This window comes from Lissotriton helveticus, chromosome 8 (genome assembly GCF_964261635.1).
Source record: "Lissotriton helveticus chromosome 8, aLisHel1.1, whole genome shotgun sequence".
In the NCBI taxonomy this organism is placed as follows: domain Eukaryota; kingdom Metazoa; phylum Chordata; class Amphibia; order Caudata; family Salamandridae; genus Lissotriton; species Lissotriton helveticus.
Genome location: NC_136069.1, coordinates 1,713,922,969 through 1,713,995,057, shown reverse-complemented (window position 1 = coordinate 1,713,995,057; position 72,089 = coordinate 1,713,922,969).

The following is a 72,089-nucleotide window of genomic DNA, read 5'->3' as shown; positions in this document are numbered from 1 at the left end:
TGGTTCGGTTTCTGGTTCTGCGGCGAAAGCTACTATTGTAGTAATTCCTAAGGAGGGTAAAGATCATTTGGACCCTAAAAATTTCCGCCGTATATCTCTCCTAAATATGGAAGCGAAACTTTTTGCTAAGATCTTTGCCAAGCGTCTGGAGCCATACATCCCTCTCCTTATTCACCCCTCGCAAACTGGTTTTGTTAAAGGTAAGTTGGCTAGGGATAATATTCGAACATTTTGTCATATCCTGGGGCAAGCAAAATTATCCATATTACCCGCGGTGTGCTTGCCCTTGCTGCCGAAAAGTCTTTCGATAAGGTTTCATGGCCTTTTTTACAAGCAGTTCTTCGGGCCCATAATCTTGGAGATTCCTTTGTTAACATGGTGATGTCTTTGTATGCACATCCTCGGGCAAATATTAGGGTTAATGGTGCTACCTCTTCTTTTTTTAATCTGTGTCAGGGTACTAGACAAGGGTGTCCGTTATCACCTCTTTTGTTTTTATTGTCTATTGATCCTCTTCTTCGTTTACTGAACCTTAATCAAGATATTAAAGGTTTTCAATTTGGTTCTACTTGTCTCAAAACAGCTGCTTATGCAGATGACGTGCTTATTTTTTCTGATGATATAGTTACTGCAATTCCTGCTATTTCTGAGACTATTAATTTATTTTCGAATGTTTCTGGTTATACTCTTAACAAAGATAAAACGGAAATGTTTCCTCTTAATACGTACTGTTTTCCTGCACATATGGGAGAAGCTGGCTTTAAATGGCCATCCAAACATACTAAATATTTGGGGATTTGGTTTTGTAGTACTATCACAGATACGGTTTCGTACAATGAAGCTCAAACCCTACTTAAAGTTCGTCAACTTCTGGACACCTGGTCACCTAAATATATTTCTTGGTGGGGACGTCTTCAAACTCAAAAAATTATAACACCCATTATTAACCTTGTGTCCTCAATGATCCCTGTTAAGTTGTCTTCGTCTTTCTTTCACTAAATTGATTCCCTCACTTCCACCTTCCTCTGGAGTGCCAAAAGAGCAAGAATAGCATATAAACACTTGAGGAAACTTATGACATGGGAGGTTGTAACTTTCCAGATTGGGATCGCTATTAAGGGGATTTCTTGGCCTCTCAAGGGGCTCTTTGGTTTTATACAGACACTTTACACTCTCCTCAGTGGGTATTTATTGAACGAGAATTATCTTCGCCTCTACCTACTTCCTCTTTTTTAACTACGTCCACATTGTCTATTCCTTTCTCTCGTACTATTATTTTAGATACTATTGCTACAGTGAAAGCGATTGATAGGAAAGTTTCTAATCCAATTCATAAGTCTAGATGGTCTTCTTTGTGGCACAATCCCAGAATTAAGATTGATGCTGATTTAACTTTGGTGACCTATTGGGCTAACAAGGGTATCACCCGTGTTCAACATCTTTATGATTCTAATCATGATCCATTACCCTTTTCTTCTTTAGCTCGGCAGTTTTCTCTCACTAATCTTGATTTTTATACATTTTTTAAGGTCAAAGTTGCCGTGGCTAAGGTTCATTTTGTTCCGATTTCCCATACAATTTGTCTCTTATCTATGTGGTATAAATCAGGTCATGTGGCTTCTAAGATTTATACATTTCTAACTTCCACGCTGCCTTCGTTGACTACTGTTACACCACAAAAATGGCTACATCATTTTGACCATGATTCTTTCACACATATTTCTCCAGAAACTTGGCAACTTATAGGGAGATTTTCTCTTCGTAATAAGATTGCCCCCTCTCTAATTAAATCTAAATTATTTTCTCTTAATTTGTTACATTGGACACCGGTTCGCCTGCACTCTCATAATCTTAAAGATAATGACCTCTGTTGGAGTTGCAAATTAGTCGCTGGCACACATCAACACATGTTTTTTGAATGTGCTTTACTCCAACCTTTTTGGGAATTGATTCATAAACATCTTATGCTAATTTTTAACCCTCAATTTCAGCTTTCGCTACCTTTAATTTTATTGGGCCCATGGGCTACATTATTACCATTACCGCTGGATTCTTCAGATATGTATTTATTAGACTTATTGTTGACAATTGCGGTAAAAATTATTCTTACGGAGTGGAAATCATTTGGATCCATATCCTGTCATACATGGTGGACTTGGGTCTCTTTTCTCCGTGGGACTCACACCTCTGTGGAAGAGAATCATCTCTCTGACTCTATTTCTAGTGGGGTTTGGAGGTCATGGGATAGATATGTGGACTTAGCTTCGAAAGGTTTGGTAGAGCAATATCCCTTTGTGTCGTCTCCTTAATTTCCTTTTATCGTCCTTTTGTTGCAGGAGACTCTTTACTTACTTTATATTTACTTACTCTCTATTCTTTATTCTCTACTCTCTCTTCTTTTTCATCTTTCTCGCTTTACTCTCCCTTCATCTCTTTTCTTTCCTTTTCCTTTCTTTTGATCACTTTTTATCAAGCAATTACATCTGACTTTTTATTATGGTTCCTTGATGATTTTGTCTATGAACTATATGATTTACATTGTTTTGTTGGAACTATATCTGACAGTATTAACTCTGTATTTGATATTGCTCTTTTGTCAGTGTATTGCTTTTTATTATACTTAACTATTTATATGTCCTTTCCAACCTAATAAAATATTAGAACAAAAAATAAAAATCTTTTTTGTCCTTTGCGGCCTTCTTCGTTCCAGCTGTGTAAATTTCAAATCTTAATTTCAAACTGAAAACATGCGGCGTTACAAAACCCGAAATATTGGTACTAGGCAACATGCTCAAAGTGCACACTCGCCAGTTAAGTAAGTATGCAGACAAAAAGTTTTAGTAAAACTGGTGAATGTACACCTTGGTCAAATTTAGTTTGGAACACATGGCCTTTTAACTAAATATTCATTTGAAACTAAAAAATTAGGTGTTAAAAACCCCGAAATATTGGTACTTGGCAACATGCTCAAAGTGCACACTCGCCAGTTAATTAAGTACGTAAATGAAAAGTTTTAAAATAATCAGGGGGTAGACCACTGTACAGCGTGTATATTACACACAAATTACAACAGTGAACACTGAACTCGCTAAGATATCCTACCAGCTGTAAGATTGCATTAACTTATTAGGAATAACTGTATGCAGAGCATTAATTAAGATTAGATGTGCTTTCTGTCTTTGGCTGAAACAACCTTACAAAACTTTAATACAGCCTTCTTTTTATCATAGCATCCGAAACTCAAAACTTTAACACAAATCCTTACATTGCGCATTACTGCTACCACATCCCTCCTCAAGCAGCATACATTATGTAAGCAACAGGTCGCCGTATGCTGAAGAGCGATTCCTTCAAGGAAAACGCCTACAGATGAATTCACACTCAAACATCTTCATTTCGCTATCATCCACCTAGCCATCTGTAGGTTACTGGTGCCACATATATTAATATACGAAACTGGATCAAAGAATGCAACAATTAACAGGATCAACCGACTGCCATTTAAACAAACAAGCATTGGCGTAGCCAATAGGTCTCGTCTTTGGGACCTTGTAAGTGTTTAGTCTCGCAACAGTTGATGTTGTTGCACCAATGATATTGTGCTGCAAAACTAAATACTTATAAGGTTCCAAAAGCGAAACCTGTTGGCTATGGCAATGCTTGTTTATTTTGAGAGGGAGAGTACCTGTACTTCTCAAGAGATACGTAATGCTTTTAATTGGAAAGTGCCGGCACTTCTCAGAAAGAAGCAGGTGTAGTACAAAGAGTTTTCAGATATTTAAGTTGTGCTGCACTTAACTGGAGCATCCACCATGTGGAGAGCGACAGTGCAACAGAACTGTAACCGCTTACAGAAGGTGGAACAACAAGAGGATACTGAAGGAATACATGAGATGCCTGAGTGAATACATGAAGCATGCTAACAGAGCAAAGGATGGGTAAAATACATTCTATTACCAACAACAGCTGGTACTCTAAATCTGATAATGAGTACCTGCACTTTCATTCTTCCATTTCAAGCACTGACTACACTCCTGCCCCGAGGCCCCCACGCGAGGTCACTGGGGTCACTGGAGCCTAACTGGACCATTCGTAAGTATCGTAAGTATCACTATAGCATACATGCCAATAGACCCGATTCAGGCGGGACACTACCAATTTTTAAAGCCACAAATGGCTTTATTTTAGCTGTCTCCCATCTGAAATTGCACTCTGTACAATAGAAGTCAGTGGGGAATTTTCATTCTCCCGATTGTTTATTTTAAATCTCCCACGTCCCTGTTATAAAATGTTGGCATGTATGCTCTAGTAACCGGTTAGGATTGAACCAAGCCAAAGTAGGTTTCACAATTTCATTTATTTACGTAGTATAGTGCAAGAGACCGGCAGGTGCGACAGTGCCACAGCCTGCAGCTCAACCTCTCTCTAAGCTCTCTCAACTGTCTCTAACTGTCAACATGAGTGTCAGCTGGCATTCTAGATCGCCAGCTGATGTCACAGAGGTAAGCGTGAGGGCAGGGGATGCACATAGAGGGGACGGGAGTCTACAAGGGACACAATATGGGGAAGCGATAACACAACACATCTCCTTCCCAAAGGAAATTAACAATGGAACAGAGGGTAAATATTGAATGGTGTGGGTAGGGAACATCACCCACAAAGTTAGTTGCAAACAAAGTCCTTGACTTTGCTTGGCATGGCCACAGTACGTCTGCATCTACTGGTGGTTTCTGCAGTGGTGGTACCACACTCAGACTCCAGTTCTTCTTCAGACAGTCCATTACTTTCTGCTCCGGATGCGTCGGTGGGTTCGCTGCTGCTGAGATCTCTGTTTTCCCCAATAGACTCTATTTGCTCCAGATTTAGAGTAGCCATGTCAGCCTTGTGTTCCCTACTCTCTTTCCCCTCTTCTTCCAACTCATCTCCATACAGCCAATCAAAGTTCATTTGTCTGTCGTAGTCCCTACAAACTTCCTCCTCCGCTGGTTTGTCCGTTTCCAACCTCTCTTCTTTTCCATTTTCTATATTGTCCTTCCTCTCACATGCAGATAGTGCAGATGCATGCCACACTTTCCCATCGCTGAGGAGGGCAGAATTATAAAATAATGTTTCCACAACTAATGGTTGGGTGAATCTGTTCTGTCCTTTTTCAATGTGCCCACTTCTTTTTACCCTCACTCTATCTCCTACTTGGATGGTTAGGGGTTTGTGTAGGATGGGGAATCTTACTGCATGGTTACCCCCACTTTCTGCCTGGTGTTTTGATGGTTTTTTATTTATTTTGGCTGGGATCCTGCTAATCAGGCCCCCAGCCTATCTGCTTCCCTCTCTAAATTCATACCATGTACTTTAGGTACATATCAAATTGGTTACTGGGTTACCCTTGTGAGTCCCTGTATATAGTACCTTCGGTACTAAGGGCATAGGTACCCCAGGGGCCTACCAGGGGCTGAAGCAAGTATTATGCCACCCCTGGGAAGCCTTCCAAAATGGCACCACATGTCTGCACTTGCAGCCTGGGAGGGTGGTGTAAGCACCCCTAACTTAGAATTAGTATACCTATATCTACCTTTACATATAGACACGTAGTAACCTATAAGTCCCTCCTATGGCATGCCTTGACAATCCTGAAAGCAGAGTGCTTGGTTTTATGAGAAAGGATGCCCTAGCATGAGCTGAGCACCTCTGCAGCTTTCGGAAATACCTCCTTATAGCTTCTCTATGATATAGCCATACCATATACTCTTTTTTTTTTTAATTTGTTTTTATTGCAGATTTACTGTAAATCGGTGACTAACACTCAGATATTTCTGACGTGAGACACACGTGGTGCCTCACCCTATCGTCATGTGGACACACGGCCATTCAGCCCACATCCCGGAGGTTGGGCGGCAAAGTTTGATAAGGTGTCATTGACATGCCCCACATACATTTCTGAGCAATCAAAGAGCATTCCAAGCCTCTGCTTTTTTTGTGAACTAAACTCCCCCCTCCCTCCCCTTAAACAGCAAGAAAACACGTTTTAACCTTCCTTCAGATTATGAACCCAGAACCGTGCCGCAGCTGCCCCTTCCCACCCGCTCCCCCTCTCACTCACGCCACCAGCACTCTACATTGTTCCACGTGACAAGTCTCCCTTGCCCCCTGCCGGCCCATTAACACAATAATGAATTGCAGCTTGTCAATGTTGATGTCCTGTGTACCCCAGTGGCCCATCCCGCTCCCGGCAAAGAAGGCCCACCCTCACAACCCCCCATCCAACCCGTGATATTGTCTCCATTTGGACCAAACTCTGCGGAATTTTTTGGGACAGCCCCAGGCTTTATAAGTCACCCTTTCAGCTGTCATGTAGAGGTCAAGCCCTCTCCTCCATTCCTCAAGGGTCGGTGAGTCCGGCGCCCCCCAGTGTTTTGCGATGTCCCTTTTCGCCACCACCAGTGCTAGGACCAGGAAAATTAGGAGGGGGCGCGTCAGATCTAACTCATTGGTCATGCCCAATAGCGCTAACTTGGGGTCTTGTAAGATCGAGGCCTCTAGAACCTCCTCCAGTTCTTTGAATATCTGGGTCCAATATGTTTGTATGACCCTACAGGACCATATCGTGTGAAAGAAGTCGCCCACCTCGCCATGACACCTAAGACACCCTGGATCCTCTATTTTCCCCATTCTACAAAGCCGCTGTCTGTCGTAATAGGTTCTATGGAGTACATTGAACTGTATCAGACGTAACCGGGACTTGACCGCCACCTCCCGGGGGTGCATCAGAACCGTGTCCCAGTCCAGATCCTCCATCATTCCCACATCTGCCTCCCAAGTAGCCCTCAACGTTGCTAAGTCACCCAACATATGGTTGGTTAGTGTTATATGTCAGGGAGACCGCCTTTTCCGACATCTGTTCCTGAAGGAGCCGCCCTTGCAGAGGGGCATACTCGGGAATGTCTGTGAGCGTAATGTGTTGGGCATTCCATGCGTGGCGTAGCCTTATATATTTAAAGTGTTGCGTGTTGTGGAGCCCAAATTCCGACTGAAGTACCTGGAACGATTTGAGCTCTTCCTTGGCAATTACGTCCCCTATCGTGGAAATGCCTATGTCGTCCCACCTCTGAAAGCCCCGTAATTTGTTGAGTTCCACTAGCCACTGGCAGTGCCACAGTGGAGTCTGTCGTGTAGGCCTTTTATCCCATCCCATACGACGGTTGGCCTTCGTCCAGGCAGCTATAGTTAAGGCTGTCGCCGGGAGGAGTGAGGTGCTACGAGAGGGTCCATATAGATATGAAAGTAAGTGTTTGGATGACATTTTCGCTCTTTCCAGAGCGTAGGTGGGGTGATCAGCTGGGGCATGGAGCCAATCATTTATCGGTATGAGATGTTCAGCCCAATAGTATGCCTCTAGATTGGGAAGTGAGATCCCCCCACTGTATTGATGCCTCTGAAGCGTCGACAGGGCCACTCTAGCATGCTTGCCCAGCCAGAGGAAGGAGCGCAGGTCCGCATGGATCCTACGGAAGACCGCTGCCGGTAGCGGGTAATATTCATTTTGCAGAGCATATAGGTATTTCGGCAGTGTGACCATTTTAAACATAGCCGCCCTGCCTAGGAGTGTCAACGGGAGCTGCCTCCACCGATTCATATCCGCCACCGCTGCAAGTATGATCCGTTCTAAGTTCCTACTGAAGGAAAGAGGCTCATCCGTGGTTATATAGATCCCGAGATAGTGGAAACCCTCCGAGGTTGTCTGGAGAGCGGCAGGTATAGGGCCCCAGTGGTTCAGGCCCCTCGGGTCGTAGAGTACCGATTTATGCCAGTTTATTTTGTGTCCCGCCATAGTACCATATCGTTCTATTTCTCGGAAGAGCTCCGGGATCGAGATGTCCGGCTCGGTGACATAAAGCAGAACATCGTCTGCATATAGTGAGATTTTTTCAGACTGCGGGTCCGTGGCACTGCTCATAAAGCCGTGAATTGCCAAGTTATGCCGCACCCTGGCGGCAAGCACCTCTATCGTAAGGGTAAACAAGAGTCGAGTGCCTCTCTGAATCTGGAACTCGCGTGATAGCGTCCCGTTCACCCGTACCCTGGCTTTCGGGGCAGTGTAGAGGAGTCGCACCCATTGGATGAAATTCGGCCCAAAACCAAACCTACATAGAACTGCAAAGAGGAAGGGCCAATGTACTGCGTCGAACGCCTTTTCAGCGTCCAGGGAAAGGAACCAGTGAGGGTCACTACGGCCTCTGACTTCCTGGAGCCAATTATGGGTTCGTCTGAGATTCAATTTAGTGGCTCTGTCAGGTAGGAAACCCGACTGGTCCATATGCACCAAACCCGTAATAACTGTCCTCAGGCGGGCTGCCAAGATGGTGGCTAGGACCTTCACCTCCGTGTTCAGGAGGGAAATGGGTCGGTATGAGGCGCATTCATCTCGAGGTCTGCCATCCTTATATATCGGGACAATGGTGGCCCTAGTTAAGTCTGGGGGGAGTTCTCTTTCTCCAAGGGCACCAACAAAGAGGCCCTTAAGGTGCCGCGTTAGTAGGTCCGCCGTACGCTTAAAGAATTCCGCCGGGAAACCGTTGGGGCCCGGGGTTTTCCCTGGCCTCACTCTAGCGAGAGCCTCAGTAATGTCATCCACCGAAATGTCCGCCTCCAGGGCGTCCATGGATTCGGGTGGCAGAGTCGGTAGGAGCGTTCCATCGAGATACCGGAGCGCCTCTTCTGGAGTTGCAAGGTCGTGGGCTGCATAGAATGCCTCGAAATGCGTAGCGAAAGTTTCGGCTATGTCCATGTCAGTGTTGACCTTGTCCCCCCAATGGTTTTAACACTATCTATCCATCTCTACGCACTTTCTTTCCTGCTAAGCCAAGCCAGTAGCTTCCCTGACTTGTCCCCCACATCATATAACCTGTGGAGCGTGGCGAGGGATTGGGTCTTAGCTTCGTCAGTCACTAGTTCCCTGTATTGTTTCTGTACGTCTAGAAGCCTCCTAAGGGTCTCGGTGTTTGCCCGCGCCAAGTGGTCTCTTTCCCTCTCTAGAATGTCCTGTTCCAATGCGGCCACGTCAACCTGGAGTTTCCGTCTTTCCTCACCTAACCTGGCGTTTATCCTATCCCTAAGTACCGGCTTCATGGCTTCCCATAGGGTAACGCTGGAATCCACCGTGCCCATGTTTTCGGCCAGGTATACCTTAATGTCGGCCCGTATGCCTCTGAGTATGTTCGTGTTCTGTAAGTCCCATGCCGCCAGGCGCCACGATCCAGGATGCCTACCCTGGGTCTGTCCCACCCCAACGTACAGTGGAGAGTGGTCCGATATACCCCTGGCTCTGTATTCTGCAATGTCGCCCGCTTTCAGGTATTGACGGGACATAAAGACGTAGTCAAGTCTCGAAAACACCCCATGTGCCCCAGAATAGTAGGAGTACGCCTGTTGTGTTGGGTGTAGCCACCGCCAGACGTCCGTGAGACCTATGGCTGACATCTTGCCGCAGAGTGTAGTTTGGTGTCCGCTCCTAGCCACATCACCAGTTCTGTCGCTGCCAGTGTGCATGACAACGTTGAAGTCCCCTCCCACTATTTGTACCGTATCAGAGGTCTCTAGGAGTATATGCGTAAGCGCCGTGAGTGTACGGGGTTGTAGTTTGGGCGGTGCATAGACCGAGATAAGCGTAAAGGTACGTCTGTTCCAGGTACCCTGCACTCCCGCGTAGGTTCCCTGGGGGTCTAGCCATGTGCGTGTGACGCAGAATGGGGATGATTTTTTAACTATGACTGCCACCCCTCTAGAGTCCGAAGTGTATCCCGCATGCGCTAACACCTTGTGCCTCTCCCGTGCGATAAAAGCACACTGAGTGCCTTTGAGGTGCGTTTCTTGCAAAAAAGTGAAGTCTGGGTCCACCCTTGTAATGTAGGCATTCACTAGGCCTCTTTTGATTTTGGAGCCCAGCCCATTGACATTCCATGTCAGGATGCTCAGTCTCCTATCTCCCCCTTGTGGAGTGACTACGGTACTCGCCATTGGAACGCATGGGATCTACCATCGCCTGGACCCCGGCATGTATAGGTGAAGCGTGTGTTCAGTGCGTGCTGCTGGCTGCGTTCAATGAAAACGTGTTTCCCCCAACTTTCCCCCCCTGGACCCTCGTCCCAACAAACAAGAGAACTCCCTTTCTTCCCCCCCTCCCCACCTCCCTCCCCTTCCAGTATTGTCCCTATACAGGACATGACTTTCCGCAGGAGTAGGCCTGTCGCCCACCCACAAACACCCTCCCTGTCAAGTACCCAGGGAACAAAGAGTCAAATAACTAGTAAACTTGTGTAACAAAGAAGCGTGTCAACTTGCGTGCTCTCCACTCCTCTGGCCAGATGCCAATCCCACGACCCGTATGCAGCATTGTTCAAAGGACGTGGCAGATAGGGGACGTCTGCGCCTCACTTTTGGCAATTAAAGTTCCGTGTCCCTGTGGTTCACGATTTAGAGTCCTGTATCTCCGATTCCGGTGCGTTCAATTGTCCAGAGACGTCTTGCTCCATCACACGAATCTCCTCCACAAGCGGATGCGCGGATTGGCTTCCTCCCCCTAGGTCCTCTTCTGCAGACGTGTGTCCTGTCAGGTCTTCCTCCTCGCCATCCTCCGATCGGGCGTGTGGTCACAGCCTCGCAGATAGGGAGTCTGTCCTGGCCATCCCCGTCGGCGAGGCCGAGCGTCCTTTTCGCTGGAGTCCCACATCCCGGTCATGGTAGGGTGTCGCCTGGAATTGTCTCCTCAACTTCCTTGCAAAACAGAAGCTAAAGAACAACAATAAGACTTGTGAAAAAAGGAAGCGTGTCAACTGGCGTGCTCTCCTCTCCTCTGCCAGGCTGCCATTCCCACAGCCCACGCACACCATCGTCCAAAGAGCGCATCATCATGGGGACCTCTTCGCTCCCCTAAGTACTTTCAGCGGACCGCTGCCCCACAATTCATGATTTGGAGCCTTGTGTCTCTGATTCAGGTGCACTCAGTTGTCCCGAGAAGTCCTGTTCCAGCACTCGGATCTCTTCCACCAGCGGGTGTGCGGATCGACCCCCTTCCTCCACTTCCTCTTCTCCAGATGTGCGATCATCCAGGTCCTCTACCTCCCCGTCCTCCGATCGGGCCTTCGAATGTGGTCCAGTAAATCTTGACCCCGTCCCGGCAGATCCAGTCGGCGAGGCCGAACGCCCTTTCCGTGTGGGTCTCAGATCTTGGCCGTGGTAGGGTGTCATCTGAATTTGCCTCCTCGTCCTCCTCGAGAGTCTCAACCTTTGTGATTTTGGACGTTCCCAGTAGGTTGCATCTTGCCGGGCTTTGTCCGATGACTCTCTGCTGGCTCTTTCCCTGCTGTTTAGGATCGGGCGTTCCTCCAGCCATTGCCAAGCGTCTTCCGGGTGGGTGAAAAAGAGTGACTGGTCCTTATATACCACCTTGAGTTTTGCCGGGAAGAGAAGCATATACGTGATTTTTAGGTCTCTGAGTTTCGCCTTCACGGAGTCGAAAGCCCGGCGTTGTTTTTGTACCTCCTGACTGTAGTCCGGGAAGACCATGATATGAGCATTTTCCAGACGCATCTCGCCCAGTTTCCTTGCCTCTCTCAGGATGAGGTCCCTGTCGGCGAAATTAAGAAAGCGTGCTATGACTGGTCGCGGTCTCCCTCCCTCTGGGGGCCTCGCCAGGAGGGCCCTATGCGCCCTTTCGATGATGAAGCAAGGGGAGAATTGCGCCGTAGGGAAGGTCTCCATGAGCCAAGTGCGCAAGAAGGACACCATATCAGACTTCTCAATTCCCTCTCTAAAGCCAATAAAGCGGAGGTTGTTCCTTCTCGCTCTATTTTCAGCGTCGTCGACCTTCCATAGGAGTTGGCGGTGCGAAGCCTGCAGTTCCGCCATGTCCTTGCGCAGGGTAGTGATTGCGTCTTCCGCCTCACCCATCCGAGTCTCTGCAGTGGTAACCCTTTCGGACAGATTCCGGAAGTCCTGTCTCAGTAGTGTCACCTCCGAACACACTTCTCCTATTTTTACTTCCAGGGCAGCCCTGGACTCCTGGATATCCGTCCGTGACGCCTGAATGGCCTCCATCAGCAGCGCGGTGTCCGAGCGTGTACCTGACATATCGCTGGGGCCTACCGCGGCCGTGCGTGGGGCAGTGAAACAGTCCATGGTTCCCTGCTTGGACACTTTTGGCGGTAGATCTCTTTACCCCATAGTTCACCAGGTCAGTCTAAATACCTCAGACGGTCCGCAGCGGACTCCACAGTCCGGGTGCCACGTACAATCCCGAGGGGGCCTCACCAGTCCCGCGTCTTCTCCAGAGTGGTAGGTGAAGGAGTCTCAGTCCGCTATGCCCCGGGAGCGCAGGATCACCCCCTCGGCTGTCCAGCCCGCCGACTCTACAGCTGACAGTGGCAGGAAAGACTGACCGTCTCCGACGTTGTCCGTTGTTCACCTCCAGTGGCCCCTCGGGTCACGATGATATGTCTTCGCCTCCGGGCCAAGTGGGAGCAGGGGCAGAGGGTCGCACGGTGGAGAACCACAACGTCGCCAATGGGAGGGCTTTCACTCTCAGGTTGCTATGGCGCGCCCAACAGGTCAGGATGGGTCCGCAGGGTGTCACTGGTCATTCCCCCTCTGAGGCTCTCGGAGCGACCCCCACTGGCCTCCTCGACCCCTTCTGCGGGACTGCACAACATTCGAGGTCTCTCTCCCAAATCAGCGCCAGCCTCAGGTGGTGTTATTTGCCCCTCTACTGAGGAGTGGGTAGTAGCCGGTCAGTAGAGCTCGGAGCACCACTCTCTAGCCCGTAATCGCGGCCGCCATGTTGGTTAGGGCTGCGGTAGGCAAAGGCAGTCAGGGGGCCCACCTCCACCTTTTTGGTGGTCCCTGCGGTCCTCCCAGTCGCTTCCCGACTTTGCCACGGGTTCCCTCGCGGGGTCCGCACTCACAGGGCGCTCCCGGAGGGCCTCAGCTCCTCGTCACCGGAGCGGCCGCCATGTTGGTAAAGGGTCGCCGGGCCCGGCGGGGTCCCCTGGTATCCCCACCACGTCTCCCAGGAGGGTCAGCTCACCGTGCTGGGACCTGCAGACGAGCCCGGGCGAGGCGCCGCGTGTCTGTGTGTGTCCCTCAGGTCGGGGGTCTCGGGTTGCTCCGGTCGCGGACCTGTGGTCATTCCGCCATCTTGAGGCTCGCAGGGTTCCGAGGGGGGGGGGATCACCCTCTGGTCGGCGCCGCGTCGTCGTCCGTGGACAATTGCCCGAAATAGCGTGCTCCCCAGGGTCGGACCCGCCAGGGGCACCTCCAGTATGAATTTGGTGCAGTTTGGGGTAAGTTGAGCGTCGGATTATGAGGCAGCTAGCCGGAGCACTAGAGAGTCACGTCTTAGCCAGTCATGGTGCTGGCCACGCCCCCATACCATATACTCTTAAGTGTAATATAATCCTAGCGGTTAATGCTAACTTTGGTTTGACTTTATCAAAACATGTGTGTAAGGTGTCAAACACTTTGGAATACGCTCCCCCACCAGTCCTGGCGGTGGGGGTAACATTCCACCCTTCTAGAGAGAGAAGACATGTACATACTGGTATACCCGTTTCAAATCTATATCAGAGCACACCCACTCACTATATCTATAATCCAACTATTGTAACACACATTGATAGGTCTACAGATACATGAATTCTTTCAATGCTGTAGTTCAGGATTCCAAATTGTCAATCTAAAGAAGGCATTCAGTCACACTCTTCAATCAGATCCATGAGTTTTTTTTATTTTCCAATCATAGCATTGTTGATAAAGCAGCAGCCGACGCGCGTTTCGCCCACAGGGCTTTTTCAAGGCTGCAATGAAATGAGGTGTACACTAGTTTTAGATATTATATTCCCATTGTTCAAAGTAATGTACACATATTGATTGGGCATTTTAAGTAACAGATCTGATTTTTAAAAAGCAAGTGATAATCTCCTGTGAAGAGATCAGTTACATTAACAATTTTGACCACACTGTGATTATACTAAATATTAAAACCATTTATGGAGAGAGAATATTCAAAAGGTATACATTAAAGATTCTCCTCATCCAAAGAGTCCCATCTATGCTGGTGGTAACGGTCAGTAAAACACTTAAGAAATGCAATAATAGAAACACCTCATCAAATTAAGGTGGAGTGCATGATCATTATGTGGCGGTACATTTCAATAAAATGCATAAGCCGAATGACCTTCAGAAGCTTACATTCCAGACATTGATAGTTTAGATATGGGTTTAAGAGGTGGTGATAAAGCATCTTGTTTACGGAAACTGGAAAGTACCTGGATCATTAAACTACGGGCTGTAGAATATGGGATCAACATTGTAAAGGACCTACATGAGTTCCTATAAAAAGATATATGTGCCTTATTAGGAAGATAACTGGACAGTTATTCTCCAATAATGCCTCATACTCACGAATTGGGTTTTAAAACAATCTAGGCCAATACCCAGATTTTCATTTGCAAATGCATTACTAGTATACACTGTGTCCTTTATAATGTACTAAGAGCTTGTCGTTTAATGTCGGTATGAATATGAATAATTGACATACGATTGGCATAGTGTAAACAGTGTGGTCTGGTATTGACAATTAGAACTAAGACAAAGTGCTGAAATAGAATTCTCTAATTTGTACATCACAAAGGATGTATTTGTATTGTTTCTTCGAGGGGACCAATGCACACTGAGTTTATCTCTCTCTCTTTGGGAATACTCAAACTCCTCCTTTTGTAACCAAACAGTTCTTCATGTATGCTGGTGGATTACAGAATATTTTACCGCAATTGACCATTGACCTTGGTCCTTTATCACAAGTGCCTTTCTTTTATTCAGATTAAATTGCACTTTTTGATGTGATCTTATATACATCAATAATATGTGCAAAGCACATATTTTATTCCAATAATTGGATTTTCAATCTTTGGAAATTATTAACACGGATATTCAGTCAGAAGATGCTGAACGTTTATTTACAAAATGTATTCATTTAAAAACAGGCCTTCCGATGACACTTATCAAGTAGTATCACTGTTTTAGTCATTATTTATCGCCCACTAGGAAATGGCGGCCATTCTAAACACACTAAGTAAGCAAAGATTGGTCGCTAGTCCATCCTTGATGTTCACAGCACATCGTGAATGCCGTGTGAGCTTAAAACAATGGCGGTACCACGGACGCGGGGCTCACTTATGCCAGTACTACAACGGACGAGGAGAATCTGGAACTAAATGAAGGTAGGCTTAGAAATGCGTGTATTATCACAGAGTATGCCATTGGTACGGCGGGTTAGTTCCATGAAGTAAATGGGCAGAGCAACTTGTCTCGGGTTAGGCTCAATCGTCTTTCTGATCGACATTCCCCGTTTTTTTTCTTTTCATGCTCTGTGCACGCTCCTTCCTCTGGACATATCCAGACGACTTCCCCTAGTTGCGCGATATATCAGGATCGGCACAGGGATATAATTCATGAGAGAAACGCCTAACACAACTCACGACGTATAAACTGAGGGAAATAATTAATGAATGTTGGACGCTTTCTCACCTCGGGTAAGGCTTTCATGAGTTCTTTTTACATTGGCTCCGTATGATGTATCGCGTTTTTCTTGCACTACTCAGCAAGTGCGTACAATAAGATATTTAAAATGCTGGGTCAACAGACGATAGAGATAATCAAATATTATTGCCATGTGCACATTAATAATTTTCAACACAAGTTGCCAATGAAGGCACAAGATTTAAGAGAGGCACGATTTATAATTGGAATTATTCTCTGATTAGATTGATGAATTTTATTAGCAATGTTTTTTAAGGGTCTACACAAGTGTAGACACAATATGCACGATTATGAATTTCAGTGATGGAGGTAATAGTCTCCAAATCACTTCTCTTTACAGAAACACAAAGTGATTTTACCGACATCACTTCTACATGTTCGATTCTCATCATTTTTTGCACTTGAACTTATGACATTATTTGAATTCTTGGATCCTACTCCTATTCTGAAGGTGAGAATGGGAAAGAGTAATTTCAAACTAATGACATACTTGGTGATGGTTATGTGGTGGTCATAAGTCATGGCTGTTTTCACGTCACATAATGATCATGCACTTCACCTTAATTTGATGAGGTGTTTCTATTATTGCATTTCTTAAGTGTTTTACTGACCGTTACCACCAGCATAGATGGGACTCTTTGGATGAGGAGAATCTTTAATGTATACCTTTTGAATATTCTCTCTCCATAAATGCTTTTAATATTTAGTATAATCACAGTGTGGTCAAAATTGTTAATGTAACTGATCTCTTCACGGGAGATTAACACTTGCTTTTTAAAAATCAGATCTGTTACTTAAAATGGCCAATCAATATGTGTACATTACTTTGAACAATGGGAATATAATATCTAAAACTAGTGTACACCTCATTTCATTGCAGCCTTGAAAAAGCCCTGTGGGCGAAACGCGCGTCGGCTGCTGCTTTATCAACAATGCTATGATTGGAAAATAAAAAAAACTCATGGATCTGATTGAAGAGTGTGACTGAATCCCTTCTTTAGATTGACAATTTGGAATCCTGAACTACAGCATTGAAAGAATTCATGTATCTGTAGACCTATCAATGTGTGTAACAATAGTTGGATTATAGATATAGTGATTGGGTGTGCTCTGATATAGATTTGAAATTGATAGATCAGAATTCTTTGACTCTCTGACTCAAGCAATATCTCAGTGGGTAGATGATGCACATCATAGGTAGCACCCCGTACCGATCGCATGTATAACCAAGAAACTGTTCCTCCTCATGACAAGCGAGTAGATGTGCGGATTAATTAAGGCAAACCCACCCCTTTGTCTGCATGATACTGGTATACCCGGTTAAAGTTTACAAGAGCCTCAGCATCACAAAATGGATTCTGCTGCAACAGACACAAGTCTGACCTCCTGCTGCTGGAAGAAACTCCGGCAGGGAAGGCCTGGACAATAGGTTTCCTGTCCAGGAAGGCGCTAGCACCTCCTCAGACAGGATTTAGTGTATTGGGGCAAGGTTCAGTGAATACTTTTTAGACACTGCCTGGGGCACACAAGGTGATCCATGCATTTCCCAGTTCAAACCGATTGCTGGGGCACTCTGCCCCAGCTCTGGCGTGGAACTGGCCAAAGGGGAAGGGGTGTAACCACCCCCTCCCCAGGTCCTCCCATAGGTGGAACCCTAGAGTTAGTCCATACCCTAAACTTGGTATAAGTATAGGAACCCAGTCACTAGGACTTTAGATTACCCTGGACGAAACTCTGAAACATATATCCTGGACCTTCGACATTCCATATCGACTGGAAGAAGGAAGAATATCCCTTGGGGTCAAGGAGTGACCTGCCTGTTCAAACAGGCACCAAGAAGTATCTTTGCCGGTCTGCATTTTCGAGGCTCCCGCCGGATCCCGAAGAATCTGCGACACAGAACAGGGACTTCCAGATATCTCTGAAGCTGACCCGAGACCCTAGCAAAGATGAGACTCGTAGCTGACACGAGAGACGTGGACCAGAACTCCTGAACATCCTGCATTTTTGCAAAGGCACCTACTTCCCAAAGTTTCCCGAAGTTGTGCATTGGGGTAGTTGAAGCCCCTGCCCCGAGCACCTTTTGCACCGAAGCTCAGAGGCCTACACTCCACGAGTGCTCCGTGGGCCCGCTTTGTGCATTTCCGCTCGAGGTTCCATTGTGCTCTCTAGTCCATTGGCTAGTGGGTCCCCACAAAGGACAATCCTTTGTTTCTTGGGCTTTCCTGGATGCCCCAGACGTACTCTGACTCCTCTCCAAAGGTGGAGCCCCCCAGACCTTGCTGGTCTGAACTGAAGCCATTCTTGTCATCTTGCGTGGGTTGCTGTTGCAAAGGCTTGTTGGGTCCAATTCAGGTTTCGACGCTGCAGCACTCGACATCCTTTGTGGGTCAGCTTAAATACAGCTCCTGGTCATCGTCGATGCCTCCTGGTCCTCGTGGCTGAAGAGTCAAGCTTCACCTCTATCACCTGAAATCCCCCCCACATCGGTTGGCATTTTCCTATCGCCTTCCTGGTCACTGGTAAGTGACCCAGACTCTGTCCCCTCTGCTTTCAGGTCCTTCAGATCTCCCATCCACTCTTGGATCTACCCGGTCACTTTTCCTCTGGACGCCTGCAGCACTTCTTCGTAGTTCTCCATTGGAATTGACGACAAAACCAGACACCAAAAGACACTTATGCACCCGGCTTCCCTGGGTGAGGTAACACGAGTACTCCGGTGCTCCTGTGAGTCTTGACTCTCGAAGTGTCTAAGTCTAAAAGGGTTCCATCGCAGTTAACCTCTAAGTTTCCTTAATCTTTAAAATTGTAACTTGTTCATTCTACATAGAAAGTCAATGGTGACCCGCGGCTGTGTTTAGACACTGCACACATCCCCCATGGGCCTCCTGTGTCCTAACCTTAGGCGGTTCCTGGTAGCCACAGCGGTTCTACAGGCCCTCGGCCTGATTTATATCCCTCACGTGGTTCTTATACCACTATTTTAGTATATGGTTTGTGAGGCCCCTAGGGCAAAACTGATACTGTGCAACTTGTTGTATGCTAATTAAGTTCCTTGTATTGTACTTTTACCTCTAGCCTCATAAAGAGACCAGAGTGGTTGTGTTTAGAATAAATACATATATATTTGATATATACCCTGTGTGGTGTACTTTCATTTGGTCATTCAAGAGATTATATACTGGTAAAACAACTTGCTTAACTCGCCTCTAAGTCTTAGTCTGAAGGCTGCTCTCCACAGCTACCACTAGAATAGCTTTCTATAAGGTTGACTTTACAACCTACCATCAATAAGGGTCGTTTGGACTGGTGCAAGGTGCCCACTAGAATAGTGGACATCATATGCCAGGCCAATTTCTCACATTAGTGTGCAGTGTGTGGGATTACAGCTTGCATTGTTTTACCAGATATTCTTGAAAATATAATTTGAAAAATCACATCAAGGTACCAGTAGGTACATATAAATCAAGCTTATAATACATAAGTTCTACTGAACTTAGAAGTTGCAGGTGGTAAGGGCTTAGCACCCCCTGACTACAACTCCTAGAGAGGTTTAGTAGGAAACCAAGTAGTGTAGGTAGGTGCACACACCACACCTCACTAGTCATGGCTTTAAAGGCAGGACCTAGTGTGTCTCTTCAAGATGACAGCCCAGTGCTGCAATCCAAATATGACACATTCTCTTTTCAAGAGTTAAGGGGTCTGTGTGTCATAAGAAAATTAAAGCAAGGACAAAGTCCCACCACCCAACACTTGATATAACTATTAGTGTTAGATGACTTGGAAAAAGCATCAGATCATGATAAACTAGGTGATGGGGATGGGGTGCAACCATCAACAGTAGCGGAACCTAGTGGGGTGCCCCACTAGTACTCTGATGATGATGAGGATGCAGGTCAGGTTGATGTCAGTAGACAACCTAGGGAATCCAAGTATACAAAGAGTTGAGGTGGGCCAGAATGGACTTCTCTCCATCCCCCCACGTAGACCTGATCATGGGCCTAGAAGGGAAAGATCACCTTCAGTGGAATCTGACCAAACTGGTTCATCTTTAGGGTCTTCTGCCTCTGCTCATAGGAGGAGAACTTCTCCTCAGAGGAGGGAACATGAAGCTAGGGTGAGAGAAGCCAAGCTTAGGATAAAGAGACAAGAAGTAGCCTTAGAAAAAGAGACCCTAGCTCTTGAGGAAAAGAGAAAAAAGATGGGACTAGAGACCCATGGTGGCAGCAATATCCCTAGTGGTAGGGATAGGTCTCGTGACCATAGAAACCTAAGCAAGATTGTCTCCCCCATCAGAATGGGGATGACATCCACAAATGGATGACTGCACTGGAGAGGGCCTGCAAAGTACAGAATGTACCCCAGGGGCAGTGGGCAGCAATCTGTCTTGTGGCTCTCCTTTGCAGACAAAGGTAGAGACAAGCTCCTCACTGTAAGAGTAGAGGATGCTGACAATTACATGGTCTTAAAGCGTGCTCTGATTGATGGGTTTGGCCTAACCACTGAACAGTATAGGGTGAAATCCAGAGACACCCAAAAAGCTCAGACTCATGACTGGGTAGATTTGGTTGATTGTGATACTAAGGCTCTGGAAGGATGGTTACTGGGCAGCAAAGAGTAAGACTTTACAGGATTGTATAATTTGATTATGAGGGAGCAGATCCTTAATAATTGTCAGAACCAGCTTTTACACCAGTACCTGTTGGACTCTGATCTGACCACTCCCCAAGAATTGGGAAAGAAGGCAGACAAATGGGTCAGAACAAGGGTAAGGCCTAAAAATCAGGGTGGTGACCAGAAGAAAGATTCTACCAAGCCACAAGAGAAAGGTGGGGATAAATCTAAAGATAAATTCACACCAGGGCCCCAAAAATCGTCTGAAGGGGGTGGGTCCTTAACTCCTTCCAAGAAACCGTATTGCCATGTGTGTAAGAAGCCTGGCTACTGGAAAACTGACAGCAGTTGCCCAAAAGCCAGCAATAAGGAAAATATTCCTCCAAGTAATACTCCAACACCTCCTGTTACTACCAGTAGTAATCCCCCAGGTGGTGGGAGTGTCCCCAAACATTTGGTTGAGTTTTCTTGGAGAACTCAGGTGGACTCTGGCCTAACCAGGTCCCCTACTACAGCAACTCTAGTCTGTGATGGTGGCATGGGGTTTGCTAATTTCACTGTGTGTCCCAATACCTAGGGCAAGTACAGACAAGAGCCCCACATCAATGGTCAGACAGCTGTGGCCTATATGGATATAGGGGCTAGTGTCACCATGGTGATGTTGAGACTAGTGCCCCCAGAACAGCTCGTATCTGGGTTTACATACCAGGTGATCAATATTGATGGAGTAAAGACAGATCATGCCATGTGTCAGGATCTCAGTGGCTAGAACTAAAGGTAGTCAGATTCAACGCCAGCGTAGACATACTAGGCGTCAGTTCAGGAAAAAAGGGTGTACGATCCCATTAAGACACTGCTTAAACAGTATACGGAATTCATTTACCATCAAACATGGTGGTGCGGTACAGACGCTGCCTACAAAGGTTAGCGGTCTAGTGTTTGCCCGTCACGCGACTGCAGATGAAGGCAAGGTGCGTGTTCGTAATTAGAACTGCGCACTTCAACTGTGTTTCTGCAGGACGAAGCACGCCTTCACCTGGACTCTGAAAAGAATCTTCAGAATAACTTGAAACTCGAAAGCAGTTTTTCCCGATAAGAAGTTTTCACTTAAAATTTCGAGTTATCGCATGCACAACGTGGGATATAACTTCGTCTGACGCGGGGAGAAGAAATTCGAAGAAAACCAGTCAGGCTTGTTTATTTTGTTTTTTCCTTTGAGTAATGAACTGCAGTGAAGGAACTGTAAGGTCAATTCAGTATTTAAGTGCAAACAACTCATAGTTGTCAGACTGTTCTAGCAGCTTGTGAAGGAACTCATGCGTTTGGTCATTTAACGTTTTGATATACGCATTTACACGAACTCAGAAATTCAGTTGAACAATATAAAAGCTTCCACAGTTACTACCAGGTAAAGAGCAGGTCTAAAATGTTATGTTAATGTACTGAAAACTCATCAGGGCGATAATAACACTATTGTTCTGTACCCTAGCACCAAGGTGGTTAACTGGGAATCACAACAATCATCAAGAGAGAAGCTAAAGCCAAGATTGATACGGGTAAATGCAGTGACTAGATAATGAGAAAGGTTTAGAATGTGGTTTAGTCCTTGTGTTTAGTATTCATTTGTCTTTATCCAGGTGCAGTTATTAAAGACACCACTATCAACTACAGAGAATATATTACAATTCTCGACCAAGGCTGTCTCTCTTTTTCTCTCCACTTCCCCTTTCCCCCCGGTTTAGACGCTACCTTGAATTTGTAGTTCGGGTGACGGCTGAGTCGGAGGGGCATTGGGTACATCGTCGGCTCCGGTGGATGTTTTCGAGGGCACCTGACACCATGTCAGGAATAAATCTTAGCTGGGAGGAGTCACTCGCCCCAAGAGAGTGGCAGTGTCACCAAACTTGCCTGAAGATTGTTTACTGGGCAATGATCTAGAGATCTCAGCCTGGGCTGAGATACAAAAAGAGGCCCATTCCAGGATGGTAGGCCTTCCTGAAAAGGTTAGTATGGCTGTGAGGGCCACAGCCCAAACTCAGACAGATTTTAATGTTGTGAAGCGTGAAACTATGGATCACTCAACTCAGACAGAGAGCATTGGGGAGGAAGAAAAGTCTCCCTCCCACCAGACTTTAGGCTAGGGACAGCCTCCTCAGGGAGCTGACCCTACCCCTTGTGAAGGAACTGCCCCAGAGATAGTCAGGCCTAGCCCGACAGAACCCCTGATGACAGTGGACCCTTCCTAGGTGGTACCCAGTCTGGAGAAGGTAACCTGCCCCTCTCCACCCTGCCTCAGTCAGCACATGGCTGCAGAGGTCAGGGAGGTCAGTGGACCCCAAATGGCTCCTGTTAGACCTGGCACCATTGGCTTGGTTCTCCCTTCCATTTTTGCTATTGCCTCATGTATTTTTGCTGGTGTTAGATGCTTTGCGTACTGTGCCACTGCTGTCCAGTGCCACAGTGCAAGTGCTCCCTATTGTAAATTGATGTATGAATCAGTGGTTCCATGTTTGGCTATTTGGTTTACTTGTCAGACCCTTGTTTAGTGGACTGAGTGTGCCCAGGGCATGTAAATCCAAATGCTGCTGGTGGGCCTGCAGCACTGGTTGCGCCACCCACAGAAGCAGCCTTGTAAAATGTGTCTAATGTCATTGCAGAGCCTGCATGCAATCTGGTACTGTCATGCTGACTGGGCAAGTGCACCCACTTGCCAGTCCCTAAACCTTCCCTTTTCTTCATATCAGTCACACCTATGGTAGGCCCAAGGGCAGGGTACATTGTAAGTATAAGGAAGGACACACCCTGGTTTGTGTGGCATGTCCTAATAGTGGATTACAGCCATTTTCGTTTTCACTATTGCAAGGATACCTGTTCTCCATAGGCCAGAATGGACTGTTAGAATTGTTACATTTTATAATCCTAACAAGCTCAGAGAACATGGTAGAAATTCGAGTTTAGTATGCCTGGACTCAGAATAATAACATACATCTTTTAGTGAAGTTGGTTTTAATATTCTGTGTTTGAAAATATCACTTTTAGAAAGTAGGTATTTGCTTGCCTAACCTTTCAAACCTGCCTCTGCTAGGATATGTATTCCTATTTCTGGTTTAATGAAGTAACAGGGCTGGGGGATTCCAAGAGACAGGCTGAGTCACCCAGTGGTGAATAGAGAGATCTGCGTCTATATGGGTGGGAGGAGTTGCACCTGAACCTTGAATAGGGCTGTGCCTGCTTTTCACAAATGCTGGCTCCACCTCCTGTGGGGCATCTGAATGTTTCTGCCCTGCACTGTGAAAGGAAAGTAGAAGTCTGGTAAACAAAGTGCTCAGGAACTGGTTTGGACTAGGTACAGGACCCTCTCCCCTCAGAGAACAAAGGATTTTGGGGTATAAATATTGGGACCCTAATCCCATGAAATTAGATCACTTTTAGACTACAAGAAGAAACCTTTACTGAGGAGAGGAACCTGAAGAAACTGAGGAGAGACCATTCCCAAGCTGAAGTGCTGCTTGGGGGATTGGCCTGCAGTGGCTGCTTTACTGCCAAAGGAAGGAGAAAGGAACTTTGTGTACTTTGCTTTCAACTTGTGAAGGATCTCCAAGGGCTTGGAAAAGAGCTTTCCCCCTGCTGAAGTCTCAGGGACAACAGACTTCAATCCCCGGAGTTCTCTTGGAAGTGCCTGCTGCTGTTTTGGGCCTTCTGAAGAACTGGGTGTCGCAAGGAGGTGGAAGCGCGACTCAATGAGAAGAAGCGTGTCGCAGCCACTGTGCCTGCCATCGCAACTCCGAAGGAGGGTGTCGCCGCTGGAACTGTTGCACTGCACCGCATCGGAGAGAAGCATGCTGCAACGAAGAGAAAGCGTATCGCCGACACTGCTGCTGCCATCGCAACTCCGACGGAGGGTGTTGCCGCTGGAGCTGTCGCACTGCACCGCATCAGGAGAAGAATCTCGCAATGAAGTCGGAGCGTGTCGCCGTCGCTGTGCCTGACGTCGCAACTCCAAAGAAGGGTGTCGCCGCCGGAATTGTCGCACTGCACAGCATCAACCAAGAGCACCTCGCATCCCCCAGCAGTGCGCCGCCGTCGGAGCTGCTGCCGTCACATCTTGGATGTCCCCGCTGTAGTTGTCGCATGGAGCGGAAGCTTCACGCATCGTGGGAGAAGAGCGTCACCTCTAGCGCTGTTGCTGTCGCATCGTAAGGATGTCGCCGCTGCGAACCACGCATCGAACCGAGAACTTCTCGCATCGCAGAGAATCGTGCCACATCTGGAAGATCTTCACATCTTTGGTTCTTTCTATCTGAACTTTTTCCGCATTCCCATCGCTGCTACCTTGCTTGTTGTGGAAGCCCAACGCAACCTAAGGTACATTGACACAATGTGTTGCATCTTAAGAACTGAACTAAACTAAGCTTAATCTACTATCTTAAAGTAATTGTAGTGTGTATTTTTGTTGTTTATGGTCTTGTGGTAACTATATAAAGTATACTTATTTTTGATATAAAACCTGTGTGGTGTTCATTTGTAGTGTTGTCACTGGGTTACTGTATGTGGTCACAAATGCTTAACTTACAACGCCTCTGAAGTAAAGCCCTTCTGCTCGTGCCAAGCTATCAAGGGGGTGAACAGGGGTTATTTTAGGAGTGTAATCCCCTTATCCTGACTAGAGGAGAGGGTCCATATTTGTCAAAAGTACCTACCTGTGCCTTCTAGAGACCCCCAAATCTAACATTGCTGGTCAGCGGAAGGGATTCCGGATTTGCATTTGTGACTCATGTACAGTGACTGGTGAACACTACTTAGTGAGTGCAGACCATAACAATACCACATACTTTTTGGTAGATTCCTTTTGGTATTGTCTATTTTTGAAAGATGCCTAATTCAGTGGAGAGAGCAGAATCCATAGTCTCTATTAATTGTGAATGGGAAGAAGAGAGGCTGGAAGGCTAGACAGTAAAGCAGCTGAAGTACTTTTGCAAGAAATTCAATATTTCCACTGCTGGATTTAAAATGAAAGAAGAATTCTACAGGGCGCTGAGGGCCTGGGTAGAAAAAAGGAAAACTCCTTAGATTGATGAGGATGATATTGCAGAAGTACAATAGGAAGGGCCATTGGGCTCAGGAGGAAGGAAGGTACCTTCCCCTGCATGTAGCATTGGTTCTGGCAAAAGACTGTCTCTAGAGGAGTTGGAGGACAGAGAGAGAAATAGAAGGCATGAAATGGAGCTGACAAAACTGAAGTTAAGTGGGCACTTAGAATTTGAAATGCAAACCAGGAGGTTAGCCCTGGAAGAAAAGAAAATGCAGTTTGACCATGAGAAGGTTTTGAGGGAGAAGGATTTAAAAGCTAAACGTTTGGAAAGTATTCCCTCTGGTGGCAGTGTACCATCAGTACATACAGAAAGTAGAGTGTATATTCCCAAGGATGTGGTGAAAGAGTTTTACAAAAATTATGATATTGGTCAGTGGTTCAGAGCCTATGAGGTTGCCATGTCTTCCCACTGGGTCCCTGAGAGAGATTGGGGAGCGGGGTTGTGGGGAAGGTTCCTTAGTGAGGGACGGGACACACTGTCAGACGTGCCTTCTGAAGTCCACAATTCATACAGCCACATGAAAGATGCATTGATGTCTAGATATGGTTTGACACCTGAGCTCTAAAGGATGAGGTTCAGGAAATGCAAAAAGTTAGAAAACAGTACCTGGGTTGAATATGTCACTTTCCTTTTCAGAGTATTAGATGGTTGAGTAAAGGACAGCAAGGTTAATGATTTTCAAGGTCTCTTTGATTTGATGGCATGGGAGCACTTGTCTAATAATTGTTTTCCAGAGCTGCACCAGCATCTGATAGACAGCAAGCTGACTAACCTATGAAGCTTGCTGAGGAGGCGGACCGCTGGGTGAACACCAGGGTCCACAAGGGTCCCATAGGAGAGTCAGCCAAAGGTGGGCAGGGTCCCCAGCAGAAGAGTCGGGGGGACAAGGGTAAGCAAAGTAGTTCCCAAGGGAAAGGTTCCCAGCCTCCCCCTGAGAGAAAGAAAGGGGCCCGACAAGTAGTCCTGTTCCCCAGGGGCCCCTGAAATGTTACAAGTGTGGTGACCTGGGTCATAAGGCGAATGATACCAGGTGCCACTTGTTTGGAAAACAAGCACCCACTGGTGATCTGCCCCGGCAGATGGCTAGTGTAGCCTTGGGGGAGGAGATTGAAGTCCAAGGTGGGTGGGGTCCCGCACAGATGACCCTTGTCTCTTTAGGAGACTGTGAGATGGTCTCAGAAGCTCAGCTGCCCCAGAACACTAAGAAATATGGGCAGTGGGTGACCTTCAATGGCCAAAAGATGGAGGCTCTTAGAGACACAGGAGCCAGTGCAACAGCTGTCAGGTGTCACCTGGTGTCTCAGGAGCAGATTGTCCCTCATGCATTTTACCGAGTTGTTAACGCCGACAACTCAGAGAGTCATTGTCCAATAGCTCAGGTTCCCTTTGAGTGGGGGGGTCTCTGGTACTCTTCAGGTAGCTGTGAGGCCTGCCATGCCTGTTGACTGTTCGTTGGGGAATGATTTGGAGAGCTCCCCTTGGGAAAAAGGTGGAGAAAACAACTCACTTGAAGATGGTTGGACTGCCTGACTGGGCGTGCGGGACCACTCGGTCAATGTCAGCCAGTAGGGGTTCTCAAGAGGACCTGGAGCCTGAGAGGGAGGCCCAGGAACCTGCCTTAGAGAGAAGTGGCGGGGGCACGGGAAACCGGCCCCTGAAGTTTCCATGGCCCAGGAGGAGGTAGACCCTGAGGGGGATACCCTGGAGCCTACCTGGGAGCAAGTAGCTGAACTGGGGGACCTGCCTGAGCTCACCAATTGGCAGCAAGAAGGAGGCCCCTCCAGGGAAGAATTTTGAAAGGAGCAGAAAGAGTGCCCTTCTCTTGAGGGCTTGCGGCAACAGGCTGTAAGCCAGGCAGCAGGTGATCAGTCAGGATCACATTGGATTTACTGGGAGAATGGTCTCCTGTATAGTGAGCCTAAGGTTGCTGAACCTGGGTCAGCCTGAGTGCTGGTAGTACCCCAGAAGTTCAGAGCCTTCCTACTGGGGCTGGCTCATGATGTGCCTTTAGCCGGACATTTAGGGCAGGACAAGACCTTTGAGAGACTTATCACCCACTTTCATTGGCCCCAAATGCGCAGTCAATCAATCAGCTAAATTTATATAGCGCGCTACTCACCCGGAGGGTCTCAAGGCGCTGGGGGGGAGGGGGCCGCTACTGCTCGAAAAGCCAGGTCTTGAGTTGCTTCCTGAAGGAGAGGTGATCCTTGGTCAGCCGTAGGTGGATGGGGAGGGAGTTCCATGTCTTGGCCGCCAGGAAGGAGAAGGATCTTCCTCCGGCAGTGGCTCTGCGAATACGTGGTACGGTGGTGAGGGCGAGGCTGGACAATCGCAGCTGGTGGGTGGGCGTGTAGAAGGTGAGGCGGTTGTTGAGGTACTTGGGGCCCAGGTCGTGGAGAGCTTTGTGTGCGTGGGTGAGGAGTCTGAACGTGATCCTCTTGCTGACGGGGAGCCAGTGCAGGTCTCTCAGGTGGTCGGAGATGTGGTTGTGGCGGGGATGTCCAGGATGAGTCGTGCGGAGGCGTTCGGTATGCACTGGAGTCTTTTCTGCAGTTTGGCAGTGGTTCCCGCATAGAGGGTGTTCCCATAGTCCAGTCGGCTGGTGACGAGTGCCTGGGTGACCGTCTTCCTGGTTTCGGTGGAGATCCATCGGAAGATCTTACGGAGCATGCGCAGGGTGTTGAAGCAGGATGACGAGACGGCGTTGACTTGTCTGGTCATCGAGAGGGAGGAGTCCAGGATGAAGCCCAGGTTACGTGCGTGGTCCGTTGGCTTGGGGGTGGAGCCCAGGGCGAGGGGCCACAAGGAGTCGTACCAGGCAGAGGGGGATGACCCCAGGATGAGGACTTCCGTCTTGTCTGAGTTCAGTTTCAGGCGGCTGGTCTTCATCCACTCTGCGACGTCTTTCATTCCTTCCTGGAGGTTGGCTTTGGCGGTGGCGGGGTCATTGGTGAGGGTGTCGTCGGTGTAGGAGATGATGTTCAGGTTGTGTTGGCGTGCGATGGCTGCGAGGGGGCTCATGTAGATGTTGAAGAGGGTCGGTCTGGGAGAGGATCCTTGTGGTACGCCGCAGATGACTTCGGTGGCTGCGGATTTGTACGGGGGGAGGCGGACTCTCTCGGTTCTTCCGGCGAGGAACGAGATGATCCACTCCAGTGCCTTCTCTTGGATTCCGATGTTGCTGAGGCGTTGTATTAGGGTGCAGTGGCAGACAGCGTTGAACGCCGCAGAGAGGTCCAGGAGGATGAGGGCAGCTGTTTCCCCGTTGTCGAGCAGGGATCTGATGTCGTCGGTGGCTGCAATGAGGGCGGTCTCGGTGCTGTGGTTCGCTCGGAAACTGGACTGTGAGGGGTCGAGGGATCCGTTCATCTCGAGGAAGGCGGCGAGCTGTTTGTTGACGGTCTTCTGGGTGACTTTGGCCTGAAAAGGGAGGAGCGAGATGGGGCGAAAGTTCTTGAGGTCGGTGGGGTCCGCTGTCGGTTTCTTCAGGAGGGCGCTGAGCTCGGCATGCTTCCAGCTCTCCGAGAAGGTGGCGGTGGCGAAGGAGATGTTGATGATGTCTCGGAGTTGGGGTGCGATGATGGAGTTGGCCTTGTTGAAGACGTGCTGGGGACAGGGGTCGGTTGGGGATACGGAGTGGATGGTGTTCATCGTGCGGGTGGTGTCTTCGGTGCTGACCGGGGTCCAGTTGCGTAAGGTGATGATGGGGGCCGTTGGTTCGGTGGTAGGGTGCGTGGGCAGTGCGCCGAAGCTGTTGTGTATGTCGGCGATCTTGCGGTGGAAGAAGGAGGCGAGTGAGTCGCAGAGGTCTTGCGAGGGAGTGATGTCGTTGATTCCGGCGCTGGGGTTGGATAGCTCTTTGACCATGCTGAAGAATTCCTTGCTGTTGTGGGTGTTGTTGTCCAGTCGTTCTTTGAATGTTGTCCTTTTGGTGGTGCGGATCAGCTGGTGGTGTGTGTGGGTGGCGTTCTTGAGGGCAGTCATGTTTTCTGTAGTCTGGTCGTGGCGCCAGGCTTTTTCGAGGGCGCGGCAGTTTTTCTTAAATGTTTTGAGTTCGTCGGTGTACCATGAGGCTTTCTTGCTGCCGGGTCTGCTGGGAGTGTTCTTTAGTGGTGCGAGGTCGTCGGCGCAGTTGGTGAGCCACTGTGTGAAGATGCGGGCTGCTTCGTCGGGGTCCGTTGTGCTGGTTGGAGGGTTCTGGCTGAGGGAGGTGGTGAGCTGGTCGGCGGTGATCTTGCTCCAGCTCCTGCGGGGAACCTGTTGCGGGTGGTGGTGGGTCGTGGTTCTCCTGAAGCTGAAGTGGACGCAGCTGTGGTCAGTCCAATGGAGTCCGGTGGAGTGGCTGAAGGAGATGTGCTTGCTGGAGGAGAAGACGGGGTCAAGCGTGAGGCCGGCGTAGTGGGTGGGGGTGTTCGACAGTTGCTTGAGTCCGAGGTTGGCGAGGTTGTCCAGCAGGGTGGTGGAGTTGTTGTCCTTGTTGTTCTCCAGGTGGAAGTTGAGGTCCGCCAAGGAGGATGTAGTCAGAGGAGGTGAGGGCGTGCGGGCGGATGAAGTCTGCAATGGCTTCGCTGAATTGTGTGCGTGGTCCCGGGGGTCTGTAGATGGGGGTGCCTCTGAGGGTGGTCTTGGGGTCGGTGTGTATCTGGAAGTGGAGGTGTTCGGCGGCGGTGAAGGTGTCGTCGGAGTTGGTCGTGATGCGGATGGTGTTCCTGTGGACGATGGCGATGCCTCCTCCGGTCTGGTTGACGCGTTCCCTCCGGGTGATCTTGTATCCGTCCGGGATGGCTATAGCGATGTCTGGCGCTAAGGAGGCATTCATCCAGGTTTCCGTGAGGAAGGCGACATCTGGTGATATTGTGTCGAGCAGGTTCCAAAGTTCGACGGTGTGTCTGTGGACGGAGCGGGTGTTGAGCAGGATGCACTATAGGTGGCCGTACTGGGGCAGCTGGGAGGCGGGAGCGGGGTGGGGCAGGGAAGGGGAGGATACAGAAAGGAAGAAGGGGGGTGGGGCCGCAGGGGAGCAGCCGCAGGGAGCGGGGATGGGACAGAGGCGGGAAAGTGATCCCGAGGGGGCAGGAGCGATCGGACACAGAATCAGGGGCAACAATAACAGTACAACCAAGCACAGGGAGCAAAAAAGCAACGAGCGAACGGACACAGAATATGGGGCAATAATAACAGAACAACCAAGCACAGGGAGCAAAAAAGCAATGAGCGAACGGACACAGAATCGGGGCAACAATAACAGTACAACCAAGCACAGGGAGCAAAAGTACAGAAGCAACCTTGCCACGGGGGCAGCGGCGGGGCGGAGACAGGCAGGGGTACCGGGCGTACTCGGGGGGATCTGATTCAGTGGAGAGAGCAGAATCCATAGTCTCTATTAATTGTGAATGGGAAGAAGACAGGCTGGAAGGCTAGACAGTAAAGCAGCTGAAGTACTTTTGCAAGAAATTCAATATTTCCACTGCTGGATTTAAAATGAAAGAAGAATTCTACAGGGCGCTGAGGGCCTGGGTAGAAGCAAGGAAAACTCCTTAGATTGATGAGGATGATATTGCAGAAGTACAATAGGAAGGGCCATTGGGCAGGAAGGTACCTTCCCCTGCATGTAGCATTGGTTCTGGCAAAAGACTGTCTCTAGAGGAGTTGGAGGACAGAGAGAGAAATAGAAGGCATGAAATGGAGCTGACAAAACTGAAGTTAAGTGGGCACTTAGAATTTGAAATGCAAACCAGGAGGTTAGCCCTGGAAGAAAAGAAAATGCAGTTTGACCATGAGAAGGTTTTGAGGGAGAAGGATTTAAAAGCTAAAAGTTTGGAAAGTATTCCCTCTGGTGGCAGTGTACCATCAGTACATACAGAAAGTAGAGTGTATATTCCCAAGGATGTGGTGAAAGAGTTTTACAAAAATTATGATATTGGTCAGTGGTTCAGAGCCTATGAGGTTGCCATGTCTTCCCACTGGGTCCCTGAGAGAGATTGGGGAGCGGGGTTGTGGGGAAGGTTCCTTAGTGAGGGACGGGACACACTGTCAGACTGAAGTCCACAATTCATACAGCCACATGAAAGATGCATTGATGTCTAGATATGGTTTGACACCTGAGCTCTAAAGGATGAGGTTCAGGAAATGCAAAAAGTTAGAAAACAGTACCTGGGTTGAATATGTCACTTTCCTTTGCAGAGTATTAGATGGTTGAGTAAAGGACAGCAAGGTTAATGATTTTCAAGGTCTCTTTGATTTGATGGCATGGGAGCACTTGTCTGATAATTGTTTTCCAGAGCTGCACCAGCATCTGATAGACAGCAAGCTGACTAACCTATGAAGCTTGCTGAGGAGGCGGACCGCTGGGTGAACACCAGGGTCCACAAGGGTCACATAGGAGAGTCAGCCAAAGGTGGGCAGGGTCCCCAGCAGAAGAGTGGGGGGGATAAGGGTAAGCAAAGTAGTTCCCAAGGGAAAGGTTCCCAGCCTCCCCCTGAGAGAAAGAAAGGGGCCCGACAAGTAGTCCTGTTCCCCAGGGGCCCCTGAAATGTTACAAGTGTGGTGACCTGGGTCATAAGGCGAATGATACCAGGTGCCAATGAGGTACTGGGTTTTTAGGAACCGGTACCGAACCGGTAACCCAGCGGTGCCAGGGGATCAACACACCAAAGACCTCGGGTTCTCCTGAGTCAGACCCACAGAAACTTCAGAGTCTTCTAGGTGAAGTCAAAGATTAGTTTATTGGCTGCAACCAAGGTGACAGGGTCCTAGAAGTACAATGCCAGTATATTCAGGAGACTGCACACTTTCACAAAGTTAGGCTTCTCTTCTTATACATAACATTTGCCCTTTGGCGAAACATTCCTTGGGTGCGCGGTATTTCATTTATGGTTACTGATTACAAAAAGAAAGCAGAGTCATGATGACATGTACATATTTCACGTCGTGATACCCATAACAAATCATCCGGCAAGGCCCAACATTTCATCAGATATCGCTGGACCCCTAATAAAGATGGTCACCTCCCCACCATAAAATAAGCGAGGAAAAGGAGTGAAGAAAGATGTGAGCGAGATATGGCAGGTGGGCGTGCTGAAATGGCTTTATGGCCGGTTGGGCCTAGATACTATCTTGCTTGGCCACTGGGAGGGAACTGACCTAACGAGTTCGGCCTGGGGCAATGGTTCTAACTTGTACTGGGGTCAGGAAGAAGTCGATTAAGGAGTACGTGTCCTTGTGGAATCAAATTCGACTGGATTAAGGCCTATGTAGAGGGCAACATGCAACTAAGGGTTCAGAAGGTAAATGACGATTTCGAGGTGAAATCGTCACTCGAATATGCCGAAAAATACATGTACTTGATGTACTCGTCATTCTCGGTCTTTTGATACCAAATTCGTCCTATTTCGACGAAGTTTTTATTCTCGAGTACGGTACTATTACGGATCCATATTTTTCAGAACCACAGACCCTCCTTTTGCCCTTACATAGGCAATTAATCTATCCTCATGTTAATCTGAGTCCAGATCTATATTCCTAAAGTCATTGAGATGTTGCTGCAACATCATTCTAGTGCTGAGTTCATGTCTTGACACAGGCTTCCTTACACATGATGTAGCACAGAGGCAACATATTGCAGGAGCACACTGTATACATAGACAGAACAGGAAAAGAATGGCTAAGACCATCCCAATGACCATCAGAATTTTCCATCCCCAGGCAGATATCAGTCCCCAGAACCATCCCATTAATGACCAATCTCCTTTGTCCACATGGATAGATTCGGAAATCTTATGTAGTTTGGAGATGGCCCTGTACACTGTTGGAGCATTATCCGGAATAAAAATGCAACAACTGGACTGGATCAATTTGCATACCCCACCCCGGTCCGCAAGTATTACATCCAAAGCGACCCGGTTCTGAAGGGTCATCAGTCGATCCGACTGGAGCTCAGCAGTCAGGTTACTAAGGGCACCGGCAGTTTCAATCACGGTGGATTCAACTACCCTTGTCAATTGCCTTATGTTTCTGCTGTTAACCATGGCTCCCCAGAACGGCAGAATACCCATTGCAAAGTCACCAAATTCTTGACCCGCAGTGTCTTCTTTACTCAAAACACCTCTAACTACCGTTGTCCGATGGTAATCCGCCGCTGCTGTGTAGGTGGGAGGTAACAGGAATGAAACAAAACATGAGCCTGAGAAGTCAGGGGGCAACCATGTATAGGCTCTATCGTGGCAGATGAAATAAGTACCCTTTGCGGCTAAAAAGGCAGGGGAAGTCTGAGATCCAAAAACATACGTTTCTGTGCAGACACTCTTCCCTAGCTGAGCTCTGGGATTCCTACCAATACCTTGCAGACACAGGTGACCTTGATGGGGTACGATCCAGATAGGGGACGATCTCTTGGCTTGCTGTTTCTCACTTAGTGTAGTGCCATATCCGGTCACATTCCAACCTACATATGCAAGTATCTCATCGTCTGGGGTATCTTCGTAAGAAGTCACTTCCTTGATCATGTCAACTATACCCTTCACTAGAGCGCTAGTCTTGAGGTTGTCTTTTACAGAACGTAGGGGTTGGATTTCTCGTGCATATATGAACATTGTCCTATATGCCCATACTGACCCATTGTGACTAAATGGCAGGACCAAATAGGGGATACCTCTATCCGTGGTGTGGGGCATGAGACCACACACCCAACAGTTGGTTGTGTTCATCACAAGTTGGTGTTGGTGTAATAGCTGAATGAAGGAGTTATTAATGAACTCTAATCTCCTATTTGATTCGTGGTCAGGCAAAGAGTGGAAAGAATGAGAGGAAACAGTAGGGGGAGGTATGGGCGATGTAGTAGGCGTGAATGTCACATGAAAAGAGAATAAAGCATAGCTTATCAAAAACACCATTACGCTAAATATCATAAAAATACACATCATTATAAAAATTTTCTTTCTCATTGTTTTCAAAAGTCTCTGCTTAAAGTTCATTTGTCTGGCAGTTCTCTCCACATCAGGAAACTCCATCCTCTCTAAGGTGCTGCCCGCGGCGGTAGGTTGTTTCTGCTAAAGGATGCTTCCGTCAGTCTAGGGTGGCTCCCTTCGACCAACTGGAACCGGCAACCTATTGTTGTCAGCTGCACCCAAAAGTCTTTTATCAACCGCGACCCTAGCAGCGGAACCCGGATGGCGGTTAAAAAAAAAACAAAAATAAGCAAGTTACCTAGATGGGAGAATCTGCATTTTCAAAATAGCATTTTGGAAGGAACAAAACTCATGATTTTATTAGTCCACAGGTTTTTCTCTCGGATCAAAAAATGAATCATTTTTACTTTAGTCTGTTTTTCTCGGTCGGAAATTATAGCGTCTTTTCCCGGGTGCTGTCTGGTCCGGAAATAGTAGCTCAGGTTCCACAGAGTTCAATTGTTCTGATGGCGGCGTAGTTTCTTGAAAAATGTTCTTACTGTCACAATCGCGTTTAGCTTCTTCTACGCGTTCATCAGTTGTGCGCTTTGAGTCAGTGCCTCCTGTCCGGACCCATTGGTCATGTGGCAGAGGGAAGGGTATTTTCTTACAATGGATCCCGTGGACCCAATTGGCCTTCCCCTCCACTTTAACAGTTGACCTTGTAGACAGGAGGACGAGGTGCGGTCCGGTCCATCTGGGCTGGTCGTTTCTTGTTATCTGGAAATTCTTGACCAGAACCCAGGAGCAAGGGTCAATGGAGTGACCCGGTGTCTCGGAAACCGGAGGCAAGGTGTTGTGGACCTGTTGATATAAAATATGCAATTTAGCCGTCAATTCATACAGATAGTCGAGCAAAATGGGGTGTTGCAGCTCGCTAAACTTCGTGGGCCTAGGCACTCCCCATATGTTGGCTGGCCGACCAAAGACTATTTCATAGGGGCTGAGTTTCATTCGCGAATGCACAGTCATTCTGGTGGATAGGAGTGCTAAGGGTAGAGCGTCGGGCCATTTAAGACCCGTGCTCGCTTGGATTTTGGCCAATTTAAGTTTAAGCGTGCCATTGTAACATTCCACTAATCCAGCTGATTGGGGGTGATTTGCAGCGTGGAACTTCTGACTAATGCCTAGCCCTTCACACACTCGTTTCATCACACTACCCACAAATTCACTTCCGTTGTCCGACCAGACCATTCTAGGCATTCCGAACCTGGGGAAGAACTCTTTCACAAGGGCTTTCGCTGTGGACAAGGCAGTATTGTCCCTTAGAGGATAGGCTTCTACCCACCTTGAGAAGGCGCAAACAACCACGAGCACATATTTTAAGTTGTTGCACCTCTCCATGTGTATGAAATCTAGCTGCAAAACCTCGAACGGATACGTAGGAGGTGCGAAATGACCAGCTGGAGTTGGAGTTCCCCTACCAGGATTGTGCTTCAGACATACCATGCAATTCTTGACAACATTTTCTGCACACTTGGGAATCCCTGAATTCTTCCACACTGGGGCCAACAACTCGCAAATCCCTTTCGCGCTGATATGGGCCATCCCATGAGCCATTTAACCACTGCAGGCACATACGCATCGGGTAACATCCATCTTTGTTGCTCTGTCGATTCAATCCAACAACCATTTACATCCATTCTCCCTGTACTTTCTTTCCACATGCTTAACTCTTTCTCCGTGGCCTCAGCTTGGATGGACTTCACACTTTCTATCGTGTCTTCACACATTCCAACATCACCAGTCCATCTTTCTGGGCTCGCAACATACATTCGGCTCATCACATTCTTTGCCGTTTCTTTAGCAGTTTCGTCAGCAAATGCATTTCCACGACCAACATCATCGATCACTTTCTTGTGTGCACTACATTTTACAACTGCTACTTTCAGGGGCAACGTCAGCGATTCGAGAAGCTCATTCACCAACTGACCAAGCTGAATCTTAGCTCCATGCGAAGTCAGGAACCCACGTTCTCTCCACAATCGACCAAAACTGTGAGCCACTCCAAAAGCATACTGGCTGTCGGTATAGACAGTCACTTTCATTCCTTTTGATAACACACATGCTCTCGTCAGTGCCACGAGTTCGGCGGCTTGAGCCGAACCATGTGGTATTCGCGCAGTTTCAACGATTGTGTGCAGAGTTGTGACAGCATACGCTGTAGTCACGTTACCATTTGGGAGTTTAAAGCATGAACCATCCACCCATAATGTACCATCACTTTCGGCGAGAGGAGTATCGGATAGATCAACTCTCCCTTTGGTCTCCTCCTCCGTCCTGAGGAAACAATCGTGCTTTTCTGAAGCATCCGATTCCTCAGCAATTGGTAACAATGTGGCTATGTTCAGAGTACTGCATCTTTTGATGTGCACATGGCTCGCTAGTAGCGTCAATTCATAACTGGACAGTCGAGCACTAGTTAAGTGCTGTGTCTTGGTCCTATTTAACAATGTATCTACTGCATGCGGAACCATCACAATTAGTGTATTATTCATTACTAGGCCTGCAGACTGTCGAATAGAAACAGCTGCTGCTGCTGTGGCCCTTAGACAACTTGGCAATGCTCGTGCTACTGGATCCAAAGTTGACGAAAAATAGGCGCATGGCCGTTGTCTATCTCCGTATAACTGAGTCAGCACAGACAATGCACAGCCCTCCTTCTCGTGGACATATAATGTGAAAGGCTTACTGTAGTTGGGGTTACCTAACACAGGGGCCGAACATAATGCTGTGCGTAATTCGAGAAAACTTTTCTGACACTCATCGGACCAAGGAATGGGATTGGGTGTATTTGTACACGTTAGTGCCAATAAGGGTTTGGCTAATAACGAAAAATTTGGAATCCACTGTCTACAGTACGATGTAATGCCCAAGAAGGCGCGTACTTCTCTCTGCGTTCTTGGCACATTTAATTTCGCTATTGCCTGAATTCTTTCTGGGGTCAGTTTCCTTCCCTCCTTCGATAAGAGATGACCTAAGTAGGTCACTTCTTGTCGGCAATATTGGAGCTTGGAAAGTGACACCTTGTGATGTAGATCACATAGATGACGCAGTAGTGCCAACGTGGCCATTTTACATATTTTCTCAGTATCCGCAGCTATGAGCAAATCGTCCACGTACTGTACTAGAGTGGAACCTTTGGGCAAAACCATTGCGTCAAGCTGACTTTTCAGAGCTTGACTGTATATTGAGGGGCTCTCACAGTAGCCTTGAGGAGCGCGTTTAAAGCGGAAACTGCGACCACCTAAACTAAAGGAAAAAATATCCCTGCTCTCCTCCGCAATCGGGATACTGAAGAAAGCATTCTTCAGGTCAATCACCGAAAACCATGATGCGGATGCTGGAATCATAGTCAATAATGTTGTAATGTCGGGGACAACTGGGAATTGTGGCACCACTATCTTATTTACCTCCCTAAGATCAATCACAAATCTGTACACAGGTGGCTGAGAAGGGTCAGTTCATTTTAAAACAGGCAGAACAGGACTATTGCAAACATTGCCTCGTGTTTCCTCAATTACGTCTTTCTCAATCAACTCGTAAACAATCGCTAGCAAAGCTTTTTCGCCCTCATTGGATATTCTGTATTGGGGAATTCGTGGCATTTTGACATTCGACTTAAATGTTACAACATACGGTGGAATTTCTAAAAGACCTACATCATTCGGACCAGTAGCCCAAAGAATATCCGGAAGAAGTGTCAATTCTGTTGGAAGCGTATTTCTCGACAAATACATGGGAGAGACCACTTTCTTACCTAAAGTCAGTTGTACTCCTGAGGGAGAACAGTACAAAGTCGCATACAATCTTTTCAGCAAATCTAATCCTAGCAAATTTTCACCACAGCCTGTTGTCAAAATAAGGGGTGCTTCGAATTCACAAGGACCAACAGAAAGAGATAAAGGGTCAGAAATCGGATTTCTAACCGGGGCGCCAGAAAACCCTACGGAAACGTTCATTTCGCCAGACAAAGGTGCGCCAGGGAGTTTGGAGTGCATAATAGAACTCTTTGTAGCACCAGTATCCAACAGAAAAGGTTCTGACACACCCGATGTAATCACCTCAACGTAAGGTCCACTCTGATCTACTGGAACTGAAACAACTCCCTCTCTTCGTCTAAGGCTGTCCTAGCAATCGTTATTCTCCCACTGCTCATTTTCTGTGTAATACTCATCGACGTAGTATTGAGCTGTCCTATCAGATACGTTATTTTGCTGGTCAAACCTGTTCATAGAGTTTTGTGGTGGAAGGGGACGTGTGTCCTGAGGGGTGCTTCCACGCCCTCTACCTCTGGGCGCTTGCTGACTACCACGACCTCGTACACCAGAAAACTCGCTTGTACGTTGCGGCAGGGCAGGACAGTCATATTTGTAATGGCCTTCTTGTTTTCAGTATAAACACTGATTGGGACCTACGCGGTTTTGATTGTAATCGAATCTCTGCAAGTTTCTCTGCGGCTGCTGAAAAGTGTTCCGGTAGTGATTCGGACCATTATTATTTCTATTACCACCACCACGTGGAGGATATGCTTGCTGTAGCAAAACCTTCGTTTTGAGTTCTCTAGTTTTCTTCTCTACTTTATCTTTCTCATCCTTGTCTCTATTCTCGTAGTACTGTGCGGTAGCTAATATCTGGGCTGAAGATGAGACTGCCCAAGAACTTTCTGAATCTTTCAATTTTCTACACAAGTCTGGAAACAGATTGTGCACAAATTTATCGACAAACAATCTCTGACCACCTTCTGTGGTCATATCTTGACCGCTGTGGTCAATGAATGTTTCTTCAAATCTGGTGAAGAAATCTGACACAGTTTCTTCTTTCTTTTGCTTGCATGCAGATAACTTATCCCAATTTACACGTATCGCAGGCATTATCGTCTTCATGTAATCTACTATTCTACCAGGTAGTTCCGCTATCAGGGGCTCAGGTTTTGCACCACCAACTTGTCGTGCATCTGCAACAGTAATATTAGCCCACGTGTCACCTAATTCCTGGTCATGATCTTCATGACGAATTTTTCCCCATAAAGGCTGTGGAACAACGTTCCCGAATAACATATCGATATCGGCTAAATTCATAATACATGACCCAGCAGTTTGCGACAATTCTTTATAGTACCCTGCAGGATTTTTACGCGGATCTGGTAGTGTTCGTTTGAGTGCTCAAACTTCTGCTCGCTTCCATGGAACATGTACCCATACTCGGTGAAAGTGGGGCAGGACAGGTGGGACAGCTGTCGCGTCACCCTCTCTCCACTGTGGGGGAACTTCTCTCATAGGGTATTGTCGTGCCTTTTTCTTACTAGATGCACTAGATTCTGATGGTGACCCAGAACTACTTCCCTTACTTCGATGTGATAATAGCATTTCAACTGCTTCTTCTACATCGGGACCTACAATCATACCCAGACTAAACTTAAACCTTATACGACACATCTCTTGTGGGAGGCAATCCTGATCATTGTCTTCTAAATCCTCGCAAAGAAAAACACACATCTGTTCGAACACATATCTCTGTGTCGCTGTTTCCCATTGATGGAAAACTTCCATGACAGACTGTAAATCATATTTCGCAGTGTCCATGACCCATTTCCGAGCTAAATTATTCAGGGAATCTCTCTCTTGATAATCGGGCAGTTGACTTCGCAACTGTCTTTTTCCTATGTTAGGGGTCGTAGCAGGCGACCCGAAAAGTGGTAAAAGAAGATTAGTAACAGTACTGGCCATTTTTTGCCGAAGGGAAGGTGAAACGGAAGAACAAACAGATGAAAGAACGGGGTGAGGTAAAGCGGATGCAGAGATGGCAGAAGAGGTATGAGGAATAATAGATGTGGTACTAGGCAAAATCACAGAAGGGGCATTTGTAGAAAGTACAGTAGGCAAGATCGTAGAAAACACAGGAGCAACAGAAGTGGTCGGTGGGCCTAGAGGAGGCTGCACCGAAGAAGTAGGAGCCAGCTGAAGAACAGCTGGTGGGTGCTGTGGAAAAGCCAGAGGCGCAGCTTGTGCAACTAAAGGTTGCGGGGGTGCGGTAGCATTCTGCGCATAGGGCGGTGGCGAAGTTAACAATTGCGACATTAATTGGTCTTTTTCACGCTCTTTTGCTTTCCCTTGCTGAAGAGACGGCAAAACTGGATAGCACTTATCTATTGCCATTTTACGTTGCCTGTGCAGTTGTTCATTTATCTGCTCTTCCTCATTATCTTTAAACTGCACGGCAGCTTGCATTACTGAAAGTCCTTCTTCTCTCTTATTTTTCTTAGCTAATTTAATTTCTTTTTGTTTGGCTTCTTTGCGCCATATGCGGAAAGAGTCAAACATCGCCGGCCGGGCTTTCTTTTTGAAGAGTTTAACTTCAAGGTTGTCTAAGATTTCAGAATCAAAGCTACCATATTGGGGCCATTTTAAAACACCGTCTTTCCTAGTGTATTTAATCCATACCTCGTTGTAAACGATGGGGCCTACCCCATGTTTAACGTATAGCTCGTAAGTCGGAGTTCCAACTGGAGGAACCGGACATGAGTCCTCCAATCGGGAGTCCCTATTATTATTACCAAGACAAAACAAATTCTCGAGTCTAAGACTAGGCATCCTTCTTCTCTAGTCTAGTTCCAACACTTCAAAGGAGTTATCGATTACGATATTGCTCGTGAAAACACGAGTCCTTCGGTTATGGTACTTGCAAGAACCAATAAAAACCTTTATGTATCTCTAAGATATCACAAAGTAAGTCCAACTAAGGACTAGGAGACGCTCCACTTATACTTAACTGAAAATTATCGATGGCTTCACCAGAAGACTCGTCTCAGCGTTTCGCTCTACCGAAAATGTCAAGGGTCCAACATCAGGGCGATAGCCAGGGCAGCAGTCCTTGTAGCCGTCGGGAAGCGGGGAACCTCGTAGTAAAGACCTTCGGACCACGTCGACATGCAGGGGTCGATGAGGTGGTGGGCCCTCCTCCGGAATTTTCACACGAAGCTCCTCACGATCTTCAGGCTGATTGGTACCACTGGAATCGCTCCAACGCTGGGCGCCAAATGAGGTACTGGGTTTTTAGGAACCGGTACCGAACCGGTAACCCAGCGGTGCCAGGGGATCAACACACCAAAGACCTCGGGTTCTCCTGAGTCAGACCCACAGAAACTTCAGAGTCTTCTAGGTGAAGTCAAAGATTAGTTTATTGGCTGCAACCAAGGTGACAGGGTCCTAGAAGTACAATGCCAGTATATTCAGGAGACTGCACACTTTCACAAAGTTAGGCTTCTCTTCTTATACATAACATTTGCCCTTTGGCGAAACATTCCTTGGGTGCGCGGTATTTCATTTATGGTTACTGATTACAAAAAGAAAGCAGAGTCATGATGACATGTACATATTTCACGTCGTGATACCCATAACAAATCATCCGGCAAGGCCCAACATTTCATCAGATATCGCTGGACCCCTAATAAAGATGGTCACCTCCCCACCATAAAATAAGCGAGGAAAAGGAGTGAAGAAAGATGTGAGCGAGATATGGCAGGTGTGCGTGCTGAAATGGCTTTATGGCCGGTTTGGCCTAGATACTATCTTGCTTGGCCACTGGGAGGGAACTGACCTAACGAGTTCGGCCTGGGGCAATGGTTCTAACTTGTACTGGGGTCAGGAAGAAGTCGATTAAGGAGTACGTGTCCTTGTGGAATCAAATTCGACTGGATTAAGGCCTATGTAGAGGGCAACATGCAACTAAGGGTTCAGAAGGTAAATGACGATTTCGAGGTGAAATCGTCACTCGAATATGCCGAAAAATACATGTACTTGATGTACTCGTCATTCTCGGTCTTTTGATACCAAATTCGCCCTATTTCGACGAAGTTTTTATTCTCGAGTACGGTACTATTACGGATCCATATTTTTCAGAACCACACCACTTGTTTGGAAAACAAGCACCCACTGGTGATCTGCCCCGGCAGATGGCTAGTGTAGCCTTGGGGGAGGAGATTGAAGTCCAAGGTGGGTGGGGTCCCGCACAGATGACCCTTGTCTCTTTAGGAGACTGTGAGATGGTCTCAGAAGCTGAACACTAAGAAATATGGGCAGTGGGTGACCTTCAATGGCCAAAAGATGGAGGCTCTTAGAGACACAGGAGCCAGTGCAACAGCTGTCAGGTGTCACCTGGTGTCTCAGGAGCAGATTGTCCCTCATGCATTTTACCGAGTTGTTAACGCCGACAACTCAGAGAGTCATTGTCCAATGGCTCAGGTTCCCTTTGAGTGGGGGGGTCTCTGGTACTCTTCAGGTAGCTGTGAGGCCTGCCATGCCTGTTGACTGTTCGTTGGGGAATGATTTGGAGAGCTCCCCTTGGGAAAAAGGTGGAGAAAACAACTCACTTGAAGATGGTTGGACTGTCTGACTGGGCGTGCGGGACCACCCGGTCAATGTCAGCCAGTAGGGGTTCTCAAGAGGACCTGGAGCCTGAGAGGGAGGCCCAGGAACCTGCCTTAGAGAGAAGTGGCGGGGGCACGGGAAACCGGCCCCTGAAGTTTCCATGGCCCAGGAGGAGGTAGACCCTGAGGGGGATACCCTGGAGCCTACCTGGGAGCAAGTAGCTGAACTGGGGGACCTGCCTGAGCTCACCAATTGGCAGCAAGAAGGAGGCCCCTCCAGGGAAGAATTTTGAAAGGAGCAGAAAGAGTGCCCTTCTCTTGAGGGCTTGCGGCAACAGGCTGTAAGCCAGGCAGCAGGTGATCAGTCAGGATCACATTGGATTTACTGGGAGAATGGTCTCCTGTATAGTGAGCCTAAGGTTGCTGAACCTGGGTCAGCCTGTGTGCTGGTAGTACCCCAGAAGTTCTGAGCCTTCCTACTGGGGCTGGCTCATGATGTGCCTTTAGCCGGACATTTAGGGCAGGACAAGACCTTTGAGAGACTTATCACCCACTTTCATTGGCCCCAAATGCGCAGTCAATCAATCAGCTAAATTTATATAGCACGCTACTCACCCGGAGGGTCTCAAGGCGCTGGGGGGGAGGGGTCCGCTACTGCTCGAAAAGCCAGGTCTTGAGCTGCTTCCTGAAGGAGAGGTGATCCTTGGTCAGCCGTAGGTGGATGGGGAGGGAGTTCCATGTCTTGGCCGCCAGGAAGGAGAAGGATCTTCCTCCGGCAGTGGCTCTGCGAATACGTGGTACGGTGGTGAGGGCGAGGCTGGACAATCGCAGCTGGTGGGTGGGCGTGTAGAAGGTGAGGCGGTTGTTGAGGTACTTGGGGCCCAGGTCGTGGAGAGCTTTGTGTGCGTGGGTGAGGAGTCTGAATGTGATCCTCTTGCTGACGGGGAGCCAGTGCAGGTCTCTCAGGTGGTCGGAGATGTGGTTGTGGCGGGGGATGTCCAGGATGAGTCGTGCGGAGGCGTTCGGTATGCACTGGAGTCTTTTCTGCAGTTTGGCAGTGGTTCCCACATAGAGGGTGTTCCCATAGTCCAGTCGGCTGGTGACGAGTGCCTGGGTGACCGTCTTCCTGGTTTCGGTGGGGATCCATCGGAAGATCTTACGGAGCATGCGCAGGGTGTTGAAGCAGGATGACGAGACGGCGTTGACTTGTCTGGTCATCGAGAGGGAGGAGTCCAGGATGAAGCCCAGGTTACGTGCGTGGTCCGTTGGCTTGGGGGTGGAGCCCAGGGCGGGGGGCCACAAGGAGTCGTACCAGGCAGAGGGGGATGACCCCAGGATGAGGACTTCCGTCTTGTCTGAGTTCAGTTTCAGGCGGCTGGTCTTCATCCACTCTGCGACGTCTTTCATTCCTTCCTGGAGGTTGGCTTTGGCGGTGGCGGGGTCGTTGGTGAGGGTGTCGTCGGTGTAGGAGATGATGTTCAGGTTGTGTTGGCGTGCGATGGCTGCGAGGGGGCTCATGTAGATGTTGAAGAGGGTCGGTCTGAGAGAGGATCCTTGTGGTACGCCGCAGATGACTTCGGGGGCCGCGGATTTGAACGGGGGGAGACGGACTCTCTCGGTTCTTCCGGCGAGGAACGAGATGATCCACTCCAGTGCCTTCTCTTGGATTCCGATGTTGCTGAGGCGTTGTATTAGGGTGCAGTGGCAGACAGCGTTGAACGCCGCAGAGAGGTCCAGGAGGATGAGGGCAGCTGTTTCCCCGTTGTCGAGCAGGGATCTGATGTCGTCGGTGGCTGCAATGAGGTCGGTCTCGGTGCTGTGGTTCGCTCGGAAACTGGACTGTGAGGGGTCGAGGGATCCGTTCATCTCGAGGAAGGCGGCGAGCTGTTTGTTGACGGTCTTCTGGGTGACTTTGGCCTGAAAAGGGAGGAGCGAGATGGGGCGAAAGTTCTTGAGGTCGGTGGGGTCCGCTGTCGGTTTCTTCAGGAGGGCGCTGAGCTCGGCATGCTTCCAGCTCTCCGAGAAGGTGGCGGTGGCGAAGGAGATGTTGATGATGTCTCGGAGTTGGGGTGCGATGATGGAGTCGGCCTTGTTGAAGACGTGGTGGGGACAGGGGTCGGTTGGGGATACGGAGTGGATGGTGTTCATCGTGCGGGTGGTGTCTTCGGTGCTGACCGGGGTCCAGTTGCGTAAGGTGATGATGGGGGCCGTTGGTTCGGTGGTAGGGTGCGTGGGCAGTGCGCCGAAGCTGTTGTGTATGTCGGCGATCTTGCGGTGGAAGAAGGAGGCGAGTGAGTCGCAGAGGTCTTGCGAGGGAGTGATGTCGTTGATTCCGGCGCTGGGGTTGGATAGCTCTTTGACCATGCTGAAGAATTCCTTGCTGTTGTGGGTGTTGTTGTCCAGTCGTTCTTTGAATGTTGTCCTTTTGGTGGTGCGGATCAGCTGGTGGTGTGTGTGGGTGGCGTTCTTGAGGGCAGTCATGTTTTCTGTAGTCTGGTCGTGGCGCCAGGCTTTTTCGAGGGCGCGGCAGTTTTTCTTAAATGTTTTGAGTTCGTCGGTGTACCATGAGGCTTTCTTGCTGCCGGGTCTGCTGGGAGTGTTCTTTAGTGGTGCGAGGTCGTCGGCGCAGTTGGTGAGCCACTGTGTGAAGATACGGGCTGCTTCGTCGGGGTCCGTTGTGCTGGTTGGAGGGTTCTGGCTGAGGGAGGTGGTGAGCTGGTCAGCGGTGATCTTGCTCCAGCTCCTGCGGGGAACCTGTTGCGGGTGGTGGTGAGTCGTGGTTCTCCTGAAGCTGAAGTGGACGCAGCTGTGGTCAGTCCAATGGAGTCCAGTGGAGTGGCTGAAGGAGATGTGCTTGCTGGAGGAGAAGACGGGGTCAAGCGTGAGGCGGGCGTAGTGGGTGGGGGTGTTCGACAGTTGCTTGAGTCCGAGGTTGGCGAGGTTGTCCAGCAGGGTGGTGGAGTTGTTGTCCTTGTTGTTCTCCAGGTGGAAGTTGAGGTCCGCCAAGGAGGATGTAGTCAGAGGAGGTGAGGGCGTGCGGGCGGATGAAGTCTGCAATGGCTTCGCTGAATTGTGTGCGTGGTCCCGGGGGTCTGTAGATGAGGGTGCCTCTGAGGGTGGTCTTGGGGTCGGTGTGTATCTGGAAGTGGAGGTGTTCGGCGGCGGTGAAGGTGTCGTCGGAGTTGGTCGTGATGCGGATGGTGTTCCTGTGGACGATGGCGATGCCTCCTCCGGTCTGGTTGACGCGTTCCCTCCGGGTGATCTTGTATCCGTCCGGGATGGCTATAGCGATGTCTGGCGCTAAGGAGGCATTCATCCAGGTTTCCGTGAGGAAGGCGACATCTGGTGATATTGTGTCGAGCAGGTTCTAGAGTTCGACGGTGTGTCTGTGGACGGAGCGGGTGTTGAGCAGGATGCACTATAGGTGGTTGTTGCTGGTGCCTGGCCTTTCAGGTGCGGTGGAGGTCCGGAGGCAGGTGAAATTGCAGGCTTGGCAGGTGAAGGGTCTGTGGGTGGGTTTCGGGGTTGCTCTGTAGCAGGCGGGGTTCCGTCCGGCGTTGAGTGCGCTGAGGGTGGCGGCGTCGTAGGTCTGTTGTGTGGTCTGGCATCGTCGGGGGCCAGGGGTCCTGGCGCTGGGCGCGGTCCAGGCGCGGACGGGCGCAGACAGGCTTGCCTTTGGCACGCCTTCGGCGCACAATCGGCGTGTCCGCTGCGTGTGGCCGCTGCGCGTACTGGGGCAGCTGGGAGGCGGGAGCGGGGTGGGGCAGGGAAGGGGAGGATACAGAAAGGAAGAAGGGGGGTGGGGGCGCAGGGGAGCAGCGGCAGGGAGCGGGGATGGGACAGAGGCGGGAAAGTGATCCCGAGGGGGCAGGAGCGATCGGACACAGAATCAGGGGCAACAATAACAGTACAACCAAGCACAGGGAGCAAAAAAGCAACGAGCGAACGGACTGAGAATATGGGGCAATAATAACAGAACAACCAAGCACAGGGAGCAAAAAAGCAATGAGCGAACGGACACAGAATCAGGGCAACAATAACAGTACAACCAAGCACAGGGAGCAAAAGTACAGAAGCAACCTTGCCACGGGGGCAGCAGCGGGGCGGAGACAGGCAGGGGTACCGGGCGTACTCGGGGGGAGCCGCGCGGCATGTGGAGCGATCGGCGCCAACCAAGGTCAGGACAGGTCAGCGCAAGAGTTCAGACACTCATTGCAGGACCTGTCAGACTTGCCAGGCAAGTGGAAAGAGTGGAAGGAAGCACAAGGCTCTTCTCCAGCCGTTCCCTGTGGTCAGTACCCCCGTTGATCGGGTGGGATTGATATTGTGGGGCCACTGGACCCCAATACAGCCATGGGCAACAGGTTCATCCTGGTCTTGGTGGACCATGCCACTCGGTACCCGGAAGCCATACCTCTGAGGACAGTGACGGCCCCCGTGGTAGGACGAGCACTGATGGGAATTTTCTCACGAGTAGGATTCCCTCGCGAGGTAGTGTCTGACAGGGGAACCAACTTAATTTCTAAGTATATGAAGTCCCTGTGGCAGGAGTGTGGTGTAACTTACAAGTTCACCACTCCATACCACTCCCAAGGAAACGGGTAGGTTGAAAGGTTCAACCTGACCCAAAAAATGATAATAGGTCTTGAGGAACTCATGAGGCGTAAGTGGGACATCCTCTTAACATACCTGCTCTTTGCATACCGGGAGGTGCCACAGAAATCTCTAGGGTTAAGTCCCTTTAAGCTTCTCTATGGACACCTGGTCAGAGGACCTATGAGTCTGGTTAATGAAGGCTGGGAGCAATCTCCCAGGAAACCTCCCCAGGATGTATATATAGATGTATATAGCTACATGCTGGCCTTCAGGAACCAGACCAGGTGCTTCAGTCAACTCGCTCAGGCAAATCTAGAGGCCGGCCAGGAGGAGATGAAGCGCTGGTATGACCAGAATGCCACTCTGATAGAACTTCAACCTGGACAGAAGGTGTGGGTCATGGACCCGGTAGAGCCGTGTGCGCTCCAAGATAAGTGGAGCAGACCTTTTGAGGTTGTGGAGCGCAAGAGTCCAGTTACCTACTTGGTGGACTTCCTGTCTCCCAAGGACCCCTTGAGGGTCCTGCATGTCAACCACCTAAAGCCCCACTTAGAGAGGTCTGAAGTGGGCATGCTCTTGACAACATATTCTGGGGTGGAGGAGGAGACCGAGCCTCTTCCTGCCACAGAGCAAGATGGGTCAGTGAATGGTGTTAACTTCTCTTCCACACTGACCCCTGAGCAACAGAATGACTGCTGCCAGTTGCTGGGACAGTTTTCTGATCTGTTCTCCCTGGTTCCTGGTGTCACAGATTGGTGCGTCCATGATGTGGACATAGGCAACAGCGTACCTGTGAAGCACAAGTCTTACAGGGTAACTGACAGGGTGAGGGCTTGCATCAAGGAGGAAGTCTCAAAGATGCTTGCGCTAGGTGTGATTGAGTCCTCCAGCAGTCCTTGGGCCAGCCTAGTGGTCTTGGTCCCAAAGGCTGCAGCGCCGGGTACCACACCCAAACTCCGGTTCTGTGTGGACTACAGGGGACTCAATTCAGTCACAAAGACTGACGTGCACCCCATCCCCAGAGTTGATGAGCTCATTGATCTACTAGGGGCTGCACGGTACCTCAGCACGTTTGACTTGACGTCTGGGTACTGGCAGATCGCCCTGACTGATGGAGCAAAGGAGAGGTCAGCATTCTCCACACCATATGGGCATTTCCAGTTAGGTGTTATGCCCTTTGGGATGAAGAATGCCCCTGCCACCTTTCATAGGTTGGTCAACCAGGTGTTGGTTGGACTGGAGGAATTCAGTGCCGCCTACCTGGATGACATTGCAGTGTTCAGTGCCAGTTGGGAGGAACATCTGCGCCACCTTTGGGAAGTTTTGTTGGCACTGCGGAAGGCAGGCCTCACGATCAATGCGAGTAAGTGCCACATCGGGCAGGGTTCTGTGGTGTAATGGGACACCAAGTTGGGAGCAGCCAGGTGGTGCCCCTAAAACCCAAGATTGAAGCCATCCTGGCTTGGGAGCTATCCAAAACCCAGACAGAGGTGAGAGCCTTTTTAGGACTCACAGGGTATTACAGGAGGTTTGTCAAGGGGTATGGCAACTTTGTTGCACCCTTGACAGAGCTGACGTCCGGGAAGCAGCCAAAGAAAGTGATTTGGACTGACACCTGTCAGAAAGCTTTTGAGGCCCTGAAAGCTGCCATGTGCACGGCGCCCGTGCTCCTGGCAACCAACTTCTCAAGAGAGTTCATCGTTCAAACAGACGTTTCAGAGCATGGTGTGGGGGCTGTTTTGTCACAGATGAATGAGGAGGGCCTAGATCAACCTGAAACCCTTATCAGTAGAAGGTTACTTCCATGGGAATAGAGGTGGAGTGCTATTGAGCGTGAGGCATTTGCTGTGGTATGGGCTCTGAAGAAGCTGAGACCATACCTATTTGGGACTCACTTCCGGGTTCAGACAGACCACAGTCCCCTCAGATGGTTGATGCAGATGAGGGGTGAGAATACAAAGCTGTTGAGGTGATCCATTTCCCTACAGGGTATGGTCTTTACGGTGGAACACGCCAATGCTGATGGTCTGTCCAGATTTTTCCGCATTAGTGAAGAGAACTCCCAGGAGTTTATTGTATTTCTATCTAGGACCCTAATTCGATATTCCTAATTTATGCCCTTATGTGGTTATAATAAATAATATCCTTATAAAGGCGTAAGAATCATATCCATATTTAGTCGTAGCCCATGCAGTCCACATTAAGCAAGGCTACTTCCCCGGACTCCTAGAAAGTACAACGAGTTCTCTAAACAAACCAAACCTCCAGCAACCTGGGAAATCCCCATGGCTTTTGTTTTGATTCGTCCTAGAACTCCTGTGAGCACTGTAAGAAAGGCCAGTTCTTAGTGACATCTTTATTGACGTCTTATGTCCAACCTTACGTCAAACCCGGCACCTTTCAGGTTGTTGGGATTGAATTTTTGATAACCTACATTATTGGCCTAATATATCTAAGTATAGTCCCGTAATTATATAATCATGTATTTAGAGTGTGCTATGGTCACTCAACGACCAACGATTCCCTTTTTGCTTGTTTATTCCTATTGGTATAACCGAAGCCATTTTGTTTCATTTCTCTATGTACTAACACTGTTTCCCAGAAATCACGTGATTGTGCTTTCTGCTCGAAACCATGGCGTCAGCCAAACCGTCCCCGATAGTTGTTAGCTGGTAGCTTAAGGGAAACTCAAGGTCGCACCTGCCTTTCTTGTGGGATGCGCACATTCTAGCAGAGCCCGTTCCTGTCCTCCCGGGCTCCAGATAGACAGGGAGGCACCCTACTGACCTGCCCCCGGAATAGCTTAGGCCTAGGTTGCTAGCGATCAATTGTGCCTTATATGGGTATTCCTCTTGGCTTACTGACAAACTGTATTCTTCCTTGTAGTGTGTCATCTTGAACGCATGAAACGTATATATGCTTTGTACTTTGAACATGTAATCAGTCTCCTCTGCGCACCTCCGAGGGTCGTGTAGACTGAGGCTCCCCTGTCAGGGCTTGTATTTGAAGAATAAACGATTGAACCTTCTCCATTGCGACTAAATTATTCTAACGCATATTGAATATGGGCTATTGGTAAGTATAGCCCGATAGATAAAATTTTGAATCTTACAGTTGGCGACTCCGCCGGGACTCCGCGATAGGGTCGTCTCCTCCTGTAAACAGGAGTAACGGGACAAGGAGGAGTTCTGACCGGGTGGGTGGACAGAAAGAAGATCCTAATTTGAGACACCCGTTTGTGGTATGAAAACAAGCCGTTCCACTCTCGAGCCCAGTAGCCCTCCCAGCTGCTGAAGACCCTACGCCGGAGTCCTATGGGCTTAACCCGAGAGAAGAACAGACTGTGTCGGTCTGTTTAGGTGTCGGCAGTGGGGAATTCGCAATCGACCTGAGTGCACCAGGTGAGTGATATTCGTGATTGTATTGGATAAGGATCACTCAGAGCGAGTGTTTTCTTTTTGGATAAACAGTTAACTGTCTTTGTTGGAAGGTGGCCGGAGAAGCCGGACCAGGAGGGAATCTGGGGATCTACCGTTGCGGCGAAGGGGCTGCACGGGTAGAGACCTCACGGACTTGTTCGGTGAATAATTGAGACTACCTCTGATGCCTTAGCAGAGTACGGCGTTGCTCGCTTGGCCGAAATCTCTCCGGGAAAGCTCTGGGAGCAACTGGGTAAGCTAGGGCTCTGGAGACGTGTCCAGATACCCGGCCCAACCAGAACAGGACCATGGGAGGGCCTGTGAGAGAGTTCGTGGTTCGCGTATCAGAGGGTCTCAGAGCAATCTAACGATTGTTCTCTTTGGTGAAATTTTGTTGGTCTGGAATTCTTTTGAATCGATTCCCCGAACAGGAGTCGACGGGCTCTGTTCGTATTTGAAGACGTCATTTGCATTGAATAGGTTTTGAGAAGTATTTGCCTTGCACTGTTTTACAGCACTTTACTGTGACGATTGTATGAAGAGTGTATGAGTGGGTGATAAGAAGGGACGCGTCCGAATGGGTGTGTGTTTTGTGATTTTGTGTAGAAAGAACGAGTAAAATAAGCATAATGCCGTGTTTTAGTAAAATATGTTTCGGGTGCTGCTGTCGGCGAGGTGCGCGGCTTGAAGAAAGGCAGCCGGCCCCTCCTGAGGGCAGTCCCAGTTTTGATATGTATGTCAAACATGGTTTACAACCAATCTTGTTCAACACCCTTTGGAATAAATACACCAAGGATAATTCGGATTTACAATGGCCTCTTACGGGGTCTTTTGATGAAAAGAAGATTAATTATATACAGAATAAATTATTTATGAAGAAAAGCCGTCAGTCGATGTTTGATTCCTTGAACCTATGGTTGAAGGAAGCAAAAAGACGACGAATTCGAGAAGAGAAGCTGGGGAAAATGAAGTCGGGTCAGACAATAACTCAGAAAGCAGTAGCATATGATAAGGAAAAGGTGGAGACAAATATTGAACGAATGGATAGGCAGTTTCGATTAGAGACTGATAAAAGCTATGTGGCTAGACCAGAGACGGGAGATGAATTGGAAGAGTTTTTGGAAGCCCGGCCACCTCCTCCTTATGCCCCTCAAGGCTTGTATCCGGCTATACCGGTGGTATGAGTTGATCAAACGGGAGCCGTCTCGGCCACTAAACAGCAGTCTGGGGTGGTTGCCACGACCCCCGTTGGTTGATTGGGACATGACGTTTTGTTCTCCCCTCCATCCCTTCGACCAACTTCCTCACCCCTAATATCCCTGCAGCCGGACGCGGCTGTCCCTTCTTCTTTGCACCATGTATTTCTCTCCCCTCCGACTCAGACTACTTTGGATCTCTGAAATACCATTAGTCCGGGTGCCACGCCCAAGCGACCGTTGACTGACTCGAGTGATCAGCGAGCTTTCACTCGGTCACTGTTGGGACAAGAGGAGAGGAGAGCTATTATTATTCAAGCATCCCAATGGATGTGGAACCCTATTTATACTTTGGAAGATATTTGGAGCACTATGAAGGATTTTGAACCCGTTGCACAGCAACTAGCTTTAGAAAGCATGGCGATGCCTTTATAAGGATATTATTTATTATAACCACATAAGGGCATGAATTAGGAATATCGAATTAGGGTCCTAGCCGTGGTAGGACGAGTACTGATGGGAATTTTCTCACGAGTAGGATTTCCTCGCGAGGTAGTGTCTGACAGGGGAACCAACTTAATTTCTAAGTATATGAAGTCCCTGTGGCAGGAGTGTGGTGTAACTTTACAAGTTCACCACTCCATACTACCCCCAAGGAAACGGGTAGGTTGAAAGGTTCAACCTGACCCAAAAAATGATAATGGGTCTTGAGGAACTCATGAGGCGTAAGTGGGACATCCTCTTAACATACCTGCTCTTTGCATACCGGGAGGTGCCACAGAAATCTCTAGGGTTAAGTCCCTTTAAGCTTCTCTATGGACACCTGGTCAGAGGACCTATGAGTCTGGTTAATGAAGGCTGGGAGCAATCTCCCAGGAAACCTCCCCAGGATGTATATATAGATGTATATAGCTACATGCTGGCCTTCAGGAACCAGACCAGGTGCTTCAGTCAACTCGCTCAGGCAAATCTGGAGGCCGGCCAGGAGGAGATGAAGCGCTGGTATGACCAGAATGCCACTCTGATAGAACTTCAACCTGGACAGAAGGTGTGGGTCATGGACCCGGTAGAGCCGTGTGCGCTCAAAGATAAGTGGACCAGACCTTTTGAGGTTGTGGAGCGCAAGAGTCCAGTTACCTACTTGGTGGACTTCCTGTCTCCCTAGGACCCCTTGAGGGTCCTGCATGTCAACCACCTAAAGCCCCACTTAGAGAGGTCTGAAGTGGGCATGCTCTTGACAACATATTCTGGGGTGGAGGAGGAGACCGAGCCTCTTCCTGCCACAGAGCAAGATGGGTCAGTGAATGGTGTTAACTTCTCTTCCACACTGACCCCTGAGCAACAGAATGACTGCTGCCAGTTGCTGGGACAGTTTTCTGATCTGTTCTCCCTGGTTCCTGGTGTCACAGATTGGTGCGTCCATGATGTGGACATAGGCAACAGCGTACCTGTGAAGCACAAGTCTTACAGGGTAACTGACAGGGTGAGGGCTTGTATCAAGGAGGAAGTCTCAAAGATGCTTGCGCTAGGTGTGATTGAGTACTCCAGCAGTTCTTGGGCCAGCCTAGTGGTCTTGGTCCCAAAGGCTGCAGCGCCGGGTACCACACCCAAACTCCGGTTCTGTGTGGACTACAGGGGACTCAATTCAGTCACAAAGACTGACGCGCACCCCATCCCCAGAGTTGATGAGCTCATTGATCTACTAGGGGCTGCACGGTACCTCAGCACGTTTGACTTGACGTCTGGGTACTGGCAGATCGCCCTGACTGATGGAGCAAAGGAGAGGTCAGCATTCTCCACACCATATGGGCATTTCCAGTTAGGTGTTATGCCCTTTGGGATGAAGAATGCCCCTGCCACCTTTCATAGGTTGGTCAACCAGGTGTTGGTTGGACTGGAGGAATTCAGTGCCGCCTACCTGGATGACATTGCAGTGTTCAGTGCCAGTTGGGAGGAACATCTGCGCCACCTTTGGGAAGTTTTGTTGGCACTGCGGAAGGCAGGCCTCACGATCAATGCGAGTAAGTGCCAGATCGGGCAGGGTTCTGTGGTGTAATGGGACACCAAGTTGGGAGCAGCCAGGTGGTGCCCCTAAAACCCAAGATTGAAGCCATCCTGGCTTGGGAGCCATCCAAAACCCAGACAGAGGTGAGAGCCTTTTTAGGACTCACAGGGTATTACAGGAGGTTTGTCAAGGGGTATGGCAACTTTGTTGCACCCTTGACAGAGCTGACGTCCGGGAAGCAGCCAAAGAAAGTGATTTGGACTGACACCTGTCAGAAAGCTTTTGAGGCCCTGAAAGCTGCCATGTGCACGGCGCCCGTGCTCCTGGCAACCAACTTCTCAAGAGAGTTCATCGTTCAAACAGACATTTCAGAGCATGGTGTGGGGGCTGTTTTGTCACAGATGAATGAGGAGGGCCTAGATCAACCTGAAACCCTTATCAGTAGAAGGTTACTTCCATGGGAACAGAGGTGGAGTGCTATTGAGCGTGAGGCATTTGCTGTGGTATGGGCTCTGAAGAAGCAGAGACCATACCTATTTGGGACTCACTTCCGGGTTCAGACAGACCACAGTCCCCTCAGATGGTTGATGCAGATGAGGGGTGAGAATACAAAGCTGTTGAGGTGATCCATTTCCCTACAGGGTATGGTCTTTACGGTGGAACACCGCCCTGGTACAGAACACGCCAATGCTGATGGTCTGTCCAGATTTTTCCGCCTTAGTGAAGAGAACTCCCAGGAGTTTATTGTATTTCTATCTAGGACCCTAATTCGATATTCCTAATTTATGCCCTTATGTGGTTATAATAAATAATATCCTTATAAAGGCGTAAGAATCATATCCATATTTAGTCGTAGCCCATGCAGTCCACATTAAGCAAGGCTACTTCCCCGGACTCCTAGAAAGTACAACGAGTTCTCTAAACAAACCAAACCTCCAGCAACCTGGGAAATCCCCATGGCTTTTGTTTTGATTCGTCCTAGAACTCCTGTGAGCACTGTAAGAAAGGCCAGTTCTTAGTGACATCTTTATTGACGTCTTATGTCCAACCTTACGTCAAACCCGGCACCTTTCAGGTTGTTGGGATTGAATTTTTGATAACCTACATTATTGGCCTAATATATCTAAGTATAGTCCCGTAATTATATAATCATGTATTTAGAGTGTGCTATGGTCACTCAACGACCAACGATTCCCTTTGTGCTTGTTTATTCCTATTGGTATAACCGAAGCCATTTTGTTTCGTTTCTCTATGTACTAACACTGCTTCCCAGAAATCACGTGATTGTGCTTTCTGCTCGAAACCATGGCGTCAGCCAAACCGTCCCCGATAGTTGTTAGCTGGTAGCTTAAGGGAAACTCAAGGTCGCACCTGCCTTTCTTGTGGGATGCGCACATTCTAGCAGAGCCCGTTCCTGTCCTCCCGGGCTCCAGATAGACAGGGAGCCACCCTACTGACCTGCCCCCGGAATAGCTTAGGCCTAGGTTGCTAGCGATCAATTGTGCCTTATATGGGTATTCCTCTTGGCTTACTGACAAACTGTATTCTTCCTTGTAGGGTGTCATCTTGAACGCATGAAACGTATATATGCTTTGTACTTTGAACATGTAATCAGTCTCCTCTGCGCACCTCCGAGGGTCGTGTAGACTGAGGCTCCCCTGTCAGGGCTTGTATTTGAAGAATAAACGATTGAACCTTCTCCATTGCGACTAAATTATTCTAACGCATATTGAATATGGGCTATTGGTAAGTATAGCCCGATAGATAAAATTTTGAATCTTACAGTTGGCGACTCCGCCGGGACTCCGCGATAGGGTCGTCTCCTCCTGTAAACAGGAGTAACGGGACAAGGAGGAGTTCTGACCGAGTGGGTGGACAGAAAGAAGATCCTAATTTGAGACACCAGTTTGTGGTATGAAAACAAGCCGTTCCACTCTCGAGCCCAGTAGCCCTCCCAGCTGCTGAAGACCCTACGCCGGAGTCCTATGGGCTTAACCCGAGAGAAGAACAGACTGTGTCGGTCTGTTTAGGTGTCGGCAGTGGGGAATTCGCAATCGACCTGAGTGCACCAGGTGAGTGATATTCGTGATTGTATTGGATAAGGATCACTCAGAGCGAGTGTTTTCTTTTTGGATAAACAGTTAACTGTCTTTGTTGGAAGGTGGCCGGAGAAGCCGGACCAGGAGGGAATCTGGGGATCTACCGTTGCGGCGAAGGGGCTGCACGGGTAGAGACCTCACGGACTTGTTCGGTGAATAATTGAGACTACCTCTGATGCCTTAGCAGAGTACGGCGTTGCTCGCTTGGCCGAAATCTCTCCGGGAAAGCTCTGGGAGCAACTGGGTAAGCTAGGGCTCTGGAGACGTGTCCAGATACCCGGCCCAACCAGAACAGGACCATGGGAGGGCCTGTGAGAGAGTTTGTGATTCGCGTATCAGAGGGTCTCAGAGCAATCTAACGATTGTTCTCTTTGGTGAAATTTTGTTGGTCTGGAATTCTTTTGAATCGATTCCCCGAACAGGAGTCGACGGGCTCTGCTCATATTTGAAGACATCATTTGCATTGAATAGGTTTTGAGAAGTATTTGCCTTGCACTGTTTTACAGCACTTTACTGTGACGATTGTATGAAGAGTGTATGAGTGGGTGATAAGAAGGGACGCGTCCGAATGGGTGTGTGTTTTGTGATTTTGTGTAGAAAGAACGAGTAAAATAAGCATAATGCCGTGTTTTAGTAAAATATGTTTCGGGTGCTGCTGTCGGCGAGGTGCGCGGCTTGAAGAAAGGCAGCCGGCCCCTCCTGAGGGCAGTCCCAGTTTTGATATGTATGTCAAACATGGTTTACAACCAATCTTGTTCAACACCCTTTGGAATAAATACACCAAGGATAATTGGGATTTACAATGGCCTCTTACGGGGTCTTTTGATGAAAAGAAGATTAATTATATACAGAATAAATTATTTATGAAGAAAAGCCGTCAGTCGATGTTTGATTCCTTGAACCTATGGTTGAAGGAAGCAAAAAGACGACGAATTCGAGAAGAGAAGCTGGGGAAAATGAAGTCGGGTCAGACAATAACTCAGAAAGCAGTAGCGTATGATAAGGAAAAGGTGGAGACAAATATTGAACGAATGGATAGGCAGTTTCGATTAGAGACTGATAAAAGCTATGTGGCTAGACCAGAGACGGGAGATGAATTGGAAGAGTTGTTGGAAGCCCGGCCACCTCCTCCTTATGCCCCTCAAGGCTTGTATCCGGCTATACCGGTGGTACGAGTTGATCAAACGGGAGCCGTCTCGGCCACTAAACAGCAGTCTGGGGTGGTTGCCACGGCCCCCGTTGGTTGATTGGGACATGACGTTTTGTTCTCCCCTCCATCCCTTCAACCAACTTCCTCACCCCTAATATCCCTGCAGCCGGACGCGGCTGTCCCTTCTTCTTTGCACCATGTATTTCTCTCCCCTCCGACTCAGACTACTTTGGATCTCCGAAATACCATTAGTCCGGGTGCCACGCCCAAGCGACCGTTGACTGACTCGAGTGATCAGCGAGCTTTCACTCGGTCACTGTTGGGACAAGAGGAGAGGAGAGCTATTATTATTCAAGCATCCCAATGGATGTGGAACCCTATTTATACTTTGGAAGATATTTGGAGCACTATGAAGGATTTTGAACCCGTTGCACAGCAACTGGCTTTAGAAAGCATGGCGATCCGGTTGATTTCATTATGGGAACAGTGTTTTGAGGAGGGTTTACCTCCCCAGATACTGCGTGAAATCAGGGATCATGCTCATAAATTTAATCTCCAAATTGAGAAAGTGTATCAGAACGTAACTACCCTTTTGCATTTTCGGGAACGGATGCACCGAAAGAGTGCTGAATGGGGGGCGCAGCACCCCATGAGAGAGGTGCATCCCCTCTTTTTCCCTGAAGTACCTGAAATAAAGGATGCAAATAATGTAGTAACTAGGGCTCGTGTGGATGCTAGGCTTCAGGAACAATGGGTTTATACCCCTTGGAAACGAAGCGAGGTCCTTACATTAAAAGCCCAGCTTCCAGACCCCCGTAAAAATCCTACAGCTTATTATAAAGAATTGACGGAAGCCGCCAATTCTGCCATCATGACTATAGCTGATAACAAGCTATTTTTTGGTCTCCTGATTACGGTGGATATCTGGAGACAGATACATGATACGGACCATGCTCCCGAATTAGGAGGCACATGGGATCAATTAAAAAGTTGGGATAAGGAACGAAAGCCAGGTGAAAAACCCCGGGATGAAATATTAGCAGTACCGGATAAAATTGTCACATACATGAAGACCCTTCTCCCCCCGAGAAAAATAGATTGGGATAAATTGACTGCGTGTAAACGGAAAAAGGACGAAAGTGTGTCCGACTTCTTCACTCGGTTCGAGAAAGTTTTCATAGATTTTAGTGGCCAGGACCTCTCTACAGAGGGAGGAATTCGATTATTTGTAAATAGATTTGTCACAAATTTGCTTCTGGAGGTTATGTCTCGTCTCCAATCGGCTGAGAGCTCGTGGACTACGGCTGCACCATCTGTTATCCTTAGTATGGCCCAATACTATGAACATCGTGAGAATGAGAGTAAAGAAAGATCAGAGGAAAAAGACTAAGGACTTAAAAACAAGAGTACTACTGCAGCAAGTTAGTAGAGGGCAAAATTCAGGATGTGGAGTGCGAGGCTCGTCCCAAAGAGGCCAGACGACAGGGAGAGGTCGAGGGGGCCCTCCGAATATTGAAATAAACCAATGTTCCTATTGTAAGGAGGAGGGACATTGGAGGGTGGATTGCCCTCTGTTACAGGGAAGGAATGGACCCAGTAGAGGACGAGGAAGGGGTCGAGGAAACATAGATCGAAATAGTATGAGAAGGGAGGAGTCACAGCATGAGGGTTCTCGTAAGAATCCTTTTGATGACCCTCAGAATAGACAATATTACAATGAAACTTATCAGGATGACAGGTATGATGACCAAGATTACGCATGAGACAGCCAAGGACAGAGGGGGGGCCATATTACACTACCAGTTGACCAAGAGGGACTTTATGTAAAAGGAGAACTGTTGGGTACATCGGGAAAGTTTTTAGTGGATACTGGGGCGATGAGTAGTTCAGTCGCCCATACACTGATCCCAGGGGCAGCTCTGTCTGGCCAAAATAATGTATCAGTAGGATTCTCTGGAATACCGGTAGTGAGCCCCGTTTCAAAGCCTTTGCCTTTTACGATCGGTCCCATCTCCATGCATACACCTTTTCTCCTCACTTCCAACTGTGGAGAGAACCTTTTAGGGTTGGATATTACATGCACAAATTTATTGTTCTCCTGATGGTATTTTTCTCACAATGAAAAGGCCACCTGCGGAAAATTTGCCAATATTTCGCTAAGAATGAGACTTTACCTCCTGAGTTTGCCACCATTCCTAAGACATTATGGGCAACAGGAGACACCGATGTTGGTCTGTTGAGAATAGCCCCGGTGTCCATAACAGTGAAACCGAATGCGCAGATGCCACGCATTCCTCAATATAAGATTTCACCAGAAGGTGAATAGGCCTTGTTGCATATCATTCGTGACCTCATTGACAAAGGGGTAGTGGAAGAAACAGCTGCGAATGTTTGTAATAGTCCTATTTTACCGATTTTGAAGAAGACCCCAATTGATGGTGCTCCTGATTACAAATCTGCATATCGCTTTGTGATTGACCTCCGAGCTGTCAACAAAATAGTAGTCCCTCAATACCCAGTGGTACCAGATATCGCAACGATCCTTACCATGATTTCCCCTACCGCACGATATTTTTCTGTAATTGATTTAAAAAAACGCTTTCTTTAGCATCCCCATTCATCCTGATAGCAGATATATCTTCGGATTCTCATTAGGAGGACAAATTTATTTATTTATTTATTTTTGAGATTTATAAAGCGCGAACGTATGCCCGAGGGCGTCTTGGCGCTGAAAACTTGACTCATGCCTCTTCCAATTTAAAAACAGTCCTAGTACGGGGCACAATTAATTGGTGCAAGGTCACAGATCTTAATTACCTTGCTGGGAGATATGGTTTAAGCTGATTTCTAAGGAACTGGGGGCCAAGATGATGCAGTGCTTTGAACACCAGACAGAGTGTTTTAAATTCTATCCGCTTTTTAATGGATAACCAGTGATACTTCCGGATGATGTGAGCAATAGGCTTGAATTTAGGGATTTTTGATAGTACTCTAGCTGCAGCGTTTTGCACTAATTGCATTTTATTGATGACCCGAACTTGAGCATTGGCAAAAATGCCATTGCAATAGTCGAGTGAAGATAGTACAAGTGTACTAACCAGAGTTTTGCCTGCACTGTCAGGCAAAAACTGAAGGATGTTTTAATGAGTTTTAGCTTATGAAAAGCTGTTGCTGCTGTCTGATTCGCATGCGTGGAAAAGTTGAGATGGTCATCAAACACTACTCCTAAAGCTCCTACTCCTACGAAGCTTTAGATTTACGCGTGCACCACAAGGCTATACACAAAGTCCCAGCATATATAGACAGGCTTTGAAGGCAGTATTGGATGAACTAATCTTGCCCATCGGTAATGCGATCATTCAATATGTGGATGACATTTTGGTGGCCTCCGATACGGAGGACGGCTGCAAGGACGCAACTGTGAAATTGTTACATAATTTGGCTGAAAAAGGAAATAAAGTCTCCCTCTCCAAATTTCAATATTGTCGACAGGAAGTGACCTACCTTGGCCACTTACTGTCGAAAGCGGGGAGACGACTAACACCAGAACGAATATCTGTGATTACTAACCTGTCTGTACCTCGTACTCAACGTGATGTCCGTGCTTTTCTTGGCATAACCTCTTACTGTCGCCAATGGATTCCTAACTATTCACTCCTCTCTAAACCCTTGTTGTATTTGACTACCAAAGATGTGCATGAACCCCTCCCCTGGACGGATGAATGTCAAGAAGCCTTTGACTCTTTAAAATCTGCTTGTGTTCCGCACCAGTTTTGGGTACCCCGGATTACCGGAAGCCTTTTTCACTTTACGTGCACGAGGTGGACGGTTGTTCCCTTTCAGTGTTAACTCAGGATTTTAGGGGAAAACAAAGCTTATAATGTGCCTTCTTTTCATCAGTGTTGGACATGGTCGCACAAGCCCTTCCCAGTTGTCTGAGGGCCACTGCGGCGGTAGCGGTGGCCATCCGACAATCAGAGGGGATAGTTTTGAGCACGGACCTCACAGTCATGGTACCATATGCTGTGGATATTCTGTTAAATAGAACTAAAACCCAGCACCTCACGAGTGCTTGTTTAACAGGTTACGAACTGACATTGTTTGCACCCCACATTACGATTAAAAGATGTGCTACATTGAATCCAGCAACACTTTTGCCTCTCCCTTCTAATGATAAAAAGGACGATATCCATGATTGTATATTTAGAACTGAAGAAGAAACAAAAAGGGCGTGTAGATCTTACAGACACCCCTTTACCAGACCCCCAAGGAGAATTGTATGTTGATGGTTCTTGTTTTAAATTACCAGATGGAACTGCAACAGCTTTAAAAACGGTGGTAGAAACTGCTAGGAATTCACACCGCTCAGCCCAGGCAGCTGAACTAATAGCTTTGTTACGAGCATGTGAAATCAGTAAAGGCCTGAGAGTAAATATTTACAAAGACAGCCAGTACGCCTTCGGCGTTGCACATAGTTTTGGGAGGCTGTGGAGGGAAAGGGGTTTCTTTACCACACATGGCCAGAAGATTCAGCATGGTCCTTTAATTGATCGTTTGTTATTGGCTTTGACACTACCAGATAAAGTGACCATCATCAAATGTAGTGCCCATCAGAAAATCATTGATTCCACAGGAAAAGGAAATGCTTATGCTGACTCAGTAGCAAAGGAAACAGCCCGGACTAAAATGACTCCCATGTTCCCTAGTGCTTCAGCTCGGTGGGTGGCGGAAACATCTGTGTTTGATAATACTATTGAGAGTGTAAAAGAATTGCAGAAGGAAGCTACCATAGATGAGGCACAGAAATGGGAGCAGGAAGTGGGACAACTAGACAAGAATGAATGTTGGATAGATCGAACTGAGAGACAGCGTTGGTTATTCCCTAATGCATTAGTATACGCTGTAGTGACCATGGCTCATGGTCCGGCACACATAGGAGCAAAGGGTATTTGTGCAGTATTAGACCCAGTTTGGAGTAACCCAAATATTCCCAAAACTGCAGTACATGTGGTCAAATATTGTCCAGTATGTTTACGTTATAACTCCGGGGGCAGAGAATCTGTCCTGAGTGGCAATTTTGCACCACCATCTCTGCCATTTGAAGTTATTCAGATTGATTACATACAGATGGAGAGAGTGAATAATTTTAAATATGTGTTGGTGATGGTTTGTGCTTTCAGCAAGTGGGTTGAAGCCTACCCCACTAAGGAAGCCACTGTGGTTGCAACTGCTAAAGCCTTGGTTAAAGAGTATTTCACCCGATATTGTTTGCCCCGGATTATCTGGTCTGATAATGGAACGCACTTTAATTCTTCGCCGGTTCAGAGTGTTTGTGATGGGTTACAAATCAGGCAGAAATTTCATGCAGCAAGACACCCCCAGTCAGCAAGTCTAGTTGAAAAATATAATGGCTTATTGAAACTGAAGATGGCCAAAATCTGCGCTAGTACTGGATTAAACTGGCCCGATGCTCTCCCTTTAGCATTATTGTCTCTGAGAACGACACCACACACAAGAACGGGGTTATCACCTTATGAGGTCATTTTCGGCCGCCCTGCAAATGTGTGGGGAGTCCCTAGACCTAGGTCCTTTAGAGATATTGATTATCCTTTGATGACAGACTATTTGTATGCCTTTACTAAAGATCTGCGTTCTATTCATCAACAGGTATCCGAGACATTGCGGCCGCTACCAGAGGGTCCTGGACATCGGTTGGAACCAGGCCAGTGGGTTCTGGTGAGGAATTATCAACGGAAACCGAGTTTGGAACCAAAGTGGTCCGAACCCTACCAGATCATACTAGCTACCAGGTCGGCTGTGAAGGTGCATGGGCGAAAACACTGGATCCATGCGAGTCATCTGAAGCGCCTCCCTCTCCCTTTGCCCTTTGATTTGCAAAACCGCGAAGGAATCCCAAGCCAAGCAGGAGAGTCGCTCCAGAGCTTTGTACCTTTTTCAGAAGCCCGAGAAGAGGGGCAGCCAAGTGAAGCAGTGCCCCCAGTTGACAGGGTGGCAACCCAATCAGCGGAGACCAGTGTTGTGGGTGCATCACAGGGTTCGAATGCATCTGATGCCCGTGCAACTGAGTTGTTTTCTGATCAAGAGCGACCTGGTCGCTGCAACTACGACCTGCGGTTCCCAAAAACAGCGCGGTACCCCAGATCCTCATGGTAGGAGTTAGGGAAAGACTTGAGTTGAGAAACATCGGATAGATTTACTGGGGTAATGAGTGAGACACTGGACTGAACACATTGAGAGCTTGGAACATTGTGCTAAGTAGCTCTGTTCAGCGAGAAGGACTGAGTTGGGGGCTGCGGTCATTCTACAAGACAAAGGAAGTTGTTTGCCTTCTTTTGTGCATGGAGAAATAACAAGAGTCTGCCTGTGAGGCTCTGAACGGACACAGGGAAGAAGAACCCCTCTGGTGACGTGCGTGCTTTGTGGATACAAAGATAGTTTTTTGGACTTATAGAGAGGGACCGAGTTATATCTGGACTTTTAGAGAGCATGTTTCCTTTTGCCCGATTTGCAATGGAAGATGAGAGACCACTAGCCCCTCGGCGACATGTGGATAATATGCATTTGTTTTCCGGATGGTCCACCAGAGTGAAGGTGGCATTCGTTGCTTTTATCATTATCATTACAATAATTATGATGAGTGTATTTGTATATTTAGAATTTCAGCATTCAGTACAGAGGTTGTTAGGAACTACTGTTGCCCCGGAAGAGCATCTCTTCTACTCTTTGCCCCCTCATAAGGCTAGAAATAGAGAAACTTATATGAAAAATGCTTTTATTGAAATGTTGCACCAGACACACATTACTACGAATAAGACGAACTGTTGGGTATGTGGGTTACTCCCTTCAGTCATGCACCAGCACAAACTGTTTATTTCCTTACCGATGTCTTATTTAGCTAGTTGTGAAGCTTGGTTCCAATTGTTATCTTTGATGTATTCGCATTATGTAGCTGAACCAAAAATATATACTGAAAAAGATTATGATGCTATCCTGAAGTACATAGAGAAACATCAGGGATTTGATGCAGCTGGAAACGGAGGAGAGGGTTCCTTGGATCCCAATGCCTGTATGAATATATATACTGATTATAAGAATGTTACTTGGTTAATGGAGGAAATGCAGGATTTTGAACTTTTCAATGATACTATGTACTTCCAGCATTTTAAAGAAAGAAACGTTACAAATGACAAGGCCTTGCCGATCCCCATCATTAATACTACCTCTCCCTTTTGCATACAGGGAAGAGGTCATGTTAAGGTAGGCAAGAGTAGATGCAATTACACCTACACTTTACAAGTATACAGTACCCCACCTATGATTACCCCACCAGATGTCTATTTCGTTTGCGGTGAGAATGCCTATACATGGCTTCCCCGGGGCTGGGCGGGAAGTTGCTATCTCTCATTTCTCTACCCTCCTGTGTATATTGCCCCGCCCGGCTATCACAGAACCCATCAGTTGATGCAGAAAGGAGTAGTAGTTAGCCAAAATGTTAGGAGCTACGATCTCGATAGTACTGACCAAACAGATACTTCCTTGCAGCAATTCGAAGATTTTGCTAAAGGACTCACGCCCTTCTGGGGACCCATATTCAATAGTCGCAGTATAAGACGCCTGTCCCGAATAGTTGAGAATGTGGTCCAAACCACCACTGGAATTTTAACTAATATCACTGTAGAGCTTGCTGCGACGAGGCTTGTTTCGCTCCAGAACCGGATGGTTCTTGACGTCACCCTCGCAGATAGGGGAGGAGCCTGTCGTGTGATCGGCAGCTCTTGCTGCGTGTTTATTCCAGATTCAGCTCCTACTATTCATCTTGCTATACAGAAACTACATCGATTGGCCAGTGAGGCCCATGTGGATAACGGCACCTGGTCCCTTAGCAGTTGGTTCCGGGGCCTTTTAGCCACCTGGGGTTGGAAAATATTCATGGTGCTGGCTGGAGCTTTTGGAGTCATATTTACGTGCTGCCTGTGTCTCCAATGTGGCCCAGCCTGCTGCTCGTTTTGCGCAACCAGAATAACATCTGCTTTGAATTTCTCTAGACAAATTAAGATAGAGAAGCAGATGATTCAAAAGGAAGTGTCAGACCTCATGCAGATCGATGAAGGGGTTTTTGTGGAATGAATTTAGGTATATTGGCTATAGTAGGCCAAAAGGGCCTTCTGTTGAGATTGAATTTTTGATAACATACATTATTGGCCTAATATATCCAAGTATAGTCCCGTAATTATATAATCATGTATTTAGAGTGTGCTATGGTCACTCAACGACCAACGATTCCCTTTTTGCTTGTTTATTCCTATTGGTATAACCGAAGCCATTTTGTTTCGTTTCTCTATGTACTAACACTGTTTCCCAGAAATCACATGATTGTGCTTTCTGCTCGAAACCATGGCGTCAGCCAAACCGTCCCCGATAGTTGTTAGCTGTTAGCTTAAGGGAAACTCAAGGTCGCAACTGCCTTTCTTGTGGGATGCGCACATTCTAGCAGAGCCCGTTCCTGTCCTCCCGGGCTCCAGATAGACAGGGAGGCACCCTACTGACCTGCCCCCGGAATAGCTTAGGACTAGGTTGCTAGCGATCAATTGTGCCTTATATGGGTATTCCTCTTGGCTTACTGACAAACTGTATTCTTCCTTGTAGGGTGTCATCTTGAACGCATGAAACGTATATATGCTTTGTACTTTGAACATGTAATCAGTCTCCTCTGCGCACCTCCGAGGGTCATGTAGACTGAGGCTCCCCTGTCAGGGCTTGTATTTGAAGAATAAATGATTGAACCTTCTCCATTGCCGACTGAATTATTCTAACGCATATTGAATATGGGCTATTGGTAAGTATAGCCCGATAGATAAAATTTTGAATCCTTCACAGGTATAAATATACCAACGTTGCCTTAAGCAAACACGCAGTGGTTTTTGGAGCAGAGTGGCTATCTACGTGCCCGAGAGCCCAGCTGATGCGAGAGCCCGCGGACGCCGCCCCTCCCTTTTGACACACTGAGAGAGAAGTTGTCTTTTCTCCTGCCGAGAAAATCCAGCTCCGGTGTTCTCAGCCGCCCTAGCGGGTTGCTGGGATATCGAGTCCTGAGAGAGAGATACCAGACCTCCTGCTTTCTATTACCCAGGTACGGAGCTGACTAAACCCTTAAAGAGAATTCTTGAATCAGATTCTTGGCAAAACCAACTTAACTTAAACTGCTACTTACTTACTCCGTCCCACGTATTAGGCTTAGGTCAGGTACACCGGGGTAGGCGTATTTAGAAGCACCAGTTGGGTACGTTAGTCAATGTATATATGTATGTATATATTTTATCTATTTTAAAGTGTCATACGGCTAAGAAACCATATCCATGCTTTTACAGTATTATTTCATAATACTCCTTTTACTGTACGCACTTTACTTTATACTAAGTATTGCAATTGTGGCAATTCATTTCTCTTGCATGAGAAAGAAGACTGCTCAATAAATAACACCTTTTATTGAAAACGCCCGTCTCTGTATTCTCTGCACTCTGTTGAAACTAAGTATGCACACTTGACTGAGTGAAATAGCTGTATATTGTTTTCACACGACTCTAGAGATACACTCTTATTCTGAGGGAGCACAGTGGTCATGTTTTATGGTTGTCAGAAGCTAATCACTTCTTGTCTATCCAGGGAAGTTAAACTCCTCCTTGTTTATTCAAGAAAGTTTCTAGTGACCTCTGAGCTAGCTGGCAAAACTAATTAAGTCTAATATAGTCAGTAGAGACCTAGATGACCTCAGTCCTACGTCTAAACTGCTGTTTATATTATTCCAATGCGCAGAGCCTATTGGGAATATAGGAACTACACTAAATGGCGCCCAACGTTTGGTAAGGCGATAAATCTAACGCAAGACGTTAGAGTAACTCAGTCGTGCTTTTTCACACAGACCCTTTTCCCGTAAAAACTCCAATAGACGTCTGGTGTGGGTAAAAGGTTAAAATCTGCCGGAACTTAGTAGGAAGAGATTCCTATGTATAGTTTTTGGTTTAGTCAACGTTGAAGGATACAGTGTTCCAAAATATTGTGCACCTAATCTTTGTTTCCTTCGAAACTTGATCTGCAGCAAAAGCCTTTCTGTTAGTAAAAATGACGGAAAGTGACGACGAAAGGGAGGCAGCTAGAATAGCAGCTCAACTCCTAGCAGATGACACAAGTCTCCAAGAAAATGACCCAAATGTTATACTCATTCCGGTAAATGTAAGAAAAACTATAACTCTTAAACTTATAGAAAATGGACTGACATCACGAGGTGGTACAGTCATATTCGTGGTAGAGGCCCATGAATATCGGCAGACAGAGGTATTCTATTCATGGATAAACTTTCCAGCAGCAAACGCTGTAACACACGAATTCCACTATTACAAAATAGAGGAACCTCCGGATGTATACACTCCTTTCGAGGATGTTGAAATCCCATTAAATTACCAAGAGCACCTGCTCTGGTTTAAAGGTGCCCTAAAACATCAAAATCACATCACCAGGCTCGGTCCACTAGGTAGACCAGGAGCGACGTGGCCGGTTCTAGCCAGCTACACACGACATCCTGACATTAATAAAATGTCAAGCAAAGAACTCTTAGTTAAAATAAAAGAATTAACAAAGGCATGTAGAGAGTTAGTTCAATTGGCAATGGAGGATATGACTTACCTCCAGAAATTGAAAGAAACAGATATAGCAGAACAACCATTTGAACTTGCCAGAATCATAGAAAAATCCTACGAAGAAATAGGAAGAGATAGTTTGGGTGGGAAACCAGTAAAACCCCAACTAACTGAAAATCCTGAAAAAATATTTATTAAAAATAATCTAAACACTCCAAAAAAGAGTTGGGATGGTAATAAACAATCCACTCCCAAAGAAAAAAGATTCCAGTCCAGAGGAAGGTCTCCTCAACGAAGAGAAAGATCTCCTGACCGAGGAAACAAGTCTCCCCAGAGGGAGCCCTCTGAGAAAAGATATAACCTTAGAAATAGGGATAATTTGAAGAAACCTGATAGATATCAAGATATTGATACACGTCCCTCTCGATCTTTTCAGACTTCCTCGCAGAAATCGGAAAGAAGAGGATGGTCAGAACACAGGGAAGAGCACGTCAAGTCCAAAGACAAGGAACCTGCTCATCAAAGTTAAAAATTACAATTTCCAAGAAAGGAGGTAGCCAGTATTAAAATAATTAAACATGCCGAGGATACTGAGGACACAGCTGAAAAACGGAGAGTGGGCCCAGACAATGCTAGACAGCGCAGCAGAAGTGACCATAGCTCGACAAATCCTGATGAATCTTCTGGCGACAGTGGACACGAATGAATACATTCAAGTGGAAACTGCAGATACCAGAGTTAGCGAACCTCATAAAATATTCAAAATAACATTACGTATAGAGGGAGATAAGACCAGGAAAGTAAGGGGTTTCTTTTGGGATAACCTTTCGAAAGGCTATGACATCCTTTTAGCTGAGAAAGACTGGCCACCAGAGTTTGTCAGGGAGTGCCCTCATGGCGAAGAAATGATATTATATCATATAATCATATTCCAATTCATAAAAAATATACACTTGCAAGAAAATGGGCAGTAGCCTAAGCTCCTGCATTATATAAAAATCATGTAGGATGGGATGAGGACTCTCCTCCTCACAAAATCCAGTTAAAATATCAACCCACTGCACAGAGGCAGTACCCAATTAAGCAATTAGCTAAAAAGCAAGTCAGGGAGATCTTAGATCAACTTGAATACCAGGGGGTGATTGAAACATGCACTTCACAAATGAACAATCCTTTGTTTCCTGTCTCCAAACCAGACGATTCATATCATCTAGTATTGGACTACAGACACCTTAACTCATGTTGCAAAACATTTGCAGTGCAAAATTCACACAGTGCAGCACTAATGAATAACATTGTGCGCAAAAAATACAAAACGACATTAGACATCTCTATTGGATTCTTTTGTCAAAACATTGCACCTAAAAGCAGGTATTTGACCGCTTTCTCAATAATGGGGTCACATACAAATTTCTGTCGACTCCCACAGGGATTCAAGAATAGCCCAGGATTATTCTCAGCAAGAGTAACAGAGTTACTTCAAATATATGATGATGAGGCATTATCTTATGTCGATGACATCCATCTCACAGATGATGACCTGGAGACACACTTGAAAAGAGTGAACACCATAATACTTGGTATTCAGCTGAGGGTTACAAATTCAACTTTAAAAAGTCACAAATTGCCCATCTAACAGTCCTATTTTTAGAATATAAATTATCAAGGGAAGGCAAGAGCCTAGCAGACAACTTCTTAGAGAAGTGCGCTGTACTCCAAGCACCAAAAACGCTGAAGAACTTACTATCAATACTAGGTTTCCTGAATTTCGGAAGAACTTACATTCTAAATTATGCGGAGAGGGTTAAACCTCTCTATGAATTAATAAAACCTGATTTCAAACAAATCAATTGGACTCAAAAACACACCAAAATTTTGAGATCATTGCAAACAGACATGTTAGCTAAAACAACATTGCAAACTCGCGAAAACATACGCAACCTTGTAATCCGAGTCATCCCAGAAAGATGCGGATTCACGTACCTGACCTCTAATGAGGGAGAAACAGTACCAATAGCTTACAAATCACATTTGTACACACAAGCTGAAAAGACATTCAGTCTTACGGAAAATATTGTAAATGCGGTTCAAACTGCTGTAGCAAAAGATAGAGTCCAAGCCCAAGGCAGAAGGATAACTGTTTTAACAGCAGAATCAGCCTTTGAGGCATTAACAAGCCCACGCAATTTGACTGCTGTGGCATTAGATCCAAAATGGATACAATGGGAAAATTCTCTTGCTACAGAAGACGTGAAATACTATTTTGACCCGAAAATGAAAAAACTGAAAGATCTAACGTATGAAGAAGAATATCCTCTGCCAATCGAAATTCTGCCTCTCGAACAGTACACATGTGTAATCTACATGGACAGATTTTCACAACATTACTATGTAGAGAAAAAATCCTACAACGCTGCGTGCGCGATTGTTAAAGGTCGCTGGCGCTTTGGTAAATTCAGACCAATAGTCACAAAAACTGAATCACTCAGAAACTGCTCAACTCAGCGAGCTGAAATAAGATCTTTAAAGATGGCGCTTGAAAATGCTGATCGCGAATTCCCCACACTAATAGTGTGCGATTCGCATTACTGCGTCAAGTCTTACAATAATGACATGCAGAACTGGGTTCAAAACGATTACAAAGATGACACAGGTGCCACAATAAAGCATAAGAGGCTTTGGGAACAGGTAGTTCTTTTGCAGAAAGAACTACGAAAGACTCACGTGATACATACACTGAGTCATCAACGTGATGGCGTTCACGTTGCAGGGAATTCATTGGCTGACACAGCCACAGCGGAAGCAACTAATCCGGCTTCCGTAGCCACAAAAAAGCGTTCAGAAAAATACATAGACGGGAAAACCATGCTGGCGGTAAAAACGTCTTCAAAAGGCGACTGTCCAGCACTACCCATGAACTATCCACTCAATTATACATACATAATTGATGCAAACTCCGTTCCTTTTGCTCGAATCCCTGGAGTGGGGGATAGAGTAATTCCAAACACGAACAGGAGAGTCTTCTTGATTAAAGCGGCACACATGGGATTGGGTCTAAGGCACCAAGAGATCAAGGAATCTCTGAAAGAATTACAATCAGAATACTGGTGGCCGGAAATGAGCCTGCAACAATACAAATTTGCAATGAGCTGTCCAAACTGCAACAGAGATCGCAGTGGCGAACCGACCGGGGTATTGTCAGGACCCTTCTTTTAGTTAGTATGAGGCTATCTATACGCAAAAATCCAGCAGGAAAAATGCGTGCCATTAATGTTTAAGACTAGATTCACTTAAAAATGCAGACACCGGCACTCGGCTGATGCCAGAACTGTTATACAAAGATTTGCGAGTCCATATCGGCACATACGCAATTGGCATGCTACATTCTGACCAGGGTCCTGCTTTTAGCTCTCGGGCTTATAAGGAGGCCATGAACAGCATGGGCATTGCATTGCGGTACTCTTGCCCCTTCCATCCTGAGGGAAATGCGGTAGTGGAAAGAAAAAACAGGGACATAAAGCAATCTATAACGGTGAGGGTATTAGGTTCGGGTGATGGGTGGGTCCAACATTTAACAAGTGTCCAACGTACTCTTAATAATCTGCCAAGAAATTCTCTAAAAGGTTTCAGTCCGTACGAGCCATTGTTCGGTACTAGAATGCATATTCAGGACCTTGATAGTCAGACTTCAGTGGTAGAAGAAAAATGCTTTGATATCAAAGACCGTTTGGCTGTTTTACATGACTTAAATAAAACAAGAAAAGGCCTTTTGGGACTCGTAGCAGGAATTTTATTTTTGATCCTTCTGCTCGGAGCTTGGAGCTCCTTCTGCTCCGATATGGCAAGCCAAGTCGCAGATAAGACTCCAGCAACGATGGAAGAAACAATCCTAGCTATACGCTATCGGGACCGCATAACTAAAGTCCTCGGATTAGCCCAGCTAAGAGATCTGAATATGACCTGGTTTCTTTCATTCAGACCAATCTGGCAAAATTGCATCTTACCTGTGCTTCTATGTATGCTATGCGGAGAAGAATGCGTGTTGGACGTCTGTCTTATACTACCATCAGCAGTACCAATGGATACAGATACTTTGCTAGGTCCTGTAACGGCTCATGCATCGTGTTGTCCCCAGCGGCTACCCATTCTGATGACGGCATTCGTTGAGACTTCACCACTACGAGTATGTGGCAGTGAAGTACGAGATGAGAGCAGCATTTATATTTATTTATTTATTTAAAACATTTATAGAGCGCGACTGTCACCTGGCAGGTATCCTGGCGCTGTTAGCTACTCCTGGGGTTTATTGACGGGGGGGGGAATGGATTATGACTAACCTGTTTAGAGGGGTGAAGGAAAGA